Below are 60,948 nucleotides of genomic sequence, written 5' to 3'. Positions count from 1 at the left end.
GTTGGGCTTGGGGTGCTAAGGACTCTCGTCCTGAGCCCACCCACTTGTGACAATAGCGAATCAACATTCGCTATTGTCATTCTGCTTCTCCTCCCAGCCAATCAGGACAGGAAACGTGTCCCGAGACCGGATTGGCCAAGAGGAGAAGCCAGGGAAGCTACCTGCAACCTGGATGGGGTAAGTGTGGGGCTCGCGGCCTTGCGAGCGGGGCTGGCGAGCAGGCAGAGGGATGGGTTTGTTTGCTACACCCCCCCCACACACACACAAAAAAATGGAACACCGCTGGAGGCACCGCTGAGGGGTTATTTGCAAATCTTTTCTCTATATTGGAGATAACTAGTCAAATGTGTAGTGATCTCAATATACAGTGTAGTCCGATTAGATAATTGATATTTAGATGTTAGTATGATGACTATAAATTTGTTGTTCCGCAGCAACACACCAGGCTCTCCAGAGAATGCATTTTATTTAACTTCCAAGAACGAACAAAGTCCAAAGTCCACAGACGATACAAAATCCAACAGAGCATATTATTCAAATCTCTTCCTAGACCTGTGCCTTCATATCAGAGAATACATAGAGAATATATTCTCAGTGACAAGACTGACTGAATACCAGCTTGAATGTCTCAAGTACTGGTCTCACACTGGAGGGAGGGGTTCTTCCAGGTCAACCAAATGTTTCCCTGAATGAATACCCCCTCAAGTCTAATTACCATCAATAAATACTTCCTTATGTATGTAAGCAATTTACCCTTTGAGGCAGGCCATACCTCACACACCTAGGTAGTCTTGGACAAGATTAACACATCTAAGGTACTTCAGCTATCCCTTTGATATGTGTTTGGCCACTAACCCCTTTGGTCAGCAAACACCCTTTGATGTGTAATCATGAATGCCTGTATGTAACACACATACATATATATATATATATATATATATATATATATACATATATATATATATATATATATATCTCATGCCATACATATAACACAATATTTTAAATACCTACACACATATATTAATATTACAACAAAATGCAGTCTGTTAAAGCGGAGGTTCACCCTAAAAAACAAGTTTCTACCATGCCATCCAGCATACTAGCGTGAGCTACAGTATGCCTTTATTTATTTATTTTGCGCCGTACTCACAGTTTAATCCCTTAGTTAAGTTTCAGACTCCCCGCGGGGAGTAGGCATTCCTATGAAGAGGGGAACATGATTGACGGCCGACTATGGCGCGTCACGCTTCCCGAAAATAGCCGGAGTAGGACTCGGCTCTTCACGGCGCTATACTGCTAGGAGCTGACTGCGCAGGCTAAGTGAAGAGCCAAGTCCTATTTCGGCTATTTTCGGGAAGCGTGACGCGCCATAGCCGGCCGTCAATCATGTTCCCCTCTGCATAGAAACGCCTACTCCCCGCGGGGAGTCTGAAACTTAACTAAGGGATTAAACTGTGAACCCTCCCTTTAATAGAGAAGTAGCATGGAAGGATAACCCTATCATATCAGATACATTTAGATTTCTTATCAGCCACCAAGGTGCTACTGTTTCTATATGAAAGGCCCAGGGGAGTACCAACCAGGACACAGGGGACCTCAGACACCGCGCAAATCCGCTGAGCCACTAACAAAGGGGGCTTCACATTGTTGTCTTTTAAACAAATTTCCCAGAAACAGAATAGAGACCCCATAACCCCAAATGTACAATTTACAGCTGTTTTTTCAGGTGTCCTGAGTCCAAGCTGCTCTCCTCGGATTCATTCAATTTGGACTTTGGTGTGGTCACTTTCTCTTCACATAAATGGCACACAGTATTATACTCAGTACAAGTAAAAAGATTTTGATCCCAAAATAAGCTGCAAGTATTACAGTTTGCTGACCTGTGAAATCTAAGAGAGATGGAAAATAAATATTAGAACTTAATAATTTAGTTTTTTTATATTATTATTAATTTATATTTACTGTATATTTGTATTGCTTTCTTTGTGATTGTATATATATTTTTTTTGTATATTTGACTCCTATATTTTGTTGTTGGATTGAGAACAACTGCAACTTAAAAATTTCCCTGTGGGATCAATAGCATCTTCTAATTCTGATTTCAGAATGCTATGAACTGAAATGAATGGGACTGCCTGTCTAGGGTCTAGGGATGCATGGAGCACCATTTATCCTCATGCAGGACAACATGGCCCCCACACGGACACAACTATTTTTCCAGACTTAGCATACATTTTGTTTTGATAGACCTAGAATGTACAGTTGTACTCATAAGTTTACATACCCTTGAAGAATTTATGATTTATTGGCCATTTTTCAGAGAATATGAATAATAACACACAAACTTTTCTTTCACTCATGGTTAGTTTTTAGCTGAAGCCATATATTATCAATCAACTGTTTTTACTCTTTTTAAATCATAATGACAACAGAAACTACCCAAATGACCCTGATCAAAAGTTTACATACCCCAGTTCTAAATACAGTGTATTGCCCCCTTTAACATCAATGACAGCTTGAATTATTTTGTGGTATTTGTGGATGAGGCTCTTTATCGTCTCAGATGGTAAAGCTGCCCATTCCTCTTGGCAAAAAGCCTCCAGTTCCTGTAAATTCTTGGGCTGTCTTGCATGAACTTGAGATCTCCCCAGTGGGGCTCAATGATATTGATGTCAGGAGACTGAGATGGCCACTCCAGAACCTTCACTTTATTCTGCTGTAGCCAATGACAGGAGGACTTGGCCTTGTGTCTTGGATCATTGTCATGTTGAAATGTCCAAGTACGTCCCATGCGCAGCTTCCTGGCTGATGAATGCAAATGTTCCTCCAGTATTTTTTGATAACATACTGCATTCATCTTTTCATCAATTTTGACCAAATTTCCTGTGCCTTTGTAGCCCACACATCCCCAAAACATCAGCGATCCACCTCCGTGTTTCACAGTAGGAATGGTGTACCTTTCATCAAAGGCCTTGTTGACTCCTCTCCAAATGTAGTGTTTATGGTTGTGGCCAAAAAGCTAAATTTTGGTCTCATTACTCCAAATGACTTTGTGCCAGAAGGTTTGAGGTTTGTCTCTGTGCTGTTTGGCATATTGTAAGCAGGATACTTTGTGGCATTTGCGTAGTAATGGTTTTCTTCTGGCGACTCGACCATGCAGCCCATCTTAGGCCTCTTTCACACAAGGCGGACTCTGTCGCTATGGAGTCCACCAGCTCAGCGGGAGATCTCTCCGCTGATCTCCGCTGAGCCAGCAGATGACAAGTCCCACTCTGCTCACTGATCGGGGAGCGGCTTGTGCAGCACCGCTGTCTCCTATGGAGAGATTTGATGAAAACGGACAGCATGTTCGTTTTCATCAGCTCTCACCCGATCCGATCCGCCATAGACGAATGGGGACGTATCGACATACGTCTGATTTTGGTGGATCGGTTTGGGTCGTATGTCAGCGGACATGTCTTCGCTGACATCCAACGCTCCATAGGATTACATGGCGCGGTCGTTCAGGTCCGCTGGCAAAAACTGACAGGCGGACCTGAACGGCCTGACCGTGTGAAAGGGGCATTATTGTGCATCTTGAAACTGCCGCACCACATGTTTTCAGAGAGTCTTGTATTTCACCTGAAGTTATTTGTGGGTTTTTCTTTGCACCCCAAACAATTTTCCTGGCAGTTGTGGATACATTTTAGTTGGTCTACCTGATCGTGGTTTGGTTTTAACAGAACCCCTCATTTTCCACTTCTTGATTAGAGTTTGAACACTGCTGATTGGCATTCTCTATTCCTTGGATATCTTTTTATATTCATTTCCTGTTTTATACAGTTCAACTACCTTTTCCTGCAGATACTTTGACAATTCTTTTGCTTTCCCCATGACTCAGAATTCAGAAATGTCAGTGCAGCACTGGATGAAAGATGCAAGGGTCTCTCAGGAGTCCAGAAACCTATTGACCTTTTATACACACACACTAATTACAAGCAAACGGATCAGAGGTGAGGATGGTTATCTTTAATAGCCATTCAAACCACTTTGTGTCAACGTGTGTGCATGTTATCAGGCCAAAATCACCAGGGTATGTAAACTTTTGATCTGGGTCATTTGGGTAGTTTCTGTTGCCATCATGATTTAAAAAGAGTAAACACAGTTGATTGATAATAACAGGCTTCAGCCAAACACCAACCATGAGTGAAATAAAAGTTTTGTGTTATCATTCATATTCTTGGAAAAATAGCCAAGAAATCATAAATTCTGTCAGGGTATGTAAACTTTTAGCACAACTGTATTTAGCAGATTCCTCCTGTATTGAATTGTATTATAACTGTACTGTCTGCCCTTGTGTTATAAAGTCCTGCTTAATAATTTTAGTACTGTTCATAATAAAATAAAATAACATTTGTTCAGAGGAGAATAAAGGGTACTCAACATTTGTGTTTCCCAATTTCCCAATTTCCAAAGAACAAATGCACATACAGATTCACTGGATGAATAGCTAAGCAATCCTGCTACCTGCAATGCATAAAAATGCTATTAAATGAAAACTAAAACTATGGCCAACGTTCTTTGATCCTACTTCTCTTGTGCGTCATAGGAGTACACACGCTCGCAATTTCCGACTGTGTGTAGGCCCCATCGGACATTTTCTATCGGAATTTCTGACAACAAAAATTTGAGCGCTGGTTCCCCAAATTTTCCGACAACAAAATCCTTTCTCGGAAATTCCAATTGTCTGTGGACAATTCCGATGCACAAAATTCCACATGCATGCTCTGAATTAAGTACGAGACGGAAGCGCTCGGTCTGGTAAAACTAGCATTCATAATGGAGATAGCACATTCATCACACTGTAACTGACTGAAAAGCACGAGGCTGAAAAGCGCGAATCGTCTCTCACCAAACTTCTACTAACATGACTGGTATTGAACTTCTCTTCTCTAGTGGCATTGTAGTGTTGTACGTCACTGCGTTCTAGGCGTATGGAATTTCCGACAACATTTGTGTGACCGTGTTTATGCAAGACAAGTTTGAACCAGCATCAGTTGGAAATGTATCCACCGTTTTGCTGCCGGAATGTCCGATCTGTACGCGGCATTACTTTTATCCTCCTACAACCCAGAGTCAACTGATGATGGGCTTTTGTCTATCAGCAGATGATGGGGCAGAGCTGATCCAGGCTTGGGAAGCATACCAATCCCAATATTGTTGGGATCCACCTCACTGCCCGATTGACAGCTGCTTCTGCCTCTCATTGTGCAGCTGAAAGCTGGAGCCAGCCACTTCCTCCACCGCCCTTACCACAATCCCAGAGCCATCGCAGCACAAGGACTGGTAGTTCTCAATGGAGCAAAACTGCGGTGACATCACCACACTTGTAGTCCATTGATACCTCCTCCAGCTCCACAACTGAAGGCTTGTACCTCTGTACAGGCCCAAGCTGGAGGAAGAGCCTGGAGGAGGCAGAGCACTGCACCAATGATCCAGAAATTTTGTTAGACTTGTGCAGGTTGGCGTGTAAATTTCCATCATCACTATATATACATTGAAGATATGAATACCTCTTATGCCGCATACACACGATTGGAAATTCCGACAACAAAACCGTGGATTATTTCTGATGGAATGTTGGCTCAAACTTGTGTTGCATACATACAGTCACACAAATCTTGTCGGAAATTTCAACCGTCAAGAACGCGGTGACATACAAAACGTACGATGAGCCAAGATCAATGAAGTTCAATAGGCAGCTCTCATTCTTTTGTTGGCGGAAATTCTGACAGCAAAAGTCCGATGGAGCCTACACACGGTTGGAAATTTCTGACCAAAAGCTCACATGGGACTTTTTTTGTCGGGATTTCCAATCGTAGGATTTTTAAGGCAATTTGAAAATATGAAAAAAAATATTGTAGATAAAAAATGAAATTTATTAACACACAATTTAAAAGATTCCCACTTGGAATTTATTCTTCTGTTTAAAAAGGTGCAGGTCTCTTTTAAGCCCTGTAATGCATACAAATGTTTGCACATTTAACCACTTAATGACCCCTTCACGCCGATATACGTCGGCAGAATGGCACGGCTGGGCACAAGCACGTACCTGTATGTCCTCTTTAAGAGCCCAGCCGTGGGGTCGTGAGCGCGCCGGCGGCGGCGCGTTTGCGACCCGGTCCGAAGCTCCGTGACCGTGCCCGCGGGGCCCGCGGACCCGATTGCCGCCGGTGTCCCGCGATCGATCACAGGAGCTGAAGAACGGGGAGAAGTGAGTGTAAACACACCTTCCCCGTTCTTCTCTGTGACAATGTCAGTGAACGTCTGTTCCCTGACATAGGGAAAGACGATTACTGACATCACACATCCAGCCCCGCCCCCTACATTTAGAAACACATATGAGGTCACACTTAACCCCTACAGCGCCCCCTAGTGGTTAACTCCTAAACTGCAATTGTCATTTTCACAGTAAACAATGCATTTTTATAGCACTTTTCGCTGTGAAAATGACAATGGTCCCAAAAATGTGTCAAAATTGTCCGAAGTGTCCACCATAATGTCGCAGTCACGAAAAAAAAATGCTGATCGCCACCATTAGTAGTAAAAAATAATTATTAATAAAAATGCCATAAAACTATCCCCTATTTTGTAAACGCTATAAATTTTGCTCAAACCAATCGATAAATGCTTATTGCGATTTTTTTTTACCAAAAATAGGTAGAAGAATACGTATCGGCCTAAACTGAGGAAGAAAAATGTTTATATATGTTTTTGGGGGATATTTATTATAGCAAAAAGTAAAAAATATTGCATTTTTTTTAGAATTGTCGCTCTATTTTTGTTTATAGCGCAAAAAATAAAAACCGCAGAGGTGATCAAATACCACCAAAGGAAAGCTCTATTTCTGGGAAAAAAAGGACGCCAATTTTGTTTGGGAGCCACATCGCATGACCGCGCAATTGTCAATTAAAGCGACGCAGTGCCGAATCGCAAAAAGGGGCCCGGTCCTTTACATGTATAATGGTCCGGGTCTTAAGTGGTTAATGAAAATTGAAAAAATAAAGTCATTTATACCTGTGGAGGTCAGATTTTTTACATTTCGATTTAATTGTGTCCCACTCCCGTATTTCAGCACTGAGTTGGACTTGTTGGTTCCAATACAAAATTTCAGCATCACAAAGCAGTAATAGGTGGTGGCATCTGAATCTTGGACCCCGTTTATTTGGAGATCAGCCAATTCACTTAGCTGAGTTCTTCCTCTGTAACTGGGATGAACCATCAGATCAGAGGGGTGATAGGCGTAGGGTCCTGTTGGGCTGCCCACTCTCCAGAAAACTCCACTCCACAGAAGGTTTCGGTCTGGTGGGACGGTGTATGAGCAATTGATGATGACAGAGGGTCCTTCATTGGCCAATATATTTTCAGACTGAGTGACTGTGAACTCGGGACCATTCTGATCTGGGGAAAAAAAATCTGGGGGAAAAAAAGCATTCTACATTGAAAGAAAATAATAGTTAGTGAGCAAATGCAGATTTTATACTGTACATGCTTCAAAGGAGCTTCCAAGACATTGGTGGGAACCATACAAAACCGGCAAACTTACCACAGTGTTTGTACAATTTGCAAAACTTTTTTTTTTCCATACAGAGGATGGAATGGTTGGAAGGTCTGCTAGGTTTCTTTGTCTATGTCTCTGAGAGGATTGCCTTCAATCTAATATGGCACTATCAGATTGTATAGGAACAGATGGGAAAATCTCCAACAGGGACCCAGACAACATGAACCCATACTCTACAAAAATGATTTTATTCAAGTATTTGTTGGGGACACCAATCACCAGAATAAGAACTGAGAGGTTCTATCCCCTGACTTGAATTCGACATAAAAAAAATTATGCCACACAATCGGTTTTCCCAGCAGTAAAAAGTCAGCCGGGAAAATCGAGGGGAAAGCCGAGAACCTGCTCGGTAGCTTTTCCCCCTACACACGGCCGGTTTTCCTGGCAGAAAAACTGCGATGAGTGCTTTGGCCGGGATACCCGGCCACGTGTATGCTGCACTGCAGTGTTTCCCCATAGGAAAACTGCTGGGAAAAAGACTGCTGGGAATCCCAGCAGGAAAAAAGAGAACATGTTTAGGTAGATTCACGTAGGGGCGCCTAACTTTAGGGCGGCCTAGCCTAGCCTTTTTTTTTTTTTTTTAATTCTTTTTATTAGGTTTTTGCACACAAAAACAACACACACAGGCGGGCAACATACCCACCACAGAGGCGGCCACGCAGGGCCAAAACACACACACATAAGAAAAACATAATCCCCTAGGCAACCCCCCCCCACCCCCCCTCCCCCCCCGACCAACACCCTATCCCACAACCCTTACATAAAGGAGTTTTGCATACATAGGATCCAATAAACTTGAAAGGGAATATCTTGCACAATTGTAATCGCAAAATGCAAATCTATTGACCTAGTGTTTTAACCCACCGTCACCGGACTGTCAAGCCATGCCTGCCAAACCTTAGCAAATTTTTTCCCACAACCTCTTGATCTGTAAGTGGCCCTATACAAGTGTATTACTGAATTAACCAGCCCCTTCCAGTACTCTAGCGTGGGAGCAGCAGACTTTTTCCATCTTAACAGGACAGCTTTCCTGCCATAGTACAGCCCTATATTTATCAAGGTGCGATGGGCCAAGGAGGGAGCAACCTCCTCGACCAGTCCCAGGAGGCAGACCCTAGCTGTCAAGGGGACCGGGATGCTGAGTACCTCTGACAAGCACTCCACCACCCCTGACCAAAAAATTTTTATGAGGGGGCATGTCCAGAAAATGTGTTCCAAATCCGCTGGAGAGAACACACACCTCCAACACTGACTACTAGACGATGGGTACACTCGAGACAACCTGGCAGGAGTATAGTAGATACGGTGCAGAAACTTAAAGTGTATTAGGCGATCTCTAGCAGAGACTATATGTTTGAAGGGATGATCCCACATATCCTCCCAATCTTCTCCCTGAATGTCTGGAACTTCCCTCTCCCAACGCTCTCTACATCTGGTGACTCCCATGGGTGTTTTTGTGAATAGTGCTTTGTACACTGTGGATAAAGTTTTGGGCAGTTCCTCATCCCCCAAGAGATTCTCTAGTGCCAAGGGTAGAGACTCCACCCTACGATCTCCGAACTGCGCCTGAAAGGCATGGCGCAGTTGTAGGTATCGAAAGAAAAAAGAGTTCGGGAGACCATGCCTATCTTTCATCTGGTCGAAGGTAATGAGCTCGCCTTCTCTAGTAATATGCTCTAATAACTTAACTCCCCCACAAGCCCAAATCATCGGGTCCGGGAGGGAGCAAAAGTCCGGCAAATTGGGGTTTAGCCATAGCGGAGCTGAGGGGGACACACCCAAATAGGAGGGCGACATCAGGACAGTGGCAGTCTCCCATGCTCTGATAGTTGCCTTCGTGGAAGTGGTTATAGGTAGGGAGGATTTCGGACCTCTATAGAGGGCTAACCGTAAGCTTTCGTACGAACCTAGTAATGCAGCCTCTAGTACAGTGGCCGTGTCTCCCTCATCAGCCAACAGCCACCTCCTGGCGAACACCATCTGGCCAGCCAGATAATACTTCTGCCAGTCAGGAAGCACCAGCCCTCCCTGCCCCCATGGTTCCTGTAGAACCCTGATGCTAATCCTGGGTGCCCGGGGTGACCATATAAAAGCCCCAATTAAGCCATTCAGCTTGGTGAAAAAAGATTTTGGTATCCACATGGGAGAATGCCGCAGGAAGTAAAGAAGCACTGGTAAGAACTTCATCTTAAGTAAACTGATTCTACCTATTAATGAGAGAGGCAGCTTTTTCCAGGCCTGTATCCTCTGTTTCAGGGACTCCACTGCCGGGAGGAGATTCAGGGGCATGTAATCAGATATATTGGCGGTGACCTTCACCCCTAGGTAAGTGAGAGAAGAGACCCAGATTAGCGGCAATGTGTCATCCCTCTGCAACTGGGCCTCCGGGCCCAGAGGAAGGATAGACGACTTGCCCCAATTCACGCGTAATCCCGAAAAAGATGCAAATCTGTCCAGGATCCGCAGGGCTGCCTTAAGCGACGACCCCGGATCCCGGAGAAACAGGAGCAAGTCATCTGCATAAAGCGCTACAGATTCCATAATGGAGCCAACCCTAATCCCTCCCACCTCTTCCGAAACGCCTGAGGGCCCTAGCAATGGGTTCCATCATTAAGGCAAAAAGGAACGGGGAAAGGGGACACCCCTGCCTCGTGCCCCTGCCTATTGTAAAAAAGGAGGACACCCTGAAACCCAATCGGACAGCCGTCCGCGGGTCAGCGTACAACAGTCGAATCCATTGGCGGAAACCCGGTCCGAAACCCATTCCCTCCAATACCGCATGCATGTAGTGCCAATCAACCGAATCGAATGCTTTTTCTATGTCAATGGAGACAATCACTTTGGCTAAACAGTCAGCATTATCCAGTTGAATATGCGTGAACAGCCTCCTTAAATTTGTGTCCGTTGACATGCCAGGCATGAAACCCGTTTGATCAATATCTACTATAGACGCTATAACTTTTGCTAATCTCGAAGCCAAAACCTTGGTTAGGATTTTTAAATCCATGTTTAATAACGCTATGGGGCGATAGGAGGAACAAGCCAGTGGATCTTTGCCTGGTTTTTAGGAGGAGCACCATGTAGGCCTCCTTCATGGAGTCCGGCAAGGCTCCCCTCTCCCAGCAGTGACTGAAGAGCTTATTGAGTCTAGGTGCTAGGTGTGAGCCAAACGTCCTGTAGAAATCCGCCGGGAACCCGTCCGGGCCCGGCGCCTTACGCGGAGGGAAAGCCTGAATCGCTGCCTCTATCTCTAACACCGAGATAGGTTCGTCCAAGGACACTGCATCATAATCCGACAGACGCGGTAGCGTCACATCCTGCAACAGCTCGTCCAAGTCAGACGGGCTATACGCCAGAATGGGCGAGTACAAGGCCGCATAATAATCCACAAACTCCCCCAGGATTTACTCAGGATCAGTGATCAGGTCCCCTCCCCTACCTCTCACCACAGGTACACTAACCGTTGTTTTTTGTTCTGCCGCCAAGTTGGCCAAAAGCTTACCATTTTTATCCCCTTCTGCAAAAACATTTTCAACCCTTTTCCTAACCTCGGTGTGTGCCAGGTTCGAAAAATGCAAGGTGAGCGAGCGCCTAGCCTCCAGTAGGGAAACATATGAGGCCTCCGAGGGAGAGTCTGCATGTGTTTTAGCAGTCTCCCGCTCATTGGCCATCAAGGTCTCACCCTCTTGGTTATAATCCTTCCTGGCTGATTTTATGGCCGATATACACTCACCCCTCATCACTGCCTTGAAAGCATCCCAGACCACTGAGGGCTCAGCCGAGCCCTCATTGGACTCCCAGTATGCAGTTATGGACTTGCTCAGATGATCTGACACCTGGTCCTCCCCTAACCACCCCGGGGACAGTCTCCAGCCCCCCCTAGTAACACCCTCCGGGAATGCCAAGGTGGCCAGGAGTGGGTTGTGATCAGAGGGGCCCCCGGACAAATATTCCATTGCATACACATGTTGTAGGGCAAAGCAATTACCAAACGCTAGGTCTATTCTTGCAGAGGATCTGTGGGTAGTGGATAGATGGGAGTATGAAATGACACCAGGGTGTTTCCATCTCCACAACTCCGTCAGACCCGCCATCGACGCCCAGGAGCTGAGATCCCCCGACGCCTGCCTAGCAGCATTGGAGGAGTCCAGGACCGAGTCGAGAATGGCATTGTAATCTCCCATAATAAGCATCGGTAGGTGCAAGTGTGGGGCCAACGTCACCAATAAGTCATGCAATAATTGTACTTGAAAAGGAGGAGGCAAGTATATATTAACCAGCAAGAGTTTGTGCGCGGATATCTCCAAAAGGACTGCCACATATCGACCCCCCGGGTCCGTAAAGATTACACAGGAGAGGGCCTTGCTAATCAGGAGGGAAACCCCCCTCGAATATGTGGAGTAGGTGGAGTGAACCGCCCTCTGCACCCATTGCCTACGTAGGGCCAATATCCTACTCCCTTCCAAATGGGTCTCCTGGAGGAGGACGATATGTGGTCTGACCTGTTTGAGGTATTGAAACATAGCCACCCTCTTGAATTTGTTATTTAAACCCCTGACACTCCAGGACAAAATCTTAATGCGACTATCCATAATCTAATTTAGAAGCAAAATAATAGAGTCTCCGTATTGAAGCAACTATGCAAGAGTAGACAAATATGAATGTTCCATGTAAAAGTAAATTAAAACAGTTCAAGTCCCAAGGTGAATTGTGAGAGTAGAACCCATGGTGTTGGTCAAACAAACCCCCCCCCCCCCCCCTGCTGTTATACCAGAAACCCCATTAAACAGAAAAAAAACAAAAAACTGTCTGGTATGCAGCTTGAACCCTGTAACAGACAAACCAGATAGAGATCCACCTTCTGCGACCACAGTTCGGCATGAACAGATGACAAAAATCTATGTCCGTCATCAGCGCTCCATTGGCTAAATGAACAAATAAATCACAGCCGACCGACCAAAAAACAGTAGGTCAGCCACTGACACTGCAGCACATTGTAGTATGAGGAGTGATGTAATGTATGAGCATGTAACTTGCATCTCAAACTCTTAAGGCCCCAGTCCACACACTGACATATTAATGTGACCCGAAACAATAAAAGAGGAAAAAAACAATGGGAACAGTCAGCGGGGGCACTTGTCAGCAGAGAAAAGGCAAAAATCAAAAAATCAAAAGGGGGAAAAATAACCGGAGCACAAACCAGCTGAAGAACTAGCGAAACCAAACGAATCTGGAGGTCTCAGAGAAGACGGTCCTCACGGCAACCGATCCAGCCAATCACAAGCATCCTGCGGGCGATCAAAGAACTTTACCGATCCTTTGTGCTGTACCCTGAGGCGACTAGGGTACAGCATGCTGTATTTCAAATCTTTGTCTCTGAGCCGTCTTTTCACATCGGTGAAGGAGCGATGCCTCTTCTGCGTCTCTGCAGAAAAGTCATGATGCGGGCGTTGTCATACTTCAGCTCTTTCTGTCTTCGCGCGTCCGCCAGCAACATGTCCCTATCCCTATAATTAAGGAACCGGACGAGAAACGGACGCGGGGGGGGCCCCTGGAGGCCTAGCAGCCGTGGGCACTCTGTGGGCTCTTTCCACAACATAGGTGGGGGGACGATCACCGAGATCCAGTAGCTCCAGAAAGAACCGCTCCGCGAAATTGGCAGTGTCCTTCCCCTCAGCCCCCTCCGGTAACCCCACCACTCTTACGTTATTGCGGCATTGGCGGTCTTCGGCGTCATCCGCCCTGTGTTGTAGGGCCCGGACCATGTCTTGCAGCTCCGCGAGTTGTGAGTCATGGGCATGCGAGACGTCTTCAACCCCCGAGATGCGATCCTCTGCTGAAGACAGTCTGCCCCTTATTTTTTCCAGGTCATGACGGATGAGGTTGCACTCCGTTGCCAGACTGTCGATGCGGCCCACCAGCTCAGTTTTTGAGGCCGCAATGGCCTCGAGGATCGGACCCGTTATGGCCGCCGTATCCACCTCTATCTCCTGAGGTACGGGAGAGGAGGCCTCCAAGACCCCCCGAGGAACACCCTGCTGTGTCTCCATCTGAGCGGGAACAAACTTGGCGCGCGCCACGGAGGAGCAGGGAAGCAAGATGGCGGGGGCGGAGCTAACTGCCATGCTGCCCTGTGAGCGAAGCTGCCGCTGCTCTAACGGAGGCTGTTTCCGCTGCTCCTTCTGCTTCTTTTGGGACGAATGCGGCATAGTTACGATCCTCAGTAGTTCCCCCAGCTATCAATCACCTCCTCGGTGCAAATTAGTCGGTCTAGCCGCCAGAATCAGGATAGTTTAGCGGAGGAAAGCCGGAGCTCTAAGAAGACAAGTCCTGCCGCGATCACATCCGGCCACGCCCCCCCTAGCCTAGCCTTTTTAGGCTACACCGCCGTAAATTAGTTAGGCTAGTAGTGATTCTCAAACCACTTACCTGCTAATTTACGGCGGTGTAGCCTAAAACGAGCTGGTGTACGTTCGTGAATCGGCGTATCCCCTCATTTACATAATCTACGCCGGCCACAATGGAAGCACCATCTAGCGGACAACAGAAACATTGTAAGCTAAGATAGAATGGCGCAAGCCGGCCTATCTTAGCTTTGTTTAAGTGTATCTCTGTTTGAGAATACACTTAAACAAACGCCGGCGTAGATTCAGAGTTAGGTCGGCTTATCTACTGATAAGCCGGCCTAACTCTTTGTGAATCTACCTAGTTCTGATTTTCCCCGCTGGGATTCCTGGCGCTTTTCCTGTTGGGAAAACTGCCGTGGAGCATACACACGGCCAGTTTTCACAGCCAAAAGTTATCATGGCAGTTTTCCCGACGGGAAAACTGGTCGTGTGTATGAGGCATTATAGTAGATTTTCAGTGAGCACATATTTTCTAGTATTATTGCAGTTAGGGTTACATGCTTAGGAGCTTCACATGGCGCATATCTGCTCTCCTGTAGTGTTTGCATTAAGGTAAAAGATGTGTTTGCCCTACCATCCCTAAACACTTACATGGCACTTCTCATGATCCAGCACTCTCCCGGCTGCAGTGCCGCTGTTCCTGGTCTCACAGGAGACACAGACAGCAGCGGGAGCCATAGGCTTCGGTTGCTTTCAGTCAAACTCCTGTGAGGTGGGGGCGTGGCTTACTGGTGCAGTGTGTGTCTATGGATGCACACCGCTCCCTGCTTGGGTGCCCTTTCACTATGCAGCTTGATGAGGAGGCACCAGGAGGGTAGGAAAAGCAGACAGTTAACGCGCTAAGGAGATTGGGGGTTAGAGAAAGGAAACGCCACCAAGTGCAGTAGTAAAGAGGTTCTTTAATGACACATTATACAAAACACACTTACAAGAAGGTAAGGAAAGAAGGCTCATCTGTAACATCCTGTAGTCCTAGTCCCGGATCCATGGGCTGCTTAGAAGTGAAGATAGCAGAATGTGTGGAGTCTTCAGGCTTATCATGTGGCCATCATTATGAGGCCTGGTCCAGCCTCGCGGGTCACGTGACAGGTCCCGTGATTACTTCCGAGGAACACTTCTGGGAGGAGGGTCAGACAGGGAGAACAAAGGCTGATTGGGCTACGCGCTCTGAGCCACTGCTCCTTCTATTGGCCTGAGCATTGGTTCCGAGTGCGTAGCCCAATCAGCCTTTGTTCTCCCTGTCTGACCCTCCTCCCGGAAGTGTTCCCTGGAAGTAATCACTTGACCTGTCACGTGACCCGCGAGGCTGGACCAGGCCTCATTCTGAAGGCCACAGGACAAGCCTGAAGGCTCCACACATTCTGCTATATCTTCACTTCTAAGCAGCCCATGGATCCGGGACTAGGACTACAGGATGTTACAGATGAGCCTTCTTTCCTTACCTTCTGGGCACTGATGGGCAGCACTGATGATCATTGATGGGCAGCACTGACTAGCAGCACTAATGGACACTGATTGGTGTCACTGATGAGCACTGATTGGTGGCACTGATAGGCATACCTCCCAACATTTTGAGATGGGAACGAGGAACACCTACTAGCAAATGTATGTAGGCATAGGACACGCCCCTTAAAGGGGAAATAAAATGTAAAAAAGGTTAATTAAATTCACACAAGGGCTTTTTTAACCACTACTATTCCTTTATATCAGTTTTTAAAATTGACAAATGCAGCAAATTAGAATTTGGATAAAAGGTTTAGCACTGGGAACCCCTTTTTTTAAAAGATAAAAATTGCATTTTATATACAACTTTGTAGATCAGACCAAAATGACAGACACATGAGGGGAAAAGAGGGACAGGGGGACATTGTTCCAATCAGGGACAGTTGCTGATGGGCACTGCTAGGGCTTTACCTAATCAGGGCACTGATCATCAGTGCCCTAATTACCTATACAGGTCTCCCCTGTGAGGAGATGCCGCTGATTGTCTCTCCTCACCACACACTCTGCCAGTGTGAGCCGAGGAGAGACAATAAGGCTACTTTCCCCCCTTACAACCTGACCCTCAGTTGTTTTGTGTTTCTAGACCCTCCAGTAGCACCGACACATTTTTTGTTTTTCTTGTGTCTGGTAACTGTGGTTGGTGGACCCCCCTTCTTTGGCGTCACCCAGGACTAGTTGTGGCCGAGTCCTGGGTGATTTTTTTTAAGTCATGTACTCCCAGGAGGAGTTCTGTCCAGAAGGGTTCCCTGTTTGGACAGTCTCAACAGAAAACTGCCGGCGTTCTTCTCGCTGGAGAGAGAGAGAGAGAGACAGAGTCCTTGGGGACGGATGCTCTCTCCTTCCCGTGGAATTTCACTCTGGCCTACGCCTTCTCCCCTTTTCCCCTCTTACATCTGGTAGTTCGGAAAATTATTCAGGATTGGGCAGAAGTGGTTCTGATTGCCCCCTGGTGGCCCAGGAGGAGTTGGTTTTCCTCTCTGAAGACGCTCTCTGTAGATCTTCCCTGGCCCCTACCAGATCGGAAGGAACTTCTCCACCAGGGACCAGTGTTGCATCCAAGCCCTCAGACCTTCCATTTGACGGCCTGGAGGCTGAGCGGCGCATATTATAGTTGAAAGGGTGTTCAGAAAAAGTTATTCAAACTATCCTGGACAGCCGCAAGTTGGCCACAAGAAGGATCCATGGCTACGTCATGGGCAGAGAGCGGGGGCATCATGGGAAGAAATTTCTAAAGCTGCCGTCTGGTCCTCCTCTCATGCATTTGTCAAACATTATAGAGTTCAGATGCTTCCCAGCCAGGACCTCTCCTTTGGTAGGAAAGTGCTTCAGGCTGTTGTCCCTCCCTAAGGTATAGAATCTTGCTTATCCTCTCAAGTAGCTGTCCTGGAAGGTGAGGGGGGGGGACCCCCGTTAGACTTGCCAGTAACGGTATTTCCAGAAACCTTCCAGGACAGCGTCTATATTCCCACCCTATTCTACTTTCACCCGGTGGTGGTGTTTTGTTATATGTTTTTTGTGTTTTTTCCCCTGCCGAGTGCACTTTGGTGGAGGACAGGTTTGCTTTATCTTTTAAACAACTGAGGGTCAGAGGAAAGAGAGGGACCTTTAAAATTGTATCTTATTTGTGTTTCCTGTAGAGGGCGGAGCCAATCATCTCTCAAGTAGCTGTCCTGGAAGGTACCTGGAAATACTGTTACCAGTAAGACTAACGAGGGTTTTCACACCTAAGGCACCTTTCACACGGGATGGATCAGTAATGATCCGCCTCCGTATGCTCAGCGGGGATCGCTCTGTTGATCCCCGCTGAGCCGGCCGATGACAGGGCGGTTCCCGCACACTGTGCATGGACTGCCCTGTCTTTTCTCCGCTCTCCCCTATGGGGGGATCGGATGAACATGGACCGTATGTCCGTGTTCATCCGATCCGCAGACGGAAGGAAAAATAGGGTTTTCTTCCGTCTGCAGAATCGGATCATTGTGGAGGCGGACGAAATCGTGTGTCAGCGATCTCATACGGTCCGCACATGTGAAAGGGGCCTAAGCGTTGGTGGTGTCGGCAGTAAAGCGACGCTATTTTTAGCCGTGCTTTACTGTCTTTTTTGCAAAGCTTTTTGGCCGCTAGCGGGGCGCTGGCCAAAAAAGGGTTAGAATCGCCTGTGGTGGCACTGCCCAATGATATACACCGCTCCTACAGCACCTCAAAGATGTAGCCAGCAGGACTTTTTTACTGTCCTGCCAGCGCACCACTCCAATGTGAAAGCACTCAGGCTTTCACATTGGAGTGAGAGGAGAGGCTCTTTCAAGGCGCTTTACAGGTGCTATTTTTAGCGTTATAGGGCCCTCAGAGAGCGCCTCAGTGTGAAAGTAGCCTAAAAGGCACTTCCTTGTTTACATGTGACCGGTTGTGATTGGATACAGCCAATCACATGGTTAAAGAACCACATCATTGGCTCTTTACAGAGATCTGGGTTGAACCGTGTCCTAGGAACACAGAGCAGTCATGATATCCGCACGGCGGATGTTAATGTTGATGTTAACCACTTAAGGACCGCTGCACGACGATATACGTCTGCAGAATGGCACGGCTGGGCACTTAAACATATATTTGTACGTTGCCCTTTAAGCCCGGCCGTGGGGTCGCGGGCGCGCGCCCGCAACCCGGTTCCGAAGCTCCGTGACCGCGGGACCCGATCGCCGCTGGAGTCCCGCGATTGGTCCCAGGAGCTGAAGAACGGGGAGAGCTGTATGTAAACACAGCTTCCCCGTTCTTCGATGTGGCGGCGTCATCGATCGCGTGATCCCTTTTATAGGGGGACACAATCGATGACGTCACACCTACAGCCACACCCCCTACAGTTGTAAACACACACTAGGTGAAACATAACTCCTTCAGCGCCCCCCTGTGGTTAACTCCCAAACTGCAATTGTCATTTTCACAGTAAAAAATGCAATTCAAATGCATTTTTTGCTGTGAAAATGACAATGGTCACAAAAATGTGTCAAAATTGTCCGAAGTGTCCGCCATAATGTCGCAGTCACGAAAAAAATCGCTGATCGCCGCCATTAGTAATAAAAAAAAATAATAAAAATGCAATAAAACTATCCCCTATTTTGTAAACGCTATAAATTTTGCGCAAACCAACCGATAAACGCTTATTGTGATTTTTTTTATATATATTTTTAGGGGATATTTATTATAGCAAAAATTAAAAAACCTTGCATTTTTTTCAAAATTGTCACTCTATTTTTCTTTTCTATTGCACATAAAAATAAAAACCGCAGAGGTGATCAAATACCACCAAAAGAAAGCTCTATTTGTGGGGAAATAAGGACGCCAATTTTGTTTGGGAGCCACGTCGCACGACCGTGCAATTGTCAGTTAAAGCGACGCACTGCCGATTTGAAAAAAGGGGCCTGGTCCTTTCGCTGCATTTTGGTCCGGGGCTTAAGTGGTTAAAAACGGAAAATATCTTACCTGCTATCACTAGCTGGGTGCCGTGGTTAGATGACCGTCCATCTGATCCTGTTTTTGTCTTCACCTCACAGCAGTATTGCTGAATGTCAGAATGTTTAACACTCTCTATGTGTAATAGGAAGATATTCTCCGATTTTTGTAATCTCCATCGTCCAACCCTTTGTGTTATATTTTCTGTATTCCATATTAAAAATTCATCATTTTCATTACACAGATCACTTGTTCCTACTCTCCAGATGATCTCCTCTATAGCATCAGATAATTTATTATGAAGAGCACACGGTATGGAGATATCTTCTCCAATCACAGCAGGGACAACATCCGGCTGTTCTACATAAAACTGGCCTGCAGAACAAAAAAAAAAAAAAAACATTATCTATGGAAGCGGAACTCCAAGCCAACAGCTAAGAACACAGGGGCCCAGATTCAGGTAGCAATTGCGTCTGCGTAACCATAGTTATGCAGCGCAATTGCTTACTTGCGCCGGCGTTACGAATGCTCCTGATTCAGGAACCTTGTTACGCCGACTGCAGCCTAAGAAATTACTGGCATAAGGCTCCTTATGCCGTCATATCTTAGGCTGCATTCTTACGCAGGCCGCTAGGTGGCGTTCCCGTTGTGGTCAGCGTATAGTATGCAAATTGCATACTAACGCCGATTCACAACCCTATGCGAGCCCTGCGTACGCAGTTTACGTTGTTTGCGTACGTCGGTTTTTGCGTAAGGCTGCCCCTGCTATTAGCAGGGGCAGCCAATGCTATGTATACCCGTCGTTCCCGCGTCGCAAATTTAAAATTTAACGTCGTTTGCGTAAGTGAATCGTGAATGGCGCTGGACGCCATTCACGTTCACTTTGAAGCAAATGACGTCCTTGCGACGTCATTTGCCGCAATGCACGTCGGGAAAGTTTCCCGTTCGGCGCGGAAACGCGCCTAATTTAAATGATCCACGCCCCCTACGGGATCATTTAAATTACGCGCCCTTACGCCGGGCATTTTTGAGGAGCGCCCACGCAAATTACGTGGCTACTGCTTCGTGAATGAAGCATAGCGCAGATAATTTGCGGGGGCGCAGGGCAAAAACGGGACGCTGCGCCTCCTTAAGAAGTGCGCAGCGGTACCTGAATCTGCCCCAGGGCCAGATTCTCAGAAGAGTTACGAAGGTGTATCTCAGGAAACACCGTCGAATCTCTGTTTCTGAGCCCGGGTATCAATGCGAGTGATTCCTAGAATCATTTTTCGCATAGATACGGCCAAGATCCGACAGGTGTAAGTCACTTACACCGTCGGATCTTAGATGTATTTCGATGCTGGCCGCTAGGTGGCGTTTACGTTCAGTTCTCATATGACTATGCAAATGAGCCTGATACGCCGATACCCGAACGAATTTGCGCCGCGTCGTCGTCGTTTATGTCGTTTCCGTAAGCGTAAGGTTACCCCTGCTATATGAGGGGTAACCTTACGCCAGTCCTCCGTATGCCATGTTAAGTATGGCGTCGGGTCAGCGTCGTCTTTTTCCGTCGGTTACGTCGTTTTACTAAGTCGTCCGCGAATACGACTTTACGTCAATGACGCTCACGTCGGCGTCATTGACGTTTTCCGTCGTGAGCTGGAGCATGCGCACTGGGCTATTTTTCCGCCATGCACAGTTCGATCTGCGCGGGGGCGCGCTTAATTTGAATACAAGCCGCCCCCTTTGAATTACGCGGCCATACGCCGGGCCATTTACACTACCCAGCCGCAAATTACGGAGCAAGTGCTTGGAGAATACGGCACTTGCTCCAGTAAGTTGTGGCGGCGTAGTGTAAATGACATACGTTACGCCGACCCAATTATATGTGAATTTGGCCCACAGATTTTATATATATACGGTTTTGCCTGCCGAGTAATTTATATTTCTGGTTATCCAGTTCCGAGACTTGCACAGTTTTTCCACACCGTACAGTCCTGTCTGACAGAGCGGAAAATTCGATTTTCCTTTGCTTACGCTTAGAAAATCGCACCTCCGCATTGTGACAGTATAGTGAAAGGAGAAGCAGCAGCCTGATAAATTATCTCCCACTCTGCTCTCTTCTACTGTCAGCATTTACCTTGTTGATATGTAAGGACTGCAGTACAACTGGGTGGCTCCTTGTGCTGCATCTCCCTCATGCAATCTGAGCTCTGCTGTACAGGTGATTGCAATTGCAAAAATACAAATCTTACTTCCTTGCTACTTGTATGTACTTACACTGTCTGTGTTTTTTTTTTTAAAACAACGTAAACAATGTTTTTTCTTTTTAACTGCGCATGCGCCGTCCGTGGGGGGGTTCCCAGTGCGCATGCTCGAAATTAAACCGGAACAAGCCAATGCTTACGACAAGTGACGTCATTCTACGCAAATCCCTATTCGCAAACTACTTACGCAAACAACGTAAAAAATTTAAAATGCGAGGCGGGAACGACGGCCATACTTAACATTGAGTACGCCTCATAACAGCAGGTTTAACTATACGCCTGAAAAAGCTGAATGAAAACGACGTAAAAAAATGTGCCGGCCGGACATACGTTCGTGGATCGCCGTAACTAGCTAATTTGCATACTCGACGCGGAATTCTACGGAAACGCCACCTAGCGGCCGCCGAAATATTGCACCTAAGATCCCACGGCGTACTAAGACGTACGCCTGTCGGATCCATCCGAGATGCCGTTGTATCCTGTTTTGTAGATACAAAACAAAGATACGACGCGTAAAATTTGAAATTACGCGGCGTATCAATAGATACGCCGGCGTAATTGTTCTGTGGATCTGGCCCTACCTCTTTATCTGCAGCCCTCTCTTCTCCAGAGCCCAAGTACACATATCAAAGGGGTTTTCTGAGCTTTCAGGACTTAAGGGGAGGGGATCTGATGTCACACACTGCACAGTATAGAGAGGAGAGCTGAGTGTAATCTGAGACTTGAGAGGAGGTAATGGACACATCCTCTCTACACTGTCTCATATGGAAAAAGGGCTGCCAATCACCTGTTGTGTACTGGAGGGGGGGCGGGATCATCATGCAGGATTCTGTGGTGTCCTGATAACCTGTCAGATGTGGCTTATGAATTGCATATGTAGCGCCTGTGTACTTTTCAGTACAGGTGCTATATCAAATTTAGTGGAATGGGAGAGTTATTTGCTCCCATCCATGTTGATTCATTGAAATTTTGGTTGTCGCCAGCCCTGAACTGTCCTGTGGGTCATTCTGTGCTCCGGAGATGTAGTTCTATCTCCGGATGGCAGGTGGCGCCAGAGGGGTCCAGGCAGAGGTGCCTGTTTTTTAGCAGCCAATTGGAGGAGTGTTTCCCTCGCGGGGAATGCTGGGGGAGGGTATTTCTGTGGCGGACGCCATTTTTTGGGGTTCTTCGCGGGTTCCTGGTTCCAGGTGCGGCACCCACCTTTAGGGTGTGCGCACATCACGGGCCCCGGCGATATGGCCTACCAGGCCGGGGCGCACGTGCTACGTGGAGTTCCTGACTCTGGGCCCTCCTGGCTGCAAGGGGGCCCCAGTGACTTACTGGGTCCCCACACTTCAAAGGAAGATCCCAAGCTAGCTGTGCTGTTCGGTGGGGAGTCGGTCTGAGGTGAGCTCGGAGGCAGGTGATCCAATAGGACTCAGACAAACCATCGGGGATCTGGGTGGCCGGACACTGACAGGTTATATGCTGCAAACTGTCAGTCGGTGGCCCCAAATATAACAAGTCTACCTGAGGGATTCAGGCAAATTATTGACTGAGAGGATTCGCTCTACTATCCATGTTCCTGAGTACTGGGCCTGTGGCAGAGACCCTTTACTAATCTCAATTCTATCAGAGCCAAGTCGGTGGCAGAGACTTGTTCCTTCTCAGTGGTTCCGAGTGACACCCTGGCTGCCAGGCCTGTGAGAGGGACCTGTCCAGGGGCACTTTACCCACTCCGGCTGGAGTGGCGAGGAAGCAAGAATAATCATTGGAGGCAGGACTGCTTCTTCTATCCATAGCCTTAATCTGCAAAGTTTCTCTTTTCACCAACCTATTCTATCTACCTCGAGTTGACTGTTGGTCGTGTTGGACCAGTAATAAAAGCATCGAAAACGTCAACCAATTGCCTGGACATTCCATCATTGCTCTCATCATCGTTGTCATCACCCCTAGACACATCACAGAGGTAACATAATTATGCCGTCCCAATCTAACCAGCGGCTCCTCCGGGGGTAGCGCTACACATATATGCTTAAGCATGATAAATATAGGCTGACCAAGTCCCTCCTCCTGCAGGGTGATACAGACAGAAGGGAGCTATGAGTCTGTCCTCCTGCAGGGTGATACAGACAGAAGGGAGCTATGAGTCTGTCCTCCTGCAGGGTGATACAGACAGAAGAGAGCTATGAGTCGGTCCTCCTCCTACAGGGTGATACAGACAGAAGGGCGCTATGAGTCTGTCCTCCTCCTGCAGGGTGATACAGACAGAAGGGAGCTATGAGTCTGTCTTCCTCCTGCAGGGTGATACAGACAGAAGGGAGCTATGAGTCTGTCTTCCCCCTGCAGGGTGATACAGACAGAAGGGAGCTATGAGTCTGTCCTCCTCCTGCAGGGTGATACAGACAGAAGGGAGCTATGAGTCTGTCCTCCTCCTGCAGGGTGATACAGACAGAAGGGAGCTATGAGTCTGTCCTCCTCCTGCAGGGTGATACAGACAGAAGGGAGCTATGAGTCTGTCCTCCTCCTGCAGGGTGATACAGACAGAAGGGGGCTATGAGTCTGTCCTCCTCCTGCAGGGTGATACAGACAGAAGGAGGCTATGAGTCTGTCCTCCTGCAGGGTGATACAGACAGAAGGGAGCTATGAGTCTGTCCTCCTCCTGCAGGGTGACACAGACAGAAGGGAGCTATGAGTCTGTCCTCCTGCAGGGTGATACAGACAGAAGGGATATACGAGTCTGTCCTCCTCCTGCAGGGTGATACAGACAGAAGGGGGCTATGAGTCTGTCCTCCTGCAGGGTGATACAGACAGAAGGGAGCTATGAGTCTGTCCTCCTCCTGCAGGGTGATACAGACAGAAGGGAGCTATGAGTCTGTCCTCCTCCTGCAGGGTGATACAGACAGAAGGGGGCTATGAGTCTGTCCTCCTCCTGCAGGGTGATACAGACAGAAGGGGGCTATGAGTCTGTTCTCCTCCTGCAGGGTGATACATACAGAAGGGGGCTATGAGTCTGTCCTCCTGCAGGGTGATACAGACAGAAAGGAGCTATGAGTCTGTCCTCCTCCTGCAGGGTGATGCAGACAGAAGGGGGCTATGAGTCTGTCCTCCTCCTGTAGGGTGATACAGACAGAAGGGGGCTATGAGTCTGTCCTCCTCCTGCTGGGTGATATATGAAATATACTTCATTCATACATTTTACCTTTGAACTTTATATAGGTCCCATGTTGGTTCTGCCATGTTTCCTTTGGTTGCCCATAACTGTAAAGTGAGATCTTACAGCAGAACAGGGGTCCATCCGTTTCCTTTAGCATCTGGATTCTGATTGTCGCTGTTCTCTCCAGCTCTGGATTTCCCTCCATACTGATCCGTCCTCTATAGTCTGCTTTTGTCCTCTTCTCAGTGTGACTGTAAATGATTTCATTATTTCCACATCTACCTCCTTTTGCCTGTCTCCAGTACACTCTCACCTCTCCCGGATAACCATTCTTAGGATAGGAGAAGTTGCAAGGGATGGTCACCGATGCCCCCACATCTACCATAATGGAGTCAGGTTGCTCTGTACAGTAGGTCTGGTCATCTTTACTGTAGACATCTCCTAAGGGAATATGAATCATATTTATATTTAGTCCTTATGCACACCGGGCATAAAAAAAAAATGACTTAAATGGCTTTTGGTGTTTTTTTCTTTCAGCCTGTAGAAGCAACTCGTTGTTAGCCTATAACAGTGATGGCACCTTGGCACCCCAGATGTTTTGGAACTACATTTCCCATGATGCTCAACCACACTGCAGAGTGCACAAGCATCATGGGAAATGTAGTTCCAAAACATCTGGGGTGCCAAGGTTCACCATCACTGGTCTATAGTGTCCAAGCACACCTGGGCGTTTACAGGCATTTTTAAAGTGGAGCATTTAGAGGGTGAAAAATGAAAACCATCACAAGCAAATTCTGGAGATCAGCTTTTGGGCACTTACATATCTTTGGTAAATCTGAAAGAGATTGTAAAGTCAGATTATGGAGTGAAAAACGTTCGTCCGTTTTTTGGACGTCCGTTAACGGACCGCAATGCTTCCCTATCGGTTAACGTCCGTTAGCGGATGAGCATCCGCTAACGTCCGTTAGCATCCGTCTGCGTTAAGTTCCGTTTTTTTGGACGGAAGAAAACCCTATTTTTCTTCCGTCAAAAAAACGGAACGGACGAAAAACGGACGTTAAAGGATGATCCGTTTACCATCCGATCCGCTAACATCCGTTTTTCATCAAAATATGTAAAAAGCCCCCCAACAAAAAAAAAAAAAACGGATGAAAAAACGGATGGAAAAACTGATGGAAAAACTGACGGAAAACGGACGAAAAACGGACGAAAAACTGATGGAAAAACGGATCAACTGATGAAAAAAAAACTGATCTAAAAAACCGAGCTGACGTGTGAAAGAGCCCTAGCACAACCATGCGTGAAGTGTCCAATGAGTAAAAACATCATACAAAAGAGCAAAAACTGGAAGCAAAATCCCATTTTGGGTGGATATTTTTATTTCTATGTTTTTGGCACATAATTTGTGTTCATCATTAATGTTCATGTAAGCTGCACTAAGAAAAGAAAAAAAATTGTAAAAAAAAAAAAAATTGGACCTATTCCTTGAGCTTTTTTTTCTTTGTTGTGTTTAACCACCTCAACCACCTCAATACAGGTCTTTTATACCCACCTCCATACCGGGCCTATTCTGGCACTTCTCTCCTACATGAACAAATCATCATTATTTTGCTAGAAAATTACTCAGAACCCCCAAACATTTTATATGTTTTTTTAGCAGACACCCTAGGGAATAATATTGTAGTCATTGCAACTTTTTATCTTGCACGGTATTTGCGCAATAATTTTTCAAAACGCCTTTTTTTTGTAAAAAAAAATGGTTTCATGAATTAAAAAATAACAAAACAGTAAAGTTAGCCCAATTTTGTGGTAAAATATGAAAGATGATGTTACACCGAGTAAATAGATACCTAACATGTCATGCTTTAAAATTGCGCACACTCATGGAATGGCGCCAAACTTCGTTACTTAAAAATCTCCATAGGCGACGCTTTAAATTTTTTACAGGTTACCAGTTTAGAGTTAAAGAGGAGAATTGTTGCACATGCTCTAACGCACGCGGCGACACCTCACATGTGTGGTTTGAACGACGTTTACATACGTGGGCGGGACTTGCGTGTGCGTTCGCTTCTGAGCGCGAGCTACCGAGGACAGGAGCGTTTTAATTTTTTTTATTATTATTTATTTTTTATTTCACTTATTTATACATTTTTTACACTTTTTTTACATATTTTTTTTTCAATCGCTTTTATTCCTATTACAAGGAATGTAAACATCCCTTGTAATATGAATAGTGTGTGACAGGTCCTCTTTAAGGAGAGATGCGCGGTCAATAAGACCCCACATCTCTCCTCCAGGCTGGAAAGAATGAGATCATGAAAAATAATTCACAGATCTCATTCTTACTAGTCGCAATTGCAGTTTGTTTACTTACGGGTACCCGGGCGTGACGTCATCACATCGCGCTCGGGCCTCCGACGGTCATAGAGATGACTGGTGACCATCTGGTCACCAGTCATCTCTATGCTGCACATCCAGCGGATGGCGATCATCTCTCCGGCCCCCGATGGGACGGGAGAGCCCGGAGAAGCACCGGATGGCGGCGGGAGGGGGGGATGTCCCCTCCCGCCGCCTGTAAGACCAATCAAGAGGTGGAACTGCCAATATGATCGTTCTTACGGTGCGCAGGATCGCCGCCGGAAGAAAATGATATCTGAATGATGCCTCTAGGTGCAGGCATCATTCAGATATCCCTGCACAAAGTACAGGACGTCATATGACGTCCACCCGGGATAACAGATCCCCTTTTTGGACGTCATTTGACGGCGTGCGGGTTTAAAGTGGTTAAAGTTTGAGGGATTTCTTTAGAGTTAAAAAAATAATAGCAACTTGAAGATTTTAAGAGAAAGTACAAATTTTTCCTATTTTTGTGGTATATTTTATTGATATATCATCATAAGAAATGATCAAATAACCACAATAAAGCACACACAATACACTGATGTGTCATGGTGGGTTGCAGTGCCACAAATTTTGAATTACAATCCCAAAGCATTTTACAGTAGTCATCAATTAACTCAATATTGACCTGCACCAGTGCACCACATACAGTGCATTGCACTACATAAAAATAAGGCACAGGTATCATTTTTTATGTATCAAAATCAATAGATGGTGCTGCACTCTAAAGCCCTGTACACACGAACGGTTTGTCCCCATGGGTAAAAAAAAAAAATAGAACATGTTTTACATTTTTACTATGGATAAAAAACTGATAGAAAAATCCAATCGTCTGTGTGGAAGTCCATCGGAGAAAAATCCACGCATGCTCAGAATCAAGTCGACGCATGCTTAAAAGCATTGAACTTCATTTTTTCTCAGCACATCGTAGTGTTTTACGTCACCGCGTTTTGGACGCGGTCGGATTTTTGACTGATGGTGTGTAGGCAAGACTGATGAAAGTCAGCTTCATCGGATATCCGACAAAAAAATCCATCGGATGAGATTCCATCAGATATCCGATCGTGTGTACACGGCCTAAGTAATAGCAAAACAATGTGCAAAATTAAAGTGCTACAGTGAAAATAAATAATAAATATGTAACGTGCCGCGTGCTTAAAGACAATGGAAACCTCAATTGGTTAAATCATAAAAACATCTCAAAGTACATAAGAATTAAAGTAAAAGGAAATACCAAAAGAACAGTAACAGAAAAAGGTATTGAATAATAGTTCCAAAAAATAAAATGTCCTCATTTGATAATAAAAACAGTGAATACACGCAAGTGATGAAATTCCTCTGATATTCTGTGCAAATAGCAACGTAAACAGTGAACACTGAAATATATTGTTTTTCGGAATTTCGTTTTCGTCCGAAAAATAAATGAATTTTGTTAGTTTTTTTTTTATTTTGTTTAAAAATGCATTTGTCCGAAAATCCGAATTAAAGTGATGTCACAATGTAGAGAATAAGATTTCCTATCATCTGTGCCCAGTCTTGCCACACAGAGTTAATTCAGCTCTGCGCAATCCTCTTTCAGTGAAAATTAACCACTAGGGTTGAGCGAACCCGAACCCGAATAGTTGGAAAAAGTCCGGGTTCGGAGTTCGGGTATGTTTTGGCGCGCTGCACGGCAGCCAATCGCCATTCGTGTTACTACTGTGACTGGGAACTGATCACAGCCATGCCTATTTATGGCATGGCTGTGATTGGCCAGTGCAGCATGTGACCCATCATGTGATGTGCCTCTATATTAGATAGAGGCACACAGCACAGATCGTCACTCTGCTTCACTCATGATAGGGAAAGGCTGCTGGAATCTGCTGCTTAGGGAAAGTCGAGAGGATCTATCCGCTGGAATTTATCCGCGGACCGGTTTCAGTGGATAGATCCCCTGGTGTGTACGATCCAGCGGATATTTATCCGCGGATATTTTTCGGGCCGATGGATTTCCAGCGGATCAAAATTTCTTAACATGCTAAGAAATCGATCCACTGGAATCCAGTCCAACGGATTGATCCGCTGGTCTGTACAGACTCACCGGATCAATCCGTCCGAATCCATCCCTCGCATGCGTCGTAATGATTCGACGCATGCGTGGAAGTCCTTATATGACAGCGTCGCACACGTCGCCGCGTCATCATCGCGGCGACGGCGCGACACGTCACCGCGGAGGGAATTCCGCCGGGATTTTGATCTCATGGTTAGTACAACCATGAGATCAAAATCCGCCAGAGGATTTATCCGCGGAAACGGACCTCCGGACCATTTCCGCGGATCGATTCTCTCGTGTGTACGGGGCCTTAGGTGTATCTGGCTCGTTTTCACTGTATTTCACTTATGTGAGGGAAAGGCTGCTGAATCTGCTGAGGGAAAGTGTTAGGTCTATGCTGTTATACTGCTCCAGAAATATCAAGAAGCACACTTTATTTCTTTGATATCTGCATCATCTTATGGCATCTGGCTCGTTGTCACTGCTTCACTTATGTGAGGGAAAGGTTGCTGAATCATAGGGACAGTTTTAGGTGTATGCTGCTCCAGAAATATCAACAAGCACTCTATCCATGTGACATCTGCTGTGCTTCAAATAGTTTAGGAATTTTGTTCAGCTATAGGGGCAGTTTGTAATCTATAGGTATTTCAACAGCAGTACACCTGCCACACCACCTGTGCACCTGTGATATACTGTGTTTCTGTCAAGTACATAGTCAGGGAGAGTTTCCTGAAATATTTTTCCTTGTAGGATTTCATTCTGAATACAATTACAAATGTACACTAAATTCCCTAAAACCCTTTACAGCATTGGGGGGTTCAATAATTTTGAACAAAACTGTATGGACCTCGTCCTCAAAGGTCAAAAATCATTATATTTTTTATTTTATTTTTTTTTATGTTATTTTAAGTTATTTCCCTATCCACATTTATTTCCAGAGTACTTGCCATGCTCTTCCCGACATTTTGCTGCCATTTGCAGCCCTCCAGCCCTTTCCCTTAGTTTTTTAGAGACATTTTTGTAGTCAAAAGTCCGGGTCCCCATTGACTTCAATGGGGTTCGGGTTCTGGTCAAAGTCCGGGTTCGGGTTCGGTCCCGAAACCAAACTTTTTTTTCAAAGTCCGGGTTTGGGTCCGAACCCGAACATCCAGGTGTCCGCTCAACTCTATTAACCACTTAAGACCTGGACCAAAATGCAGCTAAAGGACCCGGCCAGGTTTTGCGATTCGGCACTGCGTCGCTTTAACAGACAACTGCGCGGTCGTGCGACGTGGCTCCCAAACAAAATTGGCGTCCTTTTTTCCCCACAAAGAGTGCTTTCTTTTGGTGGTATTTGATCACCTCTGTGGTTTTTATTTTTTTGCGCTATAAACAAAAATAGAGCCACAATTTTGAAAAAAAATCAATATTTTTTACTTTTTGCTATAATAAATATCCCCAAAAAATATAAAAAAAAAATGTTTTCTTCCTCAGTTTAGGCCGATACGTATTCTTCTACCTATTTTTGGTAAAAAAAATCGCAATAAGCATTTATCGGTTGGTTTGCGCAAAATTTATAGCGTTTACAAAATAGGGGATAGTTTTATTGCATTTTTATTATTTTTTTATTTTTTTTACTACTAATGGCAGCGATCAGCGATTTTTTTCGTGACCGCAACATTATGGCGGACACTTCGGACAATTTTGACACATTTTTTGGACCATTGTCATTTTCACAGCAAAAAATACATTTAAAATGCATTGTTTACTGTGGAAATGACAGTTGCAGTTTGGGAGTTAACCACAAGGGGGCTCTGAAGGGATTATGTGTGACCTCATGTCTGTTTACAACTGTAGGGGAGTGTGGCTGTAGGTGTGACGTCATCGATTGTGAATCCCTATGAAAGGGATGACACGATCGATGCCGCCGCCGCCACAGTGAAGAATGGGGAAGCTGTGTTTACACACGGCTCTCCCCGTTCTTCAGCTCCGGGGACCGATCGCGGGACTCCCGCTGCGATCGGGTCCGCGGGTCCCGTGGTCCTGGTCCTGGTCCTGGTGTACGTTCATGTGCCCAGCCGTGCCATTCTGCCGACGTATATGTGCAGGAGGCGGTCCTTAAGTGGTTAACAGACTTCCAGATAAAAACCTGTCTAAATAAAAAGTCCTTTCCGTCCCCTTGCTTCGAGTGACATACATTACCTCTCACAATGAACTATGGATCACCCCCCATATTATGATAAACATCCAGGAATGTGCATGTGTCCAAGCTAGTGCACAAGATATGTAAAAACCCTGTCACTCGAAGCAAGGGGACGGAAAGGACTTTTTATTTAGACAGGTTTTTATCTGGAAGTCTGTTAATTTTCACTGAACAATAAAAGAGGATTGCTCAGAGCTGGATTAACTCTGTGTGGCAAGACCGGGCACAGATGATAGGAAATCTTATTCTCTACATTGTGACATCAAAAAAAAAAAAAAAAAATGTTGGTTTTACATCCACTTTTAGGTCGAATCTGTCATTGAAGGTTTATGATGTCCGTTGAATGTTCTAAGAAAATTCGACAAAGCAGCTAAACTGTACGACGCCGCAATCATACATTTCCGGTCAAATTCTCCACCCACAAGCTATAGTAGAATTATAATGTTGTATGACACTAGTAATAAGTATTAATTTATTAATTATTATTACTAGTCAACCAACATTAGATTTCTTCTATAGCCTATGGGCGGAGCATTTGACCGTAAATGACCGCTCGCGGCGATCGTATGTTTTTTAGCTGCTTCGTTGAATCTTCATGTCTCTCTATGCCGAATAATCTTGGACCAATAGAGTTAGGTTAGGCACATTCAACCGCAGGTTCGATAGACACAGATCGCTATTGTCATCATCATGTCGAATCTTCTATCTATATCCAACTGTTGTCACAACGCACTACTGCCAGTATGATAAGGATGGCGTGGACACAAGGGACACTGACATGGTCACCTATACCTGGCAGGTAGGTAGCAAGACTCTCCTGCAATCCTTTGCTTGTGTCAGTTGTACATATTAACCACTTAACGCCCGCCTCACGACTATTTACGTCCGCAAAATGGCACGGACAGGCAGATGGGCGTATATATACGTCCTTGCCTTTCCGCAGGTCGGGGGTCCGATCGGGACCCCCCCCCCCCCGTGCGACTTACCTCGGGGAGCGATCCGGGACGACGGCACTGCTATTCGTTTATAGCCGCTCCGTCGCGATCGCTCCCCGGAGCTGAAGAACGGGGAGAGCAGTATGTAAACACGGCTTCCCCGTGCTTTACTGTGGCGGCGCATCGATCTTGTCATCCCTTTTATAGGGGAGACACAATCGATGACATCAGACCTACAGCCACACCCACCTACTGTTGTAAACACACACTAGGTGAAGCCTAACACGTTCAGCGCCCCCTGTGGTTAACTCCCAAACTGCAACTGTCATTTTCACAATAAAGAATGCAATTTAAATGCATTTTTTGCTGTGAAAATGACAATGGTCCCAAAAATGTGTCAAAATTGTCCGAAGTGTCCGCCATAATGTCGCAGTCACGAAAAAAATTGCTGATCGCCGCCATTAGTAGTAAAAAAAAAAAAAATGAATAAAAATGCAATAAAAATATCCCCTATTTTGTAAACGCTATACATTTTGCGCAAAATTTTTTTTTATATATGTTTTTGGGGGATATTTTTTACAGCAAAAAGTAAAAAATATTGAATTTTTTTCAAAATTGTCGCTCTATTTTTGTTTATAGCGCAAAAAATCAAAACCGCAGAGGTGATCAAATACCACCAAAAGAAAGCTCTATTTGTGGGGAAAAAAGGACGCCGATTTTGTTTGGGAGCCACATCGCATGACCGCGCAATTGTCTGTTAAATTGACGCAGTGCCGAATCGCAAAACCTGGTCTGGGCATTTAGCTGCCTAAAGGTCCGGGGCTTAAGTGGTTAAGGAATCTAAATTTTATTTCTGATGATTGCTGATGAGAAAAAATAAACAGATGGAGTTATTTGTTCCTGCTCCCAATCCATCCTTTGCTCACTGCCTGGAACACATACCTCCATCACCGTGCTACATATTTTCTGTACCTCTGGCATGGTTATATTCTTTTAGTCCTCCATAAATTTAGCATAAATTTGTGCTTAAAGTAGAACTATAAGCCGCTCCTGAACAGCAAACAATGTCAGAAGCGTCTTACCTGGGCTAAAGAAAAACACACCTGGTCTGGTGCTCAGGGGTCCAAAGTCCTCTTTTCTGATGAGAGCACATTTTGCATCTCATTTGGAAACCAAGGACCAGAGTATGGAGGAAGAATGGAGATGGACACACTGCAAGATGCTTGAAGTCCAGTGTGAAGTTTCCACAGTCTGTGATGATTTGGGGGGCCATGTCATCTGCTGGTGTTGGTCCACCGCAGCCGCCTACCAGGAGATTTTGGAGCACTTCATGCTTCCTTCCGCAGAAGAGCTCCATGGGGACGCTGACTTCATTTTCCAGCAGGAGTTGGCACCTCCCCCAAACTGCCAAAAGCAACAAAACCTGTTTCGAACTCGCCTGACCTGAACCCCATAGAGAATCTACAGGGCATTGCCAAGAGAAAGATGAGAGACATGAGACCGAACAATGCAGAGCAAGAGCTGAAGGCCGCTATTGAAGCATTCTGGTCTTCCATAACACCTCAGCAGTGCCACAGGCTGATAGCTTCCATGCCACGCCGCATTGAGGGGCCCAAACCAAGTACTGAGTACTAGGGATGAGCCGAACACCCCCCTGTTCGGTTCGCACCAGAACTTGCGAACACACCAAATGTTTGTGTGAACTTTATAACCCCGTTAAAGTCCATGGGACTCGAACATTTGAAATCTAAAGTGCTAATTTTAAAGGCTAATATGCAAGTTATGGTCCTAAAAAGTGTTTGGGGACCTGGGTCCTGTCCCAGGGGACATGTATCAATGCAAAAAAAAGTTTTAAAAACGGCCGTTTTTTCGGGAGCAGTGAATTTAATAATGCTAAAAGTGAAACAATAAAAGTGAAATATTACTTTAAATTTCGTACCTAGGGGGGGTGTAAAGATAGCATGTGAAATAGCGCATGTTTCCTGTACATAGAACTGTCCCTGCACAAAGTATCATTTCTGAAAGAAAAAAATTCTTTTAAAACCGGACTTGCGGCTATAATGAATTGTCGGAGAGAATTCATTCATAAAAAAAAAAAAAAATTGCGTGGGGGTCCCCCCAAATTTCATTACCAGGCCCTTCAGGTCTGGAATGAATATTAAGGGGAACCCCACCGTCAATTAAAAAAAAATGATGTGGGGTTCCCCCCAAATATCCATTCCAGACCCTTTAGGTCTGGTGTGGATTTTAAGGGGAACTCCACCCAAAATTTTAAAAAAAATGGCGTGGAGTTCCCCCAAAAATTCACACCAGACCCCTTATCCGAGCACGTTAACCTGGCCGGCCGCAGAAAAGAGGGGGGGGGAGGCAGAGTGCGCCCCCCCCCTCTCCTGATCCGTACCAGGCCACATGCCCTCAACATGGGGATGATGTCATAAAAGATAGATGAAGGATGGATGGCCGCACTCCAAAAACCGTACAGGTTGTCTTTTATTAAATGAACAGCAGATACATCACCAGATCAAAACAACATGAACAGGGGAACAACCGACGTTTCGCACAAAATCAGTGCTTATTCATGGAGGGGGGAGAAACATGCCGACTGTCAGACTTTGAAATCTATACAGGGTGATCAGTGTTTGTATCTCTCCCAACGCACTGATCACCCTGACTCCCCAGGTATCGGGTGAAGCATCGGAGCATTTGCCCGAGTACAAGTACTTGGACAAATGCTCGGTATCGGTACTGATACCGATACTAGAATCGGGACAACACTAATAATAATAATTATAATTAGCAGCAGCAAAGTAGACTTAATAATAATAATAGTAAATATAATAATAATAATAATAATAATAGCATACAAATGACTATTTCTAGTTTTGTCACTTACCTTGAAAGCAAAATAAAAGCAGGATGAAAAGTCTCATGCTTACTCCCGGGGCAGACTGTAGAGAGTGCGTAGTCTCCAGTATATGATCGGTGGGATGTATGTTGACATAACGGAAGAGGAAGTGGGCTGCCAAGGAACGGTGAAGAAATAATAGAAATATCTGCTGGGAAATTAATGTTATGATATGAATTGTGGTGAGATAAAAGCATCAAAGTTAAAAGATACACATCTCAGTCTACACAATTTATTTTCTCTAGAATAGGGTGACCAGATGTCCCGAGTTTCCGGGTATAGTCCCTGGACTGAGGACACTGTCCCTAGACCAAGTCCGGATTGGTTCCAGGGTTGCAGTGGCGTAGCTCTACATGAAGATGGCCTAAGCTGTAAGAAGATTGCCAAGACCCTGAAACTGAGCTGCAGCACGGTGGCCAAGACCATACAGCGGTTTAACAGGCAGGTTCCACTCAGAACAGGTCTCGCCATGATCTGGATTTTGAGGGGGACCCCACACCTGGTATGTACCTGGGGTTGAAACCCACGCCATTTTTTTCGCAAATTTTTTTGCCAGCAAGATAATATTTCTTTTTTTACATTCAGCTTTCAGCGGGAAACCCTGCTGACAGCTGATGACTAAGCTGACTGCTAATGCTAAGGACATGGCAGGCAGTCGGTACTATTGCCCCGGGTGCAAAAAAAATTATAACTGTGTCCCCCCAAGTGTGCTGCGTTGCAGCCATGTGCAGCATGCCTCCCCCTGCGCCCTACACCTCCAATGAGGCATGTCCCGACTACCGGGCATTGCTTTGCAGCACCTTTCCCTCCCTGCCCAGGAACTCAAGTGGTCCAGCCTGTCCCCAATGATCCCTCTGGTGCGGGTAGCCCGTGTGTGTGAGAATGGCGGAGGGGTGGCTGTTGGAGGAGCTTTCGACAGGGGATACTGAGGAGCGGCTGGGTGGCGGGAACAGTACCCGGTCCTGAGGAGAGCCCTGCTCCCATGAATGATCATGGAGGTCATGGAGAGGTGAGCAAAATCAACCAATCTACACTGTAAATATGGGGGAGGGGTGTAAGTAGTGCAAGAAGTAAGAATCGGGTAGGTCAGTGTAGTGTTCAGTATAGGAATCGGGTAGGTCAGTGTAGGTATTAGGTAGGCAAGTATAGTAATCAGGTAGGTCAGTGTAGTGGTTAGGTACAGTATCTCACAAAAGTGAATACACCCCTCACATTTTTGTAAATATTTTATTATATCTTTTCATGTGACAACACAAATTACACTTTGCTACAATGTAAAGTATAACGGTGTAAATTTGCTGTCCTCTCAAAATAACACAACACACAGCCATTAATGTCTAAACCGCTGGCAACAAAAGTGAGTACACCCCTAAGTGAAAATGTCCAAATAGGGCCCAATTAGCTATCTCAGGTGTGAATTTGGTGCAGGTGTATTAAATTTGGTATTATCACTCTCTCTCTCTCTCATACTGGTCACTGGGAATTCAACATGGCACCTCATGGCAAAGAACTCTCTGAGGATCTAAAAAAAATGAATTGTTGCTCTACATAAAGATGGCCTAGGCTATAAGAAGATTGCCAAGAACCTGAAACTGAGCTGCAGCACGGTGGCCAAAACCATACAGCGGTTTAACAGGACAGATTCAACTCAGAACAGGCCTCACCATGGTCTGGATTTTGGGGGGTACCCCACTCAATTTAAAAAAAAAATGGCGTGTGGGAATCCACTCCGAATCCATAGTAGATCTGAAGGGCCTGGTATGTACCTGGGGGGGGAGAGAGCACGGCACACATTACGCCGCCATAGAGTAACCACCGTACGCTATGCCAGCGCAGCACAGAGAGGCAAGCATTGAATTCAGCAAGCCAGTGCTCCCAACGCTGCACCAGCGTGGCGTGGGTTTCGAAGGCGTACGCCGGCGTAGGTGGAAGTGGGCGTGACCCATGCAAATGATGGGCCGAGCGACAGACGTGTACGTATCACAAACTGCGCATGCGCACACACCCCCGCGCCTGCTCACAACCACGCCGGCACAACTGCCTAAGCTACGCCGGATCACTGCGTACGCCGTGAACGTAAAGTACGCCCAGACAGACACACGTCCAACGCACAATACGCCGGCTTGTGTTCCCTGGTGCAGACCTGAGCATGTCTGTTGCTGGGTTGCACCTCCTTTATGGGGAATAACTTTACGCCGGACGTACAACTTACGCGCATCTCACGTAGCATGTGCCGGGCACGCGCAGGTTCGTGAATCGCCGTATTTCCCTCATTTGCATGTTTGAATGGCTAATCAATGGGAGTGGCACCATGCGCCCAGCCTAAATGTGCGCCCACCCTACGCCGGCGTAAGCAAGTCACGTCGGCAGGGTGTAGCCTGTTTTTAGGCACATATCTGTTCGTGGGTCTGGCGCACAGATACGATAGCGCACATTTGCACTTATGTCGGCGTAACTTGTTATACATCGGCGTATGTCCTTTGTGAATCTGGCCCTTTTTCTCCCCCTTTGTTAGCATGAGGTCCCAAGCCCCTTTTTTTTTTTTAATTACCGGTAGTTATTTTTGGTTGGCAACAAAAACAATCAAAATATCCAGAGAGCATATAGAGTAAACCAAGCAATAAAAAATAAATACAAAAACAGACTTCTTACATGTATATAAATGCTTCGGAAGGCGTAGTATCGCAATATCACATATCCATTGTATTTGTGTGTATCGTGAAGATGCACAAAGACAGTAGCTCTGCTGCTTAAGCCCCGTACACACAATCGGAATTTCCGATGTAAAAAGTCAGACAGACTTTTTCCATCAGAAATTCCGACTGTGTGTATGCCCCATCGGAATTTTTTCAGAGGAATTCCATCGGAGTTTAGATAGAGAACATGGGCCAGATCCACAAAAGAGATACGACGGAGTAACTGCTGTTACTCCATCGTATCCCTTGTCCTAACTTTGGAACTGATCCACAGAAGCAGTTTTCCAAAGTTAGGCAGAAGATCCGGCATGTGTAATTGAATTACACTGCCGATACTTAGGATGCAGTACCGCATCCGCCACTGGGGGCATTTCGAGTCGAAATGCCGCTTCTAGTATGCAAATTAGCACTTAAGGCGATCCACAAAGCTTTTCAGCCTCGTTTTTTCGCCGTAAGTTTTAGTTTGCAAGTGTAAAACTAGGGCTGGTGCTACAAAGTGTAAACTAGTAACACCATGTAAAAGCCCATTCAAGCGACGGCATTTGGTATGCATTCCCGAGGGAAAACTCCATGCCAATTTTCAGAGAAAAAACCGGCATGGGTTCACCCCCCAGGAGCATACCAGGCCCTTAGGTCTGGTATGGGTTGTAAGGAGACCCCCCTCCGCCGAAAAATCGACGTAGGGGGTCCCCCTACAATCCATACCAGACCCGTATCCAAAGCACGCTACCCGGCCGGTCAGGAAAGGGAGTGGGGACGAGCGAGCGCCCCCCCCCCCCTCCTGAGCCGTGCCAGGCCGCATGCCCTCAACATGGGGGGGTTGGGTGCTCTGGGGCAGGGGGGCGCACTGCGGGCCCCCCCACCCCAGAGCACCCTGTCCCCATGTTGATGAGGACAGGACCTCTTCCCGACAACCCTTGCCGTTGGTTGTCAGGGTCTGCGGGCGGGGGGCTTATCGGAATCTGGGAGTCCCCTCAAATAAGGGGGCCCCCAGATACCGGCCCCCCACCCTAAGTGAATGGATATGGGGTACATCGTACCCCTACCCATTCACCTGGAGGCAAAAAGTAAAAGTTAGTAAACACACAACACAAGGGTTTTTAAAATAATTTATTATTCTGCTCCGGAGGCCCCCCCTGTCTTGTTTATTAGCTCTATTACCAGGGGGGGCTTCTTCTTCCACTCTCCGGGGGTCTTCTCCGCTCTCCGGGGGGGGCTTCTTCTTCCACTCTCCGGGGGTCTTCTTCCACTCTCCGGGGGGGGGGTTTCTTCTTCCGCTCTCCGGGGGTCTTCTTCTCTCTTCGCCGCTCTCCGCTGTTGACTCGGCGAACCCCGGTTCTTCTGCAGCTGTCCGGTGCCTTCTTCTTCAGCGCTGGCTGCCTGCTATCTTCGTGTGTTAGCTCAATTACTAACAGGCAGCCGGCGCGGTCTTCTGTGACGTCACCTTCTCTTCTCTTCTTCTCCCTTCTTCCAATGTTGCCTCGTCGCCTCTTGTCGCTGTAATGATGGAAGCGCGCCTTGCATCCCATTTATATAGGCATCACCGTCCCATCATGCTCCGGTAGGTACCCACGTGGTGGGTGCACGTGGGTAGGCACCCACCACGTGGGTACCTGCCGGAGCACGGTAGCATGCTTTGGATACGGGTCTGGTATGGATTGTAGGGGGACCCCCTACGTCAATTTTTCGGCGTAGGGTGGTCTCCTTACAACCCATACCAGACCTAAGGGCCTGGTATGCTCCTGGGGGGTGAACCCATGCCGGTTTTTTCTTTGAAAATTGGCATGGAGTTCTCCCTCAGGAATGCATGCCGAGCGACGCTGTCAATTTTTTTTTTTTTTCCCGACGCCAATTTTTTAAGCCGGCGCGATCCACAAAACTCGGCGTAACATAACTTCGCGCATGCGCAGTACGGCCGGCGCGGGAGCGCGCCTCATTTAAATGGGACTCGCCCCATTTGAATAGGAACGCCTTGCGCCGGCGGAATTTTAGTTACACGGCCTGAAATTTCTAGATAAGTGCTTTGTGGATCGGGCACTTAGGTAGAAATTTTAAGGCAGTGTAACTTAAATGGGATTTTTTAAGTTACGCCAGGTTTTTGTGGATCTGGCCCCATGTTCTCTTTTACTCCGATGGAATTACGATGTGAGTTTGACTGGGCAAAATCCTGATTGTGTGTACGAGGCATAACAGTACAATATACAAGGGGGTTGCCTGTGAGGGTGTCAGAAAAAAAAAGAAAACCACAACATTTTTAAAGATTTTTGAATAGCGCTAAAAGTGTTGATTTTTTTTTATCCAGAAAAAAGTTTATTGAAGAACAAGTAAAAAACAAAACATACATCGAAGCTACATAGACAATCAGATACAAATCCAAACGAAATGAACCATACTACTGCACATCCCACACATATCACAAACCATTCCCGGCTCTGCCCAGCACCCACCCCCTACCGTGATAAGCTGCCAGATCCCCCATATGAAACCCAGATGCCAAACATACATCCTGCTCAAGTACCCAGGCCCAGCATATCCGCCGGGGCTAAGCCCGATACATCCAGCCACGGTCCCCACAACCTCTCAAACTTCTGGGCACAACCCCTATGTTAGTATATTATTTTCTCCTTCCGGAGAGTGTTATTAAAATGCTAGATAAACAGAAAGTAGGAGGAGGCAGAAAAAAAGAAAAAAAAAAGAGGGGGAGTGAAAAGGGTGGGAGATTACTCTTCAATCCTCCACCTGGAAGAGTTAATGGCCAGCATTTCCTTATACAATGCTGAGAATTAGTACTGAGTCCAGTAGAACCATGTCCTTCGAAACGTGTTCCTCTTGTTTTTGCATAGACATCAGGAGATCTTCCATGGTCTGTATGTCATTTATTGTGTTGATCCATTGACTGATCAAGGGAGTATACCCATTGACTTACCAAGGGGGTATATCCCCCCAAGATCATTTACAGTTCTGGGGGGGGGGGGTTCCAGGAGCCCCATTACATACATAGGAGGAGGTTAGGGATAGGTATGGGACCTTCATTGTAGTGTTGGGGGGAAGGGAGGGTACTGTCTTTTGGAAGCTACAAGGGGGATGGTGGTTGTGTATGGGGGAAGAAAGGGGTCTTTTTGGAGAGCTATGTAATGTGATGCTGGTTTATTTTTTAATAAATTAGATATGAGGAGGTAACCCTGGGGTGTATACTTTTTATTTTTATTTATTTTTCATGTTGGCTTTAGACATGTGCCATTCGTTTGGTTCTGAATTTGTTTTTTAACAAATTTTGACAAATTCCAAAATGTACGAATTTCTGAATTTTTCAATTTCCGAATTTCCGAAATTTTTAAATTTACGGAAATTAGGAATTTCGAAAATTTGAACATTCGAAAATGTGGAAATTCGAAAATTGGAATTTCGGAATATTTAAATTTTGTAAATTTGAAAATTCTAAATTGGAGATTAGAAAATCAGAAATTCCTAAATTCCAAAATCCGAAAATTCGGAAATTCAGAATTCGACAATTTTGAATTTCGGAATCAGAAAATTTTGATTTTTGAATTTCTGAAACTTTTCAAGATTTTAGAAATTCAGAATTTTTGAATTTCCGAAATTCCCAATATTCACATTTGCGAAATTCCGAGATTTTGAATTTCCGAATTCCGGATTTTCAAATTTAACGAATTTACGAAAAATGCAAAAAAACAAATATAACGAAAACGAATGAATTTTTCGGCAATGCACATGTCTAGTTAGCTTTGCATTAGTGAACACACCCAACCATTATTCATGGTGGTACCCTCATGCATCCAGGCTCCCGGTATGCATTTTCTTTTTAATTTTCCTTTTAGTATACCAATTGACTAACCATGGTGTATAGCCTTTCGAGATTATTTTAAGACACATTTAGGAGCTTGTTTTTTAGTCATATGATATTGTCTCAGAAAGTTATATATACACAGGGATACAATTTTTTGTAGCAAAGATGATTAAACAAACTGCCAGCATACAGTAGATGGAAGTTTTATTTGTTCTCCATTCTCATCATGCGCTTTTTTTTCCCATTACATTTTTATTGAAAGTTTTAAATAAGTACACTGAATGCTTAAGGGGGTTGCAAAGGTTTGTTTTTTATTTTCTAAATAGGTTCCTCTAAGCTAGTGCATTGTTGGTTCACTTATCTTTTCCTTCGATTTCCCTTCTAAATGTTTTTTTTCTTTGTTTTCTTTGTCTGAATTTCTCACTTCCTGTTCCTCCTCAGTAAGCTGTTCTAAATCACTTTCCACCGCTCGGGTGATGGTGGAAAGCTTACTGAGGAGAAACAGGAAGTGAGAAATTCAAACAGAGAAAAAAAACATTTAGAAGGGAAATCGAAGGAAAAGGTAAGTGAACCAACAATGCACTAGCTTAAAGGAACCTATTTAGAAAATGAAAGACAAACCTTTACAACCCCTTTAAAGGCATAAATACCAAACAGTGCATGGTAAATACAGAAAATAGAAAAGAAACAATAAAACATAGCCATGTCAAATTTCAGCTCACAACACAGATCAATATAACAGTATGGTAAAAATGCCACCTGTGATCCTTGCTTTTTTTGTACAGATTAATATATATATAATTCCAATGCGCTACTGTGAGTAGACCAAAGTGTGAAAATAGTGTAAATAATATATTAGATGAATAAATAATATATATATAAGATACCCGGGGCAGCTATATCTAAAAGTGTTCACATAACACAAAAAGTAATAAAAAAGTAAAAGAGTGATAAGCGCTCCAGGTATGTGCAAAATGCAACCAAAGTGTATACGTAAATGAATAAACCACTATCAAAAAGATAAAGTGACCAAGCTCAAAAAGTGCAGTACGTGCCAAAAATGATTATAAAAAAGTATAAAATCTGATGTGATACATAGAGAGGATGTCCAGTCCTCTAGAAGTCCATAAGCTCTGTAAAGCTAACACATAGATATATAAATAGTAATATACCGATAAACAAAGTGTATATAGGATGGTTTAAAGGTGAGTGAACAAGTATATAAAAGTGCAACAGTGGTGTTGATGGGACAGTCTATAGGTAGAGATGATGAGATGTATCCAAAGGAGATAGCTATGTAGAAGGTAGCAGTGTAACAATCCTCATTAGTCTTGTAGTGCCCTTACCATGAAGGTGCTATATGTGCGCATATAGGGATATCCCTCCGGGTCTGCGATCGTTCCTGTTCTGGGGACAGTCAGTGTATGTTGTTCCAGCAGTTGTGTTCAATTAAGCTCTCCTGGGCGTGTGTCTCCCGATGTCCTCCGGATCTCCGGTCACCTTTCTCCTAGGGTCACTTGTTTCAAATGTCTAGTAACTGCTGCATACCTCCATAGTGTTCTCAATTGTATTGTTCAGTGGGTAAAACAGTGGGGTGGGGAAAGAAAAAAATAGCCTCCAATGGTGTAGTAGGATTAAGCATCCAAAGGTGTTTAATAAGGGTTAAAAAAGCAAGTGGCACACACAATGCTTAAATAGCAAAATAGCGTATAAAAAACAAAGTACAGACGTGGCGTTTTGAAATTGCCGCCTTGCGTCTGATAGCCTCCGGCTTGTGTGAGTATAGTCCTCGGTCTCGACTCGGTTCCCTACGGCGTTACGTCACGTACCTCGTGACTTCATCAGGGGATTCCTATTGGCTGTCGGGCCGCTGGCTAAATACGCCCAAACCGGAAGTAAACAGTCTTCCATTTTCTTGAAGTCCATGTTCATGGACATAATGTATTGAATGGGTGCTGTTATTGGGACGTGGCTTACAGTGAAGGTGAACACCTTAGATTGATGGTTATCATCACGTTTCATGTATAATCCAAGTGTTAGACTGGGAATAATAATTACAGAGGAAACTAAAAGGGTACATCTTATCGCAAATGGTGATGGGCAATAAGAGAAGTCAGTCATATATAAAATGTATAATTACACACACATATCATGTTAAAATTGAAATTACAATTATAATACTGAAGGGTTAGCTTCTAAACAAGGGGGGATTGGTATGATCCCGGTGTTTATTAAAAAGATTGTTTTTAAAAGGATAATGAACATAATGGGTTAAAATTAAAACCAAATAGCGCAATAAGTGACGCAGTGTAGGTGCATCAATGTCGTGGTTTATTAACCCTCAGTGCGCCGATGAGCAGACGTTGGCCCTTATGGGTATAAAATGTAACTATTAGGTTAATAATATTAATGATGGACTAAGTGGATGTGGAAATGGCGGTGTGGGTGAGAAAAAGGTCCTAGGTAGTGGATATAACCCTTACTATATTAGCACTTATGCACATAAGGACTGTGTCTCGTTGTGTGAAAGTACTTAGCTAGAGGGTTGGAATAATAGTGATGAAGGGTCTGGTATGTTTCCACTAAATGGGATCAGTATAGAAACTGTACTAGCTATATCTCTACTAGATATAAAAATGTAATAGTATCCATGAGTATGCCTATATAAAGTTGTCTCAACCGATACTCCCACAAGCCCAAGTCCATCAGGGCAATTTAGGTATCATAATGACATACATTCACATTTGGTGGTGGCTGAAGTCAGAGAAAGATGAATATATTAAAATGGTATAGAAACATTTAAAAAATTATTTAAAAGTTATTTAAAAAGCAATTTAGGTCGAAATCCACATTCATACCTCCTGGAGTGAGTGTGTTTAAAGTATGAATCCAGCGTGATTCTTTTTGACTAATGACTCGTATTTTATGGCTACCTCTCCAAGACGCTTTGTATTTTTCTATGCCCCAAAATTGGAGCATAGTGGCGTCTTGGTTGTGTACTTTCGCAAAGTGGCGTGATACGCTATGTTTGGGGTAGCCCTTAGTTATATTGCGTACATGCTCTTCCATTCTGTATTTTAATTTTCTTTTAGTCCTTCCCACATATTGCAGGTTACAACTGCATTGGAGCACATAGATAACGCCCTCAGTGTGACAACCAATAAAATCCCTTATTTGGTAAGTTTGTCCTGTCATAGTGCCATTAAAGTCTAATCGTTTTCCTTGGAATGGTTTTGAATGTCTACACGCAAAGCAATTCCTGCACGGGTAGAATCCTTTTCCGGAAAAAAAGGAAAACATTGGTTTAGGAGGAGAGGCAATGACCGATTTGACCAATAAATCTCTTAAAGTAGGAGCTCGTTTATATATTATATTAGGTTTCTTGGGGAGAATTGTCTGTAGATCTTTATCTCCCAGTAGCACATGCCAGTGCCGTTGGATGAGTTTGTTGATTTCTTTATGCTGAACATTGTAGTCTAGTATGAGGCTTGGTGCTCCATTGTTTGGCGGTACTTTGTTGGCCGTCTTATTCTCCAGCATATGTTTTCTGTCCAATTTTTGTACATTAATTACTTGTTCCTTTAGCCAGGATATATCATACCCTTTATCCTCAAATCTTTTTCCGATAAATTGGGCCTGCTCGTTGAAGTCTTCCTCCTTGGTGCAGTTTCTCTTTAGTCTGACTAGTTGCCCTTTCGGGATGTTGTAGAGCCAAGGTTTGTGATGGCAGCTTTCTACTGACAGATAGCTATTGGTGTCAACCGTTTTGAAGTAGGTTTTGGTAATGATTCTATTGCCTTCAAGTGATACATTCAAATCCAAAAAGTCCACCTCTTTGGTGTCTATTTTCCACACAAGTTTGATGTTTTTCTCATTTTTGTTCAAGGTTTCCATAAAATGCTCCAGACTTGCTTTATTGCCATTCCATAGAATGATAACATCATCTATATAGCGTTTGTACAGGATTAGCTCTGCCGGCATGTGTTCGTAAATAGCCGATTCCTCCCATTGGGCCATAAAGGCATTGGCTATACTAGGGGCGAATTTGGCGCCCATAGCTATGCCTATGGCCTGCTTGTAGTAGATCTGGTTATGCCAGAAATAGTTAAACTTGAGGCAGAACTCCAAGCATTTGGTCAGATACTTACGTTGTTTGCACATCATGTTGCTATATTTGCGTAACAGCCACTTGATGGCATGGCATGCATCATGATGGCCTACTATGGTATATAGTGACGTAACGTCAGCTGTGGCAAGTAAGGTGGTGCCTTCTGCCACAGGGACACTGTCTAGGAGTTGTAGAATGTGTTTGGTGTCTTTTAAATAGGCACGCGTATTTTGTACTGGTGGTTGAATAAAGAAGTCAATATATTGGCCCATTCTAGATGTTAGTGACTCAATGCCATTAACTATTGGCCTTCCAGGGGGTTGGTCTTTGGATTTGTGTATTTTTGGCACTGTATAGATTACTGGAATTCTACAACATTCAGGTACAAGGTATTTGGCCTCTTTTTTGTTCAGGATATTTCTTTTGACACCTAGGTTCACCACCAATTTCAATTCCTTTTTATATGTATTAGTGGGGTTACCTGGTAATTTAATATACGTATCCTCATCCGATAATTGGCGATCTATTTCTCCCAAATATTGTGCTTTAGTCTGAATGACTATTGCTCCCCCTTTGTCCGCGGGGCGGATAACCACATCTTTCCTTTCTGTAAGGGATTTGATTCCTTTTTTGATGTGTGCCGGGTCATATTTCTTTTTAACTGTGAGTGTTTCTAGGTCTGCCAGGACCAATTTTTTAAAGACCTCTATGTGATGGTTATCTGACACTTGTGGGTTAAAGGTGGAGTTGTTACGCAGCGTACTATGTATTAAATCGTTACTTAGTGGCTGCTGTATAGGATGTGAAAATTTGTCGTTAAGAAAATATTTTTTCATATTGAGCTTTCTTATGTACTTACGGATCCCAATATAGGTGTCAAATTTGTTAAGGTTTTTGACCGGTGCATGTTTAAGCCCCCTATCCAAAACTGCTAATTCTTCAAGTGTCAGTTCTGTGGGGGTTAAGTTTACCACGTTCTCTCCTCGTCTTTTCTTTTTCTTTTGTTGTCCCTTTCCTGCTCTGTTTCCCCTCTTGTTTCTGGACTTGCTCTTACGGAGTTTTCTTGTGTCCGTCTCCTGGGAGAGCAGTGGGGGTCCTGCATCGATCTTCGTGGGGAGTGGTCTCTCCTTTCCCTGTCTAAAAAAGAGGACCGTGGTGCTGTTTGTTGGTGGTATTCATGACCTGGTCTCGAATCTTCATAGTGCTGGTCTTGTTGTCCTCTAAGAGGTTCAAATCTATTATGGACCACAGTGGGGGTTCTAGTATACCCTCCATAATAGTCAGATATCTGTGGGGGTCCCCTAATTGGGTTACCATAATAGTCATACATTTGTAGTGGAGGGGGTCCTCTATAGTATCCTCCGTACGATTCCTGTGCTGGGGGGGGAGGACCTCTATTGTCTCTTGGATTTCTTTCATTATGTTGGCCATTATTGTAAGGTTTTTTGTTGTTGGGCTTCTTAAAAGGTTTTTTCCATTGTTTTTTGGGTGTATGATATGCATATTGCCCACTATTATGTTGTTCATACTGTGGTTTCATGTTATCCCTGTATCCTGTTTGTTCCTCCCACCTTGGTGGGGGTCGCATTTGTAGTCCAGCAGGGTCTTGGATTCTGACTTCCTTAACTGGTGTTGATTGTGTGGAATTAGACTGAGCCGATTCTGTTTTCAATTGCCATTTAAAAACGCGATCGGTTTTGTAATCCGCCACGTCTCTTTGAAATTTTTTAATTTTACGCTGTTGTACCTCCAAATCTTTGGTTACTAGGTTTTTGTTTAGTAACGTGGAGAGTTTTTGGAAATCACTGGACTCTTTATAGGGGTCCAGTTTGGTCTTTATATCTTCAATTTGCTGTTGTATCATCCTTAATTTCTTCTGTTTTCTTTTAAGCAAAAATTTAACTCCCTCTACACTTCTATTATTAAAGAACTCGAACCATTCGTCCAATGATTCTTTATCATCAAGTCCATCATTGGGTGGCATATCCCATCTCACTCGCCTAGGTGCTATATTATCTTTTATATATTGGTCGAAGGTATGTATGTCCCACCACAGGGATACCTTTTTCTCCATCAGATGTCCCAGTTTTCTAATGAGACTATCTAGGTCTGTGTTCAGTGTCATATTACGTGTGTTAAATACTTCTTCTAAATTGACACTTCTGTTCTCTATGAAAGTAAAAACTTCCATCGTGGCAGCAGAGGATATGTAAGTGAATAACAAGTGAAAAATATATATATAATTCCAATGCGCTACTGTGAGTAGACCAAAGTGTGAAAATAGTGTAAATAATATATTAGATGAATAAATAATATATATATAAGATACCCGGGGCAGCTATATCTAAAAGTGTTCACATAACACAAAAAGTAATAAAAAAGTAAAAGAGTGATAAGCGCTCCAGGTATGTGCAAAATGCAACCAAAGTGTATACGTAAATGAATAAACCACTATCAAAAAGATAAAGTGACCAAGCTCAAAAAGTGCAGTACGTGCCAAAAATGATTATAAAAAAGTATAAAATCTGATGTGATACATAGAGAGGATGTCCAGTCCTCTAGAAGTCCATAAGCTCTGTAAAGCTAACACATAGATATATAAATAGTAATATACCGATAAACAAAGTGTATATAGGATGGTTTAAAGGTGAGTGAACAAGTATATAAAAGTGCAACAGTGGTGTTGATGGGACAGTCTATAGGTAGAGATGATGAGATGTATCCAAAGGAGATAGCTATGTAGAAGGTAGCAGTGTAACAATCCTCATTAGTCTTGTAGTGCCCTTACCATGAAGGTGCTATATGTGCGCATATAGGGATATCCCTCCGGGTCTGCGATCGTTCCTGTTCTGGGGACAGTCAGTGTATGTTGTTCCAGCAGTTGTGTTCAATTAAGCTCTCCTGGGCGTGTGTCTCCCGATGTCCTCCGGATCTCCGGTCACCTTTCTCCTAGGGTCACTTGTTTCAAATGTCTAGTAACTGCTGCATACCTCCATAGTGTTCTCAATTGTATTGTTCAGTGGGTAAAACAGTGGGGTGGGGAAAGAAAAAAATAGCCTCCAATGGTGTAGTAGGATTAAGCATCCAAAGGTGTTTAATAAGGGTTAAAAAAGCAAGTGGCACACACAATGCTTAAATAGCAAAATAGCGTATAAAAAACAAAGTACAGACGTGGCGTTTTGAAATTGCCGCCTTGCGTCTGATAGCCTCCGGCTTGTGTGAGTATAGTCCTCGGTCTCGACTCGGTTCCCTACGGCGTTACGTCACGTACCTCGTGACTTCATCAGGGGATTCCTATTGGCTGTCGGGCCGCTGGCTAAATACGCCCAAACCGGAAGTAAACAGTCTTCCATTTTCTTGAAGTCCATGTTCATGGACATAATGTATTGAATGGGTGCTGTTATTGGGACGTGGCTTACAGTGAAGGTGAACACCTTAGATTGATGGTTATCATCACGTTTCATGTATAATCCAAGTGTTAGACTGGGAATAATAATTACAGAGGAAACTAAAAGGGTACATCTTATCGCAAATGGTGATGGGCAATAAGAGAAGTCAGTCATATATAAAATGTATAATTACACACACATATCATGTTAAAATTGAAATTACAATTATAATACTGAAGGGTTAGCTTCTAAACAAGGGGGGATTGGTATGATCCCGGTGTTTAATAAAAAGATTGTTTTTAAAAGGATAATGAACATAATGGGTTAAAATTAAAACCAAATAGCGCAATAAGTGACGCAGTGTAGGTGCATCAATGTCGTGGTTTATTAACCCTCAGTGCGCCGATGAGCAGACGTTGGCCCTTATGGGTATAAAATGTAACTATTAGGTTAATAATATTAATGATGGACTAAGTGGATGTGGAAATGGCGGTGTGGGTGAGAAAAAGGTCCTAGGTAGTGGATATAACCCTTACTATATTAGCACTTATGCACATAAGGACTGTGTCTCGTTGTGTGAAAGTACTTAGCTAGAGGGTTGGAATAATAGTGATGAAGGGTCTGGTATGTTTCCACTAAATGGGATCAGTATAGAAACTGTACTAGCTATATCTCTACTAGATATAAAAATGTAATAGTATCCATGAGTATGCCTATATAAAGTTGTCTCAACCGATACTCCCACAAGCCCAAGTCCATCAGGGCAATTTAGGTATCATAATGACATACATTCACATTTGGTGGTGGCTGAAGTCAGAGAAAGATGAATATATTAAAATGGTATAGAAACATTTAAAAAATTATTTAAAAGTTATTTAAAAAGCAATTTAGGTCGAAATCCACATTCATACCTCCTGGAGTGAGTGTGTTTAAAGTATGAATCCAGCGTGATTCTTTTTGACTAATGACTCGTATTTTATGGCTACCTCTCCAAGACGCTTTGTATTTTTCTATGCCCCAAAATTGGAGCATAGTGGCGTCTTGGTTGTGTACTTTCGCAAAGTGGCGTGATACGCTATGTTTGGGGTAGCCCTTAGTTATATTGCGTACATGCTCTTCCATTCTGTATTTTAATTTTCTTTTAGTCCTTCCCACATATTGCAGGTTACAACTGCATTGGAGCACATAGATAACGCCCTCAGTGTGACAACCAATAAAATCCCTTATTTGGTAAGTTTGTCCTGTCATAGTGCCATTAAAGTCTAATCGTTTTCCTTGGAATGGTTTTGAATGTCTACACGCAAAGCAATTCCTGCACGGGTAGAATCCTTTTCCGGAAAAAAAGGAAAACATTGGTTTAGGAGGAGAGGCAATGACCGATTTGACCAATAAATCTCTTAAAGTAGGAGCTCGTTTATATATTATATTAGGTTTCTTGGGGAGAATTGTCTGCAGATCTTTATCTCCCAGTAGCACATGCCAGTGCCGTTGGATGAGTTTGTTGATTTCTTTATGCTGAACATTGTAGTCTAGTATGAGGCTTGGTGCTCCATTGTTTGGCGGTACTTTGTTGGCCGTCTTATTCTCCAGCATATGTTTTCTGTCCAATTTTTGTACATTAATTACTTGTTCCTTTAGCCAGGATATATCATACCCTTTATCCTCAAATCTTTTTCCGATAAATTGGGCCTGCTCGTTGAAGTCTTCCTCCTTGGTGCAGTTTCTCTTTAGTCTGACTAGTTGCCCTTTCGGGATGTTGTAGAGCCAAGGTTTGTGATGGCAGCTTTCTACTGACAGATAGCTATTGGTGTCAACCGTTTTGAAGTAGGTTTTGGTAATGATTCTATTGCCTTCAAGTGATACATTCAAATCCAAAAAGTCCACCTCTTTGGTGTCTATTTTCCACACAAGTTTGATGTTTTTCTCATTTTTGTTCAAGGTTTCCATAAAATGCTCCAGACTTGCTTTATTGCCATTCCATAGAATGATAACATCATCTATATAGCGTTTGTACAGGATTAGCTCTGCCGGCATGTGTTCGTAAATAGCCGATTCCTCCCATTGGGCCATAAAGGCATTGGCTATACTAGGGGCGAATTTGGCGCCCATAGCTATGCCTATGGCCTGCTTGTAGTAGATCTGGTTATGCCAGAAATAGTTAAACTTGAGGCAGAACTCCAAGCATTTGGTCAGATACTTACGTTGTTTGCACATCATGTTGCTATATTTGCGTAACAGCCACTTGATGGCATGGCATGCATCATGATGGCCTACTATGGTATATAGTGACGTAACGTCAGCTGTGGCAAGTAAGGTGGTGCCTTCTGCCACAGGGACACTGTCTAGGAGTTGTAGAATGTGTTTGGTGTCTTTTAAATAGGCACGCGTATTTTGTACTGGTGGTTGAATAAAGAAGTCAATATATTGGCCCATTCTAGATGTTAGTGACTCAATGCCATTAACTATTGGCCTTCCAGGGGGTTGGTCTTTGGATTTGTGTATTTTTGGCACTGTATAGATTACTGGAATTCTACAACATTCAGGTACAAGGTATTTGGCCTCTTTTTTGTTCAGGATATTTCTTTTGACACCTAGGTTCACCACCAATTTCAATTCCTTTTTATATGTATTAGTGGGGTTACCTGGTAATTTAATATACGTATCCTCATCCGATAATTGGCGATCTATTTCTCCCAAATATTGTGCTTTAGTCTGAATGACTATTGCTCCCCCTTTGTCCGCGGGGCGGATAACCACATCTTTCCTTTCTGTAAGGGATTTGATTCCTTTTTTGATGTGTGCCGGGTCATATTTCTTTTTAACTGTGAGTGTTTCTAGGTCTGCCAGGACCAATTTTTTAAAGACCTCTATGTGATGGTTATCTGACACTTGTGGGTTAAAGGTGGAGTTGTTACGCAGCGTACTATGTATTAAATCGTTACTTAGTGGCTGCTGTATAGGATGTGAAAATTTGTCGTTAAGAAAATATTTTTTCATATTGAGCTTTCTTATGTACTTACGGATCCCAATATAGGTGTCAAATTTGTTAAGGTTTTTGACCGGTGCATGTTTAAGCCCCCTATCCAAAACTGCTAATTCTTCAAGTGTCAGTTCTGTGGGGGTTAAGTTTACCACGTTCTCTCCTCGTCTTTTCTTTTTCTTTTGTTGTCCCTTTCCTGCTCTGTTTCCCCTCTTGTTTCTGGACTTGCTCTTACGGAGTTTTCTTGTGTCCGTCTCCTGGGAGAGCAGTGGGGGTCCTGCATCGATCTTCGTGGGGAGTGGTCTCTCCTTTCCCTGTCTAAAAAAGAGGACCGTGGTGCTGTTTGTTGGTGGTATTCATGACCTGGTCTCGAATCTTCATAGTGCTGGTCTTGTTGTCCTCTAAGAGGTTCAAATCTATTATGGACCACAGTATACTAGAACCCCCACTGTGGTCCATAATAGATTTGAACCTCTTAGAGGACAACAAGACCAGCACTATGAAGATTCGAGACCAGGTCATGAATACCACCAACAAACAGCACCACGGTCCTCTTTTTTAGACAGGGAAAGGAGAGACCACTCCCCACGAAGATCGATGCAGGACCCCCACTGCTCTCCCAGGAGACGGACACAAGAAAACTCCGTAAGAGCAAGTCCAGAAACAAGAGGGGAAACAGAGCAGGAAAGGGACAACAAAAGAAAAAGAAAAGACGAGGAGAGAACGTGGTAAACTTAACCCCCACAGAACTGACACTTGAAGAATTAGCAGTTTTGGATAGGGGGCTTAAACATGCACCGGTCAAAAACCTTAACAAATTTGACACCTATATTGGGATCCGTAAGTACATAAGAAAGCTCAATATGAAAAAATATTTTCTTAACGACAAATTTTCACATCCTATACAGCAGCCACTAAGTAACGATTTAATACATAGTACGCTGCGTAACAACTCCACCTTTAACCCACAAGTGTCAGATAACCATCACATAGAGGTCTTTAAAAAATTGGTCCTGGCAGACCTAGAAACACTCACAGTTAAAAAGAAATATGACCCGGCACACATCAAAAAAGGAATCAAATCCCTTACAGAAAGGAAAGATGTGGTTATCCGCCCCGCGGACAAAGGGGGAGCAATAGTCATTCAGACTAAAGCACAATATTTGGGAGAAATAGATCGCCAATTATCGGATGAGGATACGTATATTAAATTACCAGGTAACCCCACTAATACATATAAAAAGGAATTGAAATTGGTGGTGAACCTAGGTGTCAAAAGAAATATCCTGAACAAAAAAGAGGCCAAATACCTTGTACCTGAATGTTGTAGAATTCCAGTAATCTATACAGTGCCAAAAATACACAAATCCAAAGACCAACCCCCTGGAAGGCCAATAGTTAATGGCATTGAGTCACTAACATCTAGAATGGGCCAATATATTGACTTCTTTATTCAACCACCAGTACAAAATACGCGTGCCTATTTAAAAGACACCAAACACATTCTACAACTCCTAGACAGTGTCCCTGTGGCAGAAGGCACCACCTTACTTGCCACAGCTGACGTTACGTCACTATATACCATAGTAGGCCATCATGATGCATGCCATGCCATCAAGTGGCTGTTACGCAAATATAGCAACATGATGTGCAAACAACGTAAGTATCTGACCAAATGCTTGGAGTTCTGCCTCAAGTTTAACTATTTCTGGCATAACCAGATCTACTACAAGCAGGCCATAGGCATAGCTATGGGCGCCAAATTCGCCCCTAGTATAGCCAATGCCTTTATGGCCCAATGGGAGGAATCGGCTATTTACGAACACATGCCGGCAGAGCTAATCCTGTACAAACGCTATATAGATGATGTTATCATTCTATGGAATGGCAATAAAGCAAGTCTGGAGCATTTTATGGAAACCTTGAACAAAAATGAGAAAAACATCAAACTTGTGTGGAAAATAGACACCAAAGAGGTGGACTTTTTGGATTTGAATGTATCACTTGAAGGCAATAGAATCATTACCAAAACCTACTTCAAAACGGTTGACACCAATAGCTATCTGTCAGTAGAAAGCTGCCATCACAAACCTTGGCTCTACAACATCCCGAAAGGGCAACTAGTCAGACTAAAGAGAAACTGCACCAAGGAGGAAGACTTCAACGAGCAGGCCCAATTTATCGGAAAAAGATTTGAGGATAAAGGGTATGATATATCCTGGCTAAAGGAACAAGTAATTAATGTACAAAAATTGGACAGAAAACATATGCTGGAGAATAAGACGGCCAACAAAGTACCGCCAAACAATGGAGCACCAAGCCTCATACTAGACTACAATGTTCAGCATAAAGAAATCAACAAACTCATCCAACGGCACTGGCATGTGCTACTGGGAGATAAAGATCTGCAGACAATTCTCCCCAAGAAACCTAATATAATATATAAACGAGCTCCTACTTTAAGAGATTTATTGGTCAAATCGGTCATTGCCTCTCCTCCTAAACCAATGTTTTCCTTTTTTTCCGGAAAAGGATTCTACCCGTGCAGGAATTGCTTTGCGTGTAGACATTCAAAACCATTCCAAGGAAAACGATTAGACTTTAATGGCACTATGACAGGACAAACTTACCAAATAAGGGATTTTATTGGTTGTCACACTGAGGGCGTTATCTATGTGCTCCAATGCAGTTGTAACCTGCAATATGTGGGAAGGACTAAAAGAAAATTAAAATACAGAATGGAAGAGCATGTACGCAATATAACTAAGGGCTACCCCAAACATAGCGTATCACGCCACTTTGCGAAAGTACACAACCAAGACGCCACTATGCTCCAATTTTGGGGCATAGAAAAATACAAAGCGTCTTGGAGAGGTAGCCATAAAATACGAGTCATTAGTCAAAAAGAATCACGCTGGATTCATACTTTAAACACACTCACTCCAGGAGGTATGAATGTGGATTTCGACCTAAATTGCTTTTTAAATAACTTTTAAATAATTTTTTAAATGTTTCTATACCATTTTAATATATTCATCTTTCTCTGACTTCAGCCACCACCAAATGTGAATGTATGTCATTATGATACCTAAATTGCCCTGATGGACTTGGGCTTGTGGGAGTATCGGTTGAGACAACTTTATATAGGCATACTCATGGATACTATTACATTTTTATATCTAGTAGAGATATAGCTAGTACAGTTTCTATACTGATCCCATTTAGTGGAAACATACCAGACCCTTCATCACTATTATTCCAACCCTCTAGCTAAGTACTTTCACACAACGAGACACAGTCCTTATGTGCATAAGTGCTAATATAGTAAGGGTTATATCCACTACCTAGGACCTTTTTCTCACCCACACCGCCATTTCCACATCCACTTAGTCCATCATTAATATTATTAACCTAATAGTTACATTTTATACCCATAAGGGCCAACGTCTGCTCATCGGCGCACTGAGGGTTAATAAACCACGACATTGATGCACCTACACTGCGTCACTTATTGCGCTATTTGGTTTTAATTTTAACCCATTATGTTCATTATCCTTTTAAAAACAATCTTTTTAATAAACACCGGGATCATACCAATCCCCCCTTGTTTAGAAGCTAACCCTTCAGTATTATAATTGTAATTTCAATTTTAACATGATATGTGTGTGTAATTATACATTTTATATATGACTGACTTCTCTTATTGCCCATCACCATTTGCGATAAGATGTACCCTTTTAGTTTCCTCTGTAATTATTATTCCCAGTCTAACACTTGGATTATACATGAAACGTGATGATAACCATCAATCTAAGGTGTTCACCTTCACTGTAAGCCACGTCCCAATAACAGCACCCATTCAATACATTATGTCCATGAACATGGACTTCAAGAAAATGGAAGACTGTTTACTTCCGGTTTGGGCGTATTTAGCCAGCGGCCCGACAGCCAATAGGAATCCCCTGATGAAGTCACGAGGTACGTGACGTAACGCCGTAGGGAACCGAGTCGAGACCGAGGACTATACTCACACAAGCCGGAGGCTATCAGACGCAAGGCGGCAATTTCAAAACGCCACGTCTGTACTTTGTTTTTTATACGCTATTTTGCTATTTAAGCATTGTGTGTGCCACTTGCTTTTTTAACCCTTATTAAACACCTTTGGATGCTTAATCCTACTACACCATTGGAGGCTATTTTTTTCTTTCCCCACCCCACTGTTTTACCCACTGAACAATACAATTGAGAACACTATGGAGGTATGCAGCAGTTACTAGACATTTGAAACAAGTGACCCTAGGAGAAAGGTGACCGGAGATCCGGAGGACATCGGGAGACACACGCCCAGGAGAGCTTAATTGAACACAACTGCTGGAACAACATACACTGACTGTCCCCAGAACAGGAACGATCGCAGACCCGGAGGGATATCCCTATATGCGCACATATAGCACCTTCATGGTAAGGGCACTACAAGACTAATGAGGATTGTTACACTGCTACCTTCTACATAGCTATCTCCTTTGGATACATCTCATCATCTCTACCTATAGACTGTCCCATCAACACCACTGTTGCACTTTTATATACTTGTTCACTCACCTTTAAACCATCCTATATACACTTTGTTTATCGGTATATTACTATTTATATATCTATGTGTTAGCTTTACAGAGCTTATGGACTTCTAGAGGACTGGACATCCTCTCTATGTATCACATCAGATTTTATACTTTTTTATAATCATTTTTGGCACGTACTGCACTTTTTGAGCTTGGTCACTTTATCTTTTTGATAGTGGTTTATTCATTTACGTATACACTTTGGTTGCATTTTGCACATACCTGGAGCGCTTATCACTCTTTTACTTTTTTATTACTTTTTGTGTTATGTGAACACTTTTAGATATAGCTGCCCCGGGTATCTTATATATATATTATTTATTCATCTAATATATTATTTACACTATTTTCACACTTTGGTCTACTCACAGTAGCGCATTGGAATTATATATATATTTTTCACTTGTTATTCACTTACATATCCTCTGCTGCCACGATGGAAGTTTTTACTTTCATAGAGAACAGAAGTGTCAATTTAGAAGAAGTATTTAACACACGTAATATGACACTGAACACAGACCTAGATAGTCTCATTAGAAAACTGGGACATCTGATGGAGAAAAAGGTATCCCTGTGGTGGGACATACATACCTTCGACCAATATATAAAAGATAATATAGCACCTAGGCGAGTGAGATGGGATATGCCACCCAATGATGGACTTGATGATAAAGAATCATTGGACGAATGGTGCGAGTTCTTTAATAATAGAAGTGTAGAGGGAGGTAAATTTTTGCTTAAAAGAAAACAGAAGAAATTAAGGATGATACAACAGCAAATTGAAGATATAAAGACCAAACTGGACCCCTATAAAGAGTCCAGTGATTTCCAAAAACTCTCCACGTTACTAAACAAAAACCTAGTAACCAAAGATTTGGAGGTACAACAGCGTAAAATTAAAAAATTTCAAAGAGACGTGGCGGATTACAAAACCGATCGCGTTTTTAAATGGCAATTGAAAACAGAATCGGCTCAGTCTAATTCCACACAATCAACACCAGTTAAGGAAGTCAGAATCCAAGACCCTGCTGGACTACAAATGCGACCCCCACCAAGGTGGGAGGAACAAACAGGATACAGGGATAACATGAAACCACAGTATGAACAACATAATAGTGGGCAATATGCATATCATACACCCAAAAAACAATGGAAAAAACCTTTTAAGAAGCCCAACAACAAAAAACCTTACAATAATGGCCAACATAATGAAAGAAATCCAAGAGACAATAGAGGTCCTCCCCCCCCAGCACAGGAATCGTACGGAGGATACTATAGAGGACCCCCTCCACTACAAATGTATGACTATTATGGTAACCCAATTAGGGGACCCCCACAGATATCTGACTATTATGGAGGGTATACTAGAACCCCCACTGTGGTCCATAATAGATTTGAACCTCTTAGAGGACAACAAGACCAGCACTATGAAGATTCGAGACCAGGTCATGAATACCACCAACAAACAGCACCACGGTCCTCTTTTTTAGACAGGGAAAGGAGAGACCACTCCCCACGAAGATCGATGCAGGACCCCCACTGCTCTCCCAGGAGACGGACACAAGAAAACTCCGTAAGAGCAAGTCCAGAAACAAGAGGGGAAACAGAGCAGGAAAGGGACAACAAAAGAAAAAGAAAAGACGAGGAGAGAACGTGGTAAACTTAACCCCCACAGAACTGACACTTGAAGAATTAGCAGTTTTGGATAGGGGGCTTAAACATGCACCGGTCAAAAACCTTAACAAATTTGACACCTATATTGGGATCCGTAAGTACATAAGAAAGCTCAATATGAAAAAATATTTTCTTAACGACAAATTTTCACATCCTATACAGCAGCCACTAAGTAACGATTTAATACATAGTACGCTGCGTAACAACTCCACCTTTAACCCACAAGTGTCAGATAACCATCACATAGAGGTCTTTAAAAAATTGGTCCTGGCAGACCTAGAAACACTCACAGTTAAAAAGAAATATGACCCGGCACACATCAAAAAAGGAATCAAATCCCTTACAGAAAGGAAAGATGTGGTTATCCGCCCCGCGGACAAAGGGGGAGCAATAGTCATTCAGACTAAAGCACAATATTTGGGAGAAATAGATCGCCAATTATCGGATGAGGATACGTATATTAAATTACCAGGTAACCCCACTAATACATATAAAAAGGAATTGAAATTGGTGGTGAACCTAGGTGTCAAAAGAAATATCCTGAACAAAAAAGAGGCCAAATACCTTGTACCTGAATGTTGTAGAATTCCAGTAATCTATACAGTGCCAAAAATACACAAATCCAAAGACCAACCCCCTGGAAGGCCAATAGTTAATGGCATTGAGTCACTAACATCTAGAATGGGCCAATATATTGACTTCTTTATTCAACCACCAGTACAAAATACGCGTGCCTATTTAAAAGACACCAAACACATTCTACAACTCCTAGACAGTGTCCCTGTGGCAGAAGGCACCACCTTACTTGCCACAGCTGACGTTACGTCACTATATACCATAGTAGGCCATCATGATGCATGCCATGCCATCAAGTGGCTGTTACGCAAATATAGCAACATGATGTGCAAACAACGTAAGTATCTGACCAAATGCTTGGAGTTCTGCCTCAAGTTTAACTATTTCTGGCATAACCAGATCTACTACAAGCAGGCCATAGGCATAGCTATGGGCGCCAAATTCGCCCCTAGTATAGCCAATGCCTTTATGGCCCAATGGGAGGAATCGGCTATTTACGAACACATGCCGGCAGAGCTAATCCTGTACAAACGCTATATAGATGATGTTATCATTCTATGGAATGGCAATAAAGCAAGTCTGGAGCATTTTATGGAAACCTTGAACAAAAATGAGAAAAACATCAAACTTGTGTGGAAAATAGACACCAAAGAGGTGGACTTTTTGGATTTGAATGTATCACTTGAAGGCAATAGAATCATTACCAAAACCTACTTCAAAACGGTTGACACCAATAGCTATCTGTCAGTAGAAAGCTGCCATCACAAACCTTGGCTCTACAACATCCCGAAAGGGCAACTAGTCAGACTAAAGAGAAACTGCACCAAGGAGGAAGACTTCAACGAGCAGGCCCAATTTATCGGAAAAAGATTTGAGGATAAAGGGTATGATATATCCTGGCTAAAGGAACAAGTAATTAATGTACAAAAATTGGACAGAAAACATATGCTGGAGAATAAGACGGCCAACAAAGTACCGCCAAACAATGGAGCACCAAGCCTCATACTAGACTACAATGTTCAGCATAAAGAAATCAACAAACTCATCCAACGGCACTGGCATGTGCTACTGGGAGATAAAGATCTGCAGACAATTCTCCCCAAGAAACCTAATATAATATATAAACGAGCTCCTACTTTAAGAGATTTATTGGTCAAATCGGTCATTGCCTCTCCTCCTAAACCAATGTTTTCCTTTTTTTCCGGAAAAGGATTCTACCCGTGCAGGAATTGCTTTGCGTGTAGACATTCAAAACCATTCCAAGGAAAACGATTAGACTTTAATGGCACTATGACAGGACAAACTTACCAAATAAGGGATTTTATTGGTTGTCACACTGAGGGCGTTATCTATGTGCTCCAATGCAGTTGTAACCTGCAATATGTGGGAAGGACTAAAAGAAAATTAAAATACAGAATGGAAGAGCATGTACGCAATATAACTAAGGGCTACCCCAAACATAGCGTATCACGCCACTTTGCGAAAGTACACAACCAAGACGCCACTATGCTCCAATTTTGGGGCATAGAAAAATACAAAGCGTCTTGGAGAGGTAGCCATAAAATACGAGTCATTAGTCAAAAAGAATCACGCTGGATTCATACTTTAAACACACTCACTCCAGGAGGTATGAATGTGGATTTCGACCTAAATTGCTTTTTAAATAACTTTTAAATAATTTTTTAAATGTTTCTATACCATTTTAATATATTCATCTTTCTCTGACTTCAGCCACCACCAAATGTGAATGTATGTCATTATGATACCTAAATTGCCCTGATGGACTTGGGCTTGTGGGAGTATCGGTTGAGACAACTTTATATAGGCATACTCATGGATACTATTACATTTTTATATCTAGTAGAGATATAGCTAGTACAGTTTCTATACTGATCCCATTTAGTGGAAACATACCAGACCCTTCATCACTATTATTCCAACCCTCTAGCTAAGTACTTTCACACAACGAGACACAGTCCTTATGTGCATAAGTGCTAATATAGTAAGGGTTATATCCACTACCTAGGACCTTTTTCTCACCCACACCGCCATTTCCACATCCACTTAGTCCATCATTAATATTATTAACCTAATAGTTACATTTTATACCCATAAGGGCCAACGTCTGCTCATCGGCGCACTGAGGGTTAATAAACCACGACATTGATGCACCTACACTGCGTCACTTATTGCGCTATTTGGTTTTAATTTTAACCCATTATGTTCATTATCCTTTTAAAAACAATCTTTTTAATAAACACCGGGATCATACCAATCCCCCCTTGTTTAGAAGCTAACCCTT

At 43.9% G+C, this 60,948-nt stretch overlaps 1 protein-coding gene across 1 annotated transcript; it reads right to left on the bottom strand.

The window, feature by feature from the left end:
- Positions 1 to 1,441: 1,441 nt before the first annotated feature.
- Positions 1,442 to 34,943, bottom strand: LOC120933544. Its single transcript, XM_040346803.1, has 5 exons — positions 34,782 to 34,943; positions 24,385 to 24,780; positions 18,988 to 19,332; positions 7,060 to 7,458; positions 1,442 to 1,892 (listed from the first exon to the last, which is right to left on the bottom strand). The coding sequence occupies exons 1-5, from the start codon at positions 34,816 to 34,818 to the stop codon at positions 1,786 to 1,788; spliced, it is 1,284 nt and encodes a 427-aa protein (XP_040202737.1). The 5' UTR covers positions 34,819 to 34,943; the 3' UTR covers positions 1,442 to 1,785.
- Positions 34,944 to 60,948: the final 26,005 nt, after the last annotated feature.

Source organism: Rana temporaria, chromosome 3, assembly GCF_905171775.1.
Source record: "Rana temporaria chromosome 3, aRanTem1.1, whole genome shotgun sequence".
In the NCBI taxonomy this organism is placed as follows: domain Eukaryota; kingdom Metazoa; phylum Chordata; class Amphibia; order Anura; family Ranidae; genus Rana; species Rana temporaria.
The sequence above is the reverse complement of the archived record's forward strand: the minus strand, read 5'-3'. Positions and strand labels throughout refer to the sequence as shown.

Bases quoted from the DNA above. Each gene is read 5' to 3' on its own strand.
- LOC120933544 (XM_040346803.1), bottom strand. From the start codon at position 34,818: ATGAGACTTTTCATCCTGCTTTTATTTTGCTTTCAAG. The intron at 24,781-34,781 runs GTAAGTGACAAA...ATATTCCCTTAG, and splicing joins GCTTTTATTTTGCTTTCAAG to GAGATGTCTACAGTAAAGAT. The intron at 1,893-7,059 runs GTATAAATGACT...CATCTCTCTTAG, and splicing joins AAAAAATCTGACCTCCACAG to ATTTCACAGGTCAGCAAACT.